This window comes from Tasmannia lanceolata, unplaced genomic scaffold (assembly GCF_043159265.1).
Source record: "Tasmannia lanceolata isolate RefF3 unplaced genomic scaffold, GAP_Taslan_0.1 ptg000012l, whole genome shotgun sequence".
NCBI lineage: Eukaryota > Viridiplantae > Streptophyta > Magnoliopsida > Canellales > Winteraceae > Tasmannia > Tasmannia lanceolata.
Window position 1 is genome coordinate 55,321,728 of NW_027518689.1, and position 72,089 is coordinate 55,393,816.

The window sequence follows — 72,089 nt, forward strand, 5'->3', positions numbered from 1 at the left end:
CAAAACACCCCCAACATATAGGTGGCACCAAATCGCTGGGTGTGATCACCAAATCGTAAATTGCGATTTGGGAATCGCACCTTATGATTTCCATCCAAACCTATATATAGGTGAGGAGGTGGTAAGCCTAAAATAAGGTTTTCATTGTTTCAGAAATTGATTTTTGGATAAAAAAACCTGTCTCTGGTTTTCAACTATTTTCAAAGTAGACTTTGTTTATAAACCCTAGTTTCTTTATCCAAGAGAGAGAAAGTAGAGAAATTCTTACGGAGCTCGCACTAGGCGTCGGCATTCTGTCGAATTTCTGAAGATTCGGAGCGACACCCTTTAACTAGCACTGTTGCTCTACCAAATTTAGGAGAACTCAGGGCATCTTATCCAAATAGCACCATTGTTCTACCGAATTTTCAGGGAACCTGAAGCTCGTCATCAGAATTTCTAGAGAACTCGGAGATCCACCATCCAACTAGCGTCGTTGTTCTGCCGAATTTCTAGAGAACTCGGAGATCCGCCATCCAACTAGCGTCGTTACGCCGCCGACTTTCTAGGAGGCATCCCTGCTCCTTTGATAAAATTACATTTATTTCATTGTTTTCTGCACTTCTGTTATAAAACACCGTACAGGGTAGTTATAGGATCCATGGCTTCAAGCCTTGGGTCCTGTAACGTAAATTCCGTACCTCTCTTTGTAAATAGGGCTACGTTCCCTCTCCTTATCCGCCACTCTGTCTCCGGTCCTACCATAGACAAAAGAGACAAAAACGAGAGCCCTCGTGCTCCAACGGCGTCTGACAAACGGAGGGAATCAGAAACCCACCTTTTTCTTTCCTTTATGTCTTGTCGCTTCCGTTTATTTTAGTTATCCTGATTGTGGTCACACTGCGAGATCCTCTAGGGACTCGAAACATTCCGTAAATATACCTTCAATACGGATAACGCCAGAACTGATTCTTCTTTTTTCCTCTTCAAATCCTTTTTCATTTACGCAAAGGAATTAAGCCTAATCGTAATAAAGGGTAAAAATTAAGATTTCTGATAAAATTATTTGAAACTGTCAAACAAAGTCAAGAGACCGGGTTTACCTGGGCATGAGGGGTGCCTAACACCTTCGTCGAATGTAACCATAACCCTTACTCTAATTTCTGTAAAGACCACGCCTTAACAAACAGAGTAAAATTACAGGTTCTAGGCCCCAATCCTAGAGTACAACTTTGGTTACCGCTCTTGCAAAGAAACTCAGATCATTATCCTTGTTTCATTTGAAAAGCAGACACGGGTTCTAAGCCCTAACCAAGGTGGTGACTCTGAGACTCTTTCTTATGAAATTCAGACCCCGATCCCGAGTTCACAGGAAATGCAGACAAACAAGCACTCCCCAAAACTCGATGTGGTGATCCCATGCTACCGAGAGGGAAGCGGGAAAGAACCGGCCCCCACAAACAGCAGACCACTTTTTAAGAGGTTGTTGTTGGATCAAATATCAACGGTGGTACCTCTGACGTCCACCTTGACGGGACTTAACGGTCGGCCACCATATAATTTCTTTGCATAAATAATTCAAATGTTTAACACTTACTCTCACTCTCCCCAATAACCGCTAATAAATAAAATAACATAATCTCAATAGTGCCTAAACAATACTCATTGTCTAATAAAACTAGAAGAAACAACGAAAAAGGGAAATCGAAAAGTCACACCTCCACTCTCATCCGCAACACGAGGGTCAAAATCTGAAAATGATAAACCACAGTCAGTTGAAGAGCTCAGTACATAATGACTCACTACAAAACTAGGGTCAAAGAATGCTACAAAGAGGGAATCAATATGTAAATGAAGATGGTACAAACTACACATGAAGTGGTTAATACAAGTACAATAGTTGAGAAGCAAAGTCCACAAAGCCATATCTCAAAGTGTCACGTCAAAGAGGGTCCCAATAAGGGGAGCCACAAAGTCCCGAGAGATCCCTGAAAGTAATAAAAAAGGTACAAAACCACCAAATGGTCATCGGCTTAGCCCAAAATGTAAATTATTTTACCTGACCGGCCGCAGTTTGAAACTAGTTCCTAAGTTCACATACATGTCAAAAGGGTAAGCGAATAGCACCCACTGACAGGACCCAAAAGCCAACGTACTACCCCCATTGGTACGGGCCCTTATAGTTAGCATATATACCTAAGCCTCCACAAAAGATGTCCACATATGCACAAAGTCCAAAAGATTTTTGAAGGTCTAAAGATCACTGATTCACATTGGTTCCAAAAAGGTTTTCTAAAATAGTTGGCTATACAGTGACCAAAAGGTTCTTATATCAGAAAGGGTCACGTATTCAATACAAAAGTCATATGCTACCAACGAGTATGAGATTCAATAGATTTCATTCAATGAAAGAACAAGCATGGAAGACCCAAATTGAAGTCTAAGGTTACCGAGGATCGCACATATTCAAAGGGTGAGGAAGCTATGATCGAAGGCACTTATCGAATGGTAAATCCTCACACTAAAGTAGTACGGAATTGCGTACCTCAAATTTTCCTCTCTGAATCTTCCGGACTCGTAATCAATCAGCTAATATCACAATTATCCCATTATTATCAATGCGAGATCTAAGGAGATGAATCATAATACAAAAATCCCAACCCCGGAATAAAATGAGGTCAACGGGAGAGGAATGGGAAATCAAACTAGGATCTTTCTAAGTACTTCAGAATTAACATCATTATAGAATTTTCAAATATTTTTGGAATCATTTTTAACAAAAAGAACGCGTTTCCTCCATGTCCGTAGAGTACAAGAACGTAAAAAACGGACAAGAAATGAAGAAGTTATGAGTTTTTGAAGTTTGACCTGCCAGGGGAAAAACTGCAGCGCCGGACGTCCGATCCACATATAGTTTTGCAATGTTTTCGAAGTCTGATCCACATATAGTTTAGCAATGTTTTCAGTTGTCAGGCCCGTCTTGATTGGTGTGAAATGGGCTGATTTCATTAATCTATCCATTATTATCCACACAATATCATTGCTTGAGGGTGTACGAGGTAGAGCTGTCACGAAGTCCATAGTGATCTTCTCCCACTTCCACACAAGAATGGGAAGTGGTTGCAATGTTCCCGCAAGTCTCTGATGTTCTGCCTTAACCACCTGACAGGTTAAGCACTGTGATACAAAATGGGCTATCTCCCTCTTCATATTATTCCACCAAAAGTTGTCTTTCAAATCCTTGTACATCTTTGTGCTTCCAGGATGCACCGAATAACTTATAATGTGAGCTTCTTTCATAATTTTCCTTTTTAATTACCATTATTAGGAACACGAATGCGGTTGCTGAATCTCAAGGTGCCGTCCTAGTGAACATGAAATTCTGATTCCTTTCCTTCACCTAGCTTACTTCTGATCTTGCACAACTCGGGGTTGGAGTCTTAGGCAATTCTGATTCTCTCTTGCAGGTGGGTTGAAGTTGAAGTGCGGCAATCTGAGCCCCAAAACTTTGCCCACGAATCTCAATTCTACTCTGTGTAGATCTTCCAAAATGTTTTTCTAGGATGTGATTAAAACTGCCAAATTAACTGACGACTTTCGGCTTAGAGCATCAGCTATCACGTTGGCTTTACTAAGGTGATAGCTTATGGTCAAGTCGTAGTCCTTCAAAATTTCTAACCAATGCCTCTATCTCATGTTCAATTCTTTTTGGGTAAAGATATACTTTATACTCATGTGACCAGTAAATATCTCACATGGTTCTTCATATAGGTCATGCTTCCAAATCTTTAAGGCAAAGACCATCGCTACCAACTCCAAATCATAGGTTGGGTAATTTTCCTCATACAGTCTCAACTGACGGGAGGCGTAGGCTATAACCTTCTCGTTTTGCATCAATACACAACCGAGTCCTTTCTTTGAAGCATCACTGTAAATAGTGAATCCTACTCCGTTAACAAGCAGAGTTAGGATGGGAGATGTAACTAGTCCTTGCTTCAAATCTAGAAAACTCTATTCACATTCTTCTGACCAAACAAATCTTACTGCCTTGCGTGTCAAGCGGATAAAAGGGGCTGCGATACGTGAAAAGTCTTCCATGAATCTACAATGAGTCTTCCATGAATCTACAATAGTAGCCCACTAAACCCAGGAAACTTGAACTTCCGCCACACAGTTCGGCCTGTTCCAATCTACCACTGTTTCAATTTTCTTAGGGTCCACAGAAGCTCATTCCTTGGAGATCACATGTCTAAGGAAAGATATCGATTCAAGCCAAAACACACACTTCTTAAATTTTCCAAAAAGCTTCTCTTTTCTCAAAATTTCTAAGATAATCCTTAAATGCTTCTCATGGTCTGACCGACTTTTAGAGTACACCAAAATATTATCGATGAACACAACCACAAACCTTCTAATAAAGGTCTAAACACCCTGTTCATCAGGTCCATAAGAGCTATCAGGGCATTAGTTAATCCAAAGGGCATGACTAGGAACTCGTAATGCCCATACCGAGTACGAAATGTCGTCTTTGGGACGTCTTCCGGTGTAATTCTTAACTGATGATAACCTGATCGAAGATCGATCTTAGAGTACACACACGCCCTTGCAACTGGTCAAACAAATCATTTATCCGTGGGAGCGGATACTTGTTCTTTACTGTAACTTTGTTTAATTCTCTATAGTCTATGCATAATCTCATACTCCCATCTTTCTTCTTTACAAACAGAACTGGTGCTCCCCATGGTGAAACCCTAAGTCGTACAAAATCCTTCTCTAACAGTTCCTTTAACTGAGTCTTCAGTTCTTTCATTTCCACTAGTGCCATGCGATACGAGACCCTAGAGTTAGGCAGCGTACCAGGAGCTAAATCAACTCTACCTCTCGATCTGGGGGTAGACCTGGAAGCTCTTCAGGAAAAACATCAACAAAATATCTAACCACTGAAATATCTTCAATTTTCACATCATTGTGATTTACTTCAATTATCGATGCTAAGAAGGCTTCAAAGCCTTGTATAAGCAACCGACATGCTTGCATAACAGATAGAATCATAGGGATAGAGTGTGCTCCGCTCCCTTCAAAACAAAATTTTTCCTCTCCTGGAATCTCAAAATTCACTGTTTTCTTATTACAATCAACCAAGTCATAATGAGCTGACAGCCAATCCATGCCGAGGATCACATCGAAATCATAGATTTCTAAAAGTATTAGGTCTGCCACCAATTCTGAGAGGCCAAGACTTAATAATCCTATCGGTTATGAGATCATTTCCTACTGGTGTACTGACACAGATTTCATGGTCCATAGGCGCAAAAGGTAATAAATGCAATGTAGCATATGAAGAAGAAACAAATGAATGTGTAGCTCTAGAGTCAAATAATGCATATGCATAAGAAGATACAACAAGTAAGGTACCTGAAACCATAGTGCCGATAGTCTGAGCATCCTGGTGAGTAAGAGCATGTAGACGACCAGGAATATGGGGCTGGTCAATCTTCGGCTATCCCGCAGGAAGAGCTGGAACAGTTCGACTATGAATAGTTTGTCTGAATAGGTTGGGTTCGAACTGCAGGTGTTCTCTGAATTGATTGAGAGTCGCCTGCCAAAAGAGGGCACCCTGCGATCTGGTGGCCCATCTTGCCACATCTGAAGCATGCACCCGACGTCCACTGACATGACTCGAAAGGGTGATTTTTCCCACAATTTCCACACTTAGGAGCTGTGGTCTTGACATGTTCTGACTTAGTTTGACGATTCGCCTGATTCCTTTGATTTCTGACATTTCCTGACTTGCCACGAGACTCTTGAAATGATTGTTGCCTTCTAGAGGGTTGATACGGGGCTAATCCTCTGGAAGACTGTCCTCCTCTAAAATCACAGTCTTTGTTTCTTTTCTTATGATTTTTCTGTGAAATCCAACGAGCTTCAAAATGAACTGGTTCTAACTTTTTAGCTCGGTCAACTAGTTCAGCAAATGTTTCTGGGGCATTTGATCTAGCTATCCTCTTTTATTGCTAATCCATGCTCGAACTTTTCCTTCTTAGTAATCTCATCAGGCACCATTGTCGGAACATAACACGCAAGCTGTCAAATTTAGCCTCGTACTCCTCCACTATCATATCTCCTTGCACTAGCTTAGCAAATTCTCTCTGCATCCTATACAGAGTACTTCGAGGAAAATACTTAGCCAGGAATTCAATACAAAACATTGCCCAAGTGAAAGGGCCTTCATGATGTTCATATTTGCGCTCAATTCCCTTCCACCAATGAAGGGCTCTTCTTTCTAGCATATTAGTTGCATAGTTAACTTTGTCTTCATTCTAGTTACAACCCATTGCCTTAAAGGCCTTTTTAGCACTTTTTAACAAGGATTCGGCGTCATATGCCGACGTGGATTCCTGGAAGTATTTTGGTGCCAATCTCATAAATTCAGAAATACCAAACACTTGGTGAGGTTGCCCTCTAACCTGAGGCTGCTGAACTGGTTGAGGCTATTGTCGTTGCTGATTTGCTAAACCGATGACTATTCTCATAAAATCCTTCATTTCTACTCGTTCTTGTTTAATGTCATTTTGGGGCGCCACAGGTTGAGCCACACCCAGGTTTAGATTTTCTCTGAGTTTCACATTCGGTTCTTGATTCACATTCTGAGCTTGTTCACCTAAATTCTAAGGTTCCAAGTTTACTGGCTCATTTGGGGCCTCATTCTAATTTCCACCAACAGTGTCATCTAGGGCCTGATGTGGTGCCGATTTTTTTCCTTCCAATTTTTCCCTCTTTCGGGATCACCACTTCAAATGGGGGGGGGTGTTATTGAATGTCTGCATTTTTCTGTGAACTTGGGACCAAAATTTGAATTCCCTAGAAAAGAGAGTTTCAGAGTGACCACCTAGGTTGGGGCCTATGACCCGTGTCTACTTTTCTAATGAAACAAGGATAGAGATCCAAATTTCATAGGAAGAGCAGTAACCAAAGTTGTCCTCTAGGTCGGGACCGAAAACCCGTAATTTTACTCTGTTTTTAGGCATGGTCTTTACAGAAATCTGAGTAAGGGATATGGTTACATTCGGGGAAGGTGTTAGGCGCCCCTCATGCCCAGAGAAAACCCGGTCTCTTGGCTTGACTTGGCATTTTTTAGAGAAATTTATCAGAAAATCGTGATTTTTATTCTTTATATAGATTTAGCTTAATTCCTATTTTTATTTTGAAAGAATGGAGTAGAGAAAATAAAGAAAAAAAGGGGTTTAGTTTCCTCCATTTGTCCTACACCTTTTGAGGCGCAGGGCTCTCATCTCTGTCTCTTTTGTCCATGATAGGGCCGGAGAGAGAGTAGTGGGATAAGGAGAGGGAACGCGACCCTCTTTACAAAGAAAAAGGTACAGCATTTACATTATAGAATTCAGGGAAAGAGGAATCATGGACCCTATAACTACCCTATGCCGGGTTTTATAATAGAGATGTAGAAAGTGGGAAATAAATGTAAATATACCGATGGGGCGAAAATTCGACGGCGCAGCGGCGCTATTTGGATGGTGTAGCTCCAAGCTCGCCAAAAATTTAGCAGAAAAATGGCGCCAGTTGAAGGGTGTAGCTCCCAAGTTCTCGGAAATTCGACAGAACAACGGTCCTAGGAAGGTGGTATCCCTCCGAGTCCTTGGAAATTCGGTAGAATGCCAACGCCTAGTGTAAGCTCCCTAAGTATTTCTCTACATTCTCTCTTAATGGAAAAGAAACTAGGGTTTTGCGGAAAGTATTCCCTCGGAAAGATGAAAAACTTAGAAAAATTGGAAAATGGACGGAATTTTGCTGAAAACGGGTTCTGATTCGATCAGAATCTGATTATTTACAAGTTTTTGAAAAAATCTGAAACAAATTGCAATTTGTGATTTTTAAATAACAAATTGCGATTGCGATTTATTTAAAAAGTATATATATTTTTAGGGTTTTTTCGGGGTTTTTCGAGAGTTTCGGGGGCCGTATCTCCTTCGTTTGCACTCTAAATCGTGCGCGGTCAGATCCGTTGGTCTCCTTGCAGCAAAGAGAACCTAATGAACCTAAATTTACGCTCTGAATTGGTGTGATCAATTTCGGTGCGGTCGAAATCAGGTTTTCGGGAGTTTTCGGTAGACCATGACTCCTTCATTTGGACTCTAAATCGCACGCGGTCATACCATTCATAAATGTCCACACTTGCATAAATAATCCAAATAATCAAATGTTTAACACTTACTCTCACTCACCTCAATAGCTAGTAATAAATAAAATAACATAATCTCAATAATGCTTAAACAATACTCAATGTCTAATAAAACTATAAGAAACAGCTAAAAAGGGAAATCGAAAAGTCACGCCTCCTCTCCCTCGTCCGCAACACGAGGCTCAAAATCTGAAAATGATAAACCACAATCAGTTGAAAACTCAGTACATAATGGCGCACTACAAAAGTGGGGTCAAAGCATGCTACAAAGAGGGAATCAATAGGTAAACAAAGATGGTATAAACTACACATGAAGTGGCTAATACAAGTACAATAACTGACAAGCAAAGTCCACAAAGCCATATCTCAAAGTGTCACATCAAAGAGGGTCCCGATAAGGGGAGCCACAAAGTCCCGAGATATCACTGAAAGCATTTAAAAAGGTATCAAATCACAAAGGTCATCAGCTTAGACCAAAAAGCAAGTTATTTTATCCAATTACCGGCGGTTCGAAACTAGTTTCTAAGTTCACATACCAGTTGACAGGGTCAGCGAATAGCGCCCACTGACGGGACCCAAAAGCCAATGTACTACCCCCATTGATGTGGTCCCTTATAGTTTAAATATATGCCTAAGACTCTACAAAAGGTGTCCACATATGCACAAAGTCCAAAAGATGTTCAAAGGTCCAAAGATAGTGATTCACGTTGGTTCAACAAAGGTTTTCTGGAATAGTTGGGTATACAATGATCCAAAGATTCTTATACAAGAGGGTCACATATTCAATACGAAAGTCATATGTTGTCAATGAGTATGAGATTCAATAGATTTCATTCAATGAAAGAACAAGCATGCGACGCCCAAATTAAAGTCTAAGGTTACCGAGTATCGCACATATTCAAAGGGTGAGGAAGCTATGATCAAAGGCACTTTATCAAATAGTAAATCACCACACTAAAGTAGTACAGAATTACGTACCTCAAATGTTTCTCTCCGACTCTTCTGGACTCGAAATCAGTCATCTAATATCACAATTATCCCATTATTATCAATGCGGGATGTAAGGAGATGAATCACGATACAAAAATTTCCCATTCCTCAATGGGAGAGGAATGGGAAATCAAACTAGGATCTTTCTAAGTATTTCAACATTAACATCATTATATAGTTTTCAAATATTCTTTGAATCATTGTTAACAGAAAGAACGTGTTTCCTGCATTACCATGGAGTGAACATAAAAAACGGATGAGAAACGAAGAAGTTATGGTTTTTTGAAGTTTGAGCTGCCGGGGGGAAAACTGTCAAGGCGGACTTCTCGGACTTTTTGCCGGATGTACTGGAATATTGCTGAGATGCCGTCTTAGATTCACACCCGCCCTGGAGCCTGTTGTTTGCTGTTTTTTTTTTCGGACGTCCGCCCCTGCGCAGACCCAGTTTTCCTGAAACACGATTTCCACCCTTTTGGTACAAAAAACGACCATAACTCATTTGTTTCTCATCGGAATTGGGCGCGGACGGGGTCGTTGAAAAGCTTAGAGCGAGGAGCTTGGAAAGAGTCCAAAAACCTCACCGGAATCCCGTCTGGAAGCGATTAGGAAAGAAACTTAGATCTAGGTCAAAATCACAATTTTCACTTTTAATAATCAAAGCATGATGATCTGGAGTTCAATGGGGATCCAAAGACACGATCAAACCCAAGGAACTCTAGATCCATCGAATGAATTCTTCCAAGCACTTACAAATCCCAAAATAAATTCTCACAACTTAAGATACAGATCTTTAGGATTTCTAAAAGACGATATTATCAAGGGATGGAGTTCATACCTTGTTTCGCGATCTAGGGCTTGCGAACTAGGTTCTCCTAGATCTCCTGTACGAAATTCTTCTCCTTTCTCACGAAAATTCTCTCTTGGGGTTATAGAAAACGTGTTTAGGGTTTTTATTAAACTCCCAAAAGATGTATTTATAGGCTCTCTCTTAAGAAGCCCTGATCAAAGCCGAATTCTCTAAGACAAAAACGCCCCTCACATAAAGGAAAAAATGAATTTAATAAGAAGGGGGGGGGGGGGGGGTATTTACATTTTGAAACAATAGCATACTAATTATTAGATTAAAGTCAGTGATTACAGTCCTTGGATTCAAAAGATGAGCCATTTCTTGTCTCCATCTCAAACAAACCGACATTGGATTGCTATTTCCCAAGAATGCGGATTTAACTGGTTTATCATCGGAAAAATTCAATTCAGCGAGAACTAATCAAACCAAATGAGGATTACAGTACAGGCATGGGTGATCAGTGGTCCTGGCAGAAAAAAATACCCATGAACCATCGTTATTACAAGATGGGCAAAGTTTCCACCTGAGCCCTTGCAAAAATCTTCGTTATTGCAGATGGGCACATTTGGTTACCTCATGTATTTGGATTTGGATTTGAGTTTTGGATACAAAATACATCAATCATCCTCATGCTCATGTTGTACGAGAGAGAGAGAGAGAGAGAGAGAGAGAGAGAGAGAGAGAGAGAGGGAACAAGGGACGTCTGGCTGCTGCAACAGCAAGGTCGAGGAGCAGCCAAGGTGAAGGCAATTGCCACAAATATTGATTTGCAAATAATGTCTTGCAGAACAGATTTGGAAATCGGATTTTTTTTCACTATTGTAGCTTATTTGGAAATCAAAGGATCTGATTGAGTTACAAATCTCAACTGAAAATGTGAGAAATCCAAATCTAAATCTTGTGGGTATCCAAATGTGGCCTAAGGGCCCGTTTGGATATCACATATTTTGTATTTGGATTTGAAATTGACTTTTGAGTACAAAATGAATAGATCTGCCAGCTCATGTTGAGGGAGAGAGAGAGAGATGGAAGAGGGTACTTCCTACTAGAAGGGAGAGGTTGAGGAGCAAAGAGAGTGAAGGAAACTGCCAGATCTGTGGATTTCCAATTACTTATTACGACAGCATATTTGGGAATCGGTTTTTTTCACTGTCAGTCGCTGATTTGGAAATCAAAGGATTTGATCCGGATCCAAACATCAACAAAAAAAGGGCTGCAAATGTGAGAAATCCAAATCAAAATCTTCACGGCATCCAAACGGGCCCTTGCGCGGATTTTAGAATCTTGGATTTCCTCAAAATTGTAGATGGGAGACAAGAGAAGAAAGCGACGAACCGTAGTTTTCTGATTTCTTGCCCTTCTTTCTGACAGCAAGAGAGTAGGAGATCGTCCCATGTTTCCAGGTTTTAGAAATCATAGGATGCGGGAGAGATTTCTAAAATCTGGATTTTTTACGTAAAATCCAAGAAACGCTGTTAGTAAATCATACAGCAACTTGATCATGAACCCTCTTTTCAATCTAAAACCTGGATTCTAAAATCCGTGTATCCAAACAGCCCTGAGGCTGTCTCTCAATTCGCAAAAATGTACATATGTATACATATAAAAAAAAAAATGATTGCACACAGAGAGAAAGACAAGCAACTGAATACATTATTATTGTTACATAACAACCGCTTGGGCCATTTTGAGCCCCCAGCCTCAAAATTTAGTCACTAGTACTTAACAAGCCAACATTGCAAAGAGCCATCTTATTGGGAAGGAGTGGTATTCATCAGACCACCGACTATTTTGACATACTCTGCTAAGTCCATTACTGCGACCTCTTCTCCATCCTGGATGGCAACCAAAACGGATGTTGCGATACCACAAACAATGCCTACAAGGAAAGATGATTACATGTCAAAACAATTGCAAGACTTTGTGGGGTCAAATATCATACATTATACCTTGCAAAAATCCAGGCCCAAGAGTGCCCCCATTGGATACACCTCGCCATCGTGCATTTATAATTACTTTATTTTTGCATTTTCAGTGCTATTATAATGCACATTGATGACTTGGGTCCAATGGGGGCGTCCTTGCGGTTGGTTTTTGCAAGGGTGTCCTTCAGTGCAGCCAACCACAAGGGCGCCCTTCAGTACAAGCACATACATGTCAGTAAAAGGGCAGCCACTCTTGAAATTTACATGCAGGTAAAATGTACAAGGGTATGCATGGAGTTAAATATAACATGTGAGAGTGACCCAGATTGGGAAATGCAAACTTTAGTTTTACCATTTTCGATTACACCAGGTATCATGTTGATGCTCTTCTCAAGCTCAGCTGGGTTCTGAATACCACTTGGGAAGCTGGACAAGGATAAAAATTGATTCAGTGTATGAAGTACATAAGAGGGGAATAGATGAACATATATCCAATCTTTCAAGAAACCAGTATCACATTACTATTTCAATCTAGTTTGGAAGGCATATGAAACATGCAATAGGCACCTCAGAACAGATTAATACGACTATAATGTAAATTACCAAACAATTCATTTTTTGACAATAGAAAATGCTAACTTCATTAATTTGGAAAACCACTAATATCATTAGCACGCAAGGAAAAATGGAGAAACAAATGGAGAAGTATTTCCACGAAAGGCAATTTAAAATTGCAAAAGGAGAAAAAGAACTCTACAAAAGTATTTATAAGCAAACTTTAATGGGACAATGTCCAAAACTTTTACCAGGACATGTATAATACTTGTGATTGTCTCAAAGGGAGTGCAGTTTGCAGAGGCAACTCTTCTCTGTGGTTATTCAGTGAGCATCGATCTTTCCTAACTTTAGAGGTATATCGATGACTTCTTGGGACGATATTTGGCTGAGTAGGTATTTTAAGGAGGTTCTGCACCCAAGGTGGGAACCAGCCTCTCGTAAGATGTTGAAGCTAGACTTTGATGACTCGAGCCTTGGAAACTGGCATTGGAGGTCTATTGAGGACTGCAGATAGAGAGATGTTATGTTCTTTTTGGGGGTCTGATCGGAGTACATGATTCTAACAAGACAGAGGTTCAGGTGCTTCTACATAGTATTAAGTTGTCGGATCAATTACAGTTACAACCGTATTAGATTATTATTGAGGGTGATTCCCTCAAAGTGGTTAAATAAGAGTTGATGTCAGACACTCATTGGGATCTGCGAATGCTATTGAGGAGATCCATGATCCACTGGAGGGACATGACATTGAGCTCAGACATGTATGACGGTCAACCAATTATGATGCAAACTAACGCGCCTGTTCTGGGATCACCAGAGAGTCGTCACTATTGCTTGATCAGCTCATTAAGTGAGGATGCCTCGAAATTTTGTTCCGTTCGGGGCTGATGATTTTGCCCTGATTGTTTTCTCTTGTTACTCTCCTTTTTTTGCTTTGTCTTGTATGACCACGTTGGTAATTGGGCCATATTTTCTTTAAAAAAAATTTCATCATTCAAAAAAAGTATAATACTAGTGATATTGAACTTGCTAGACTCAAAACATTTGAATCATTTCTGTTTGTTCGAGTATAAAAAAAAGGGTGGCCGAGTGCACGAGGCTCCCCCCATTGTGAGGTATGGGGAGGGCTAGATGTACGCAGCCTTACCTCTGCTTTGCAGAGAGGCTGTTTCTGTGACTTGAACCCGTGACCACCATGTCACACTGGTGAAACCTTACCACTGCGCCAAGGCTTGCCCTCTGTTTGTTCGAGTATGAATTCCAAAATTCGGTTCGGTTTCATAAAAAAGAAGGCCAATCAAGCCCCCCTTGGTAATGGTAGACTGGGATCTAGAGAGGTCAACAAAGCCCTATTGGGTAAATGGTTATGCATAAATGGGGAAGAAAGAAGTCAGCGATGGACGAAAGTAATTGATAGTAAATACGGCACGGCACAAGAAAAGTGGATATCTGATGACAAGTACGGATCCACTGGGATGCCATTGTGGCGAGATATATTGAGGAAAAAGGTTAAATTTAGTGAAGGAAAACAGTTTTAGAGTTTACAAGGATGATAGAATAAGCTTCTGGCACGATAAATGGTGTGGGCTATATAGAGTAGTTATCAATAAAAATGTGGTTGCATTTGATTGCTACGAGCGGATAGAAGGCAAAATAGAGAGGAAAATACAAGTTCATTGTCATTTCTTTAAAAAGGAGATTGAAAGAGTATCCTGATTATTGGTAAAATTGGACGTCTGCTATAAAAAGAATGGAAATGACAAGAGTTTGGATATGGAGCTCATCTAGTTCTCACTGACAAATCATTCTACGACCACTTGGCGCCTTTCCCTCAAACCTCTCATATAGCCAAAGTGTGGAGTATACTCGCCCCTCCAACCTTTGTGAATTTTAGCTGTATTGCCATTCTTGATAAGATCCTCACAGTAGATCATCTCAGAAACTGTGATATAATAATTATTGACCATTGTGCATAGGGGTGAGCATTATTAAGTTAAAACCGAATTAACCGACCGAACCGAAATAGTTCGGTCATTTCGGTTCGGTCATCAGGTTAATTGGTTCGGTTTCGGTTGTAAATTTTATAAAACCCGGTTTCTGGTTTCGGTTTCGGTTTTCCCAAAAATTATTTCGGTTTTACAGAAAACCGAAGTTCTACAATCCTAGGGAGAGAAAAATGTATCCACCTGCCAACTCAAGAGTGGAGAATGAACTCAAATATTAGCAAAGAAAATTAAAATAAAGGAAAATTTGACCACTAAAATTCGAAAAGATCCTGCAATTACCTATCTATGGTGCAAATTTGACCACTAAAATTCAAAAAGATCCTGCAATTACCTATCTATGGTGCTGAATATTAAGGCCAATGTGACAGCTGGATAGTGCGAAGTGACGTCTGTAAAGGAGGCTGCGCCAAGTAAAAGTAAAAGGGGTGCAAGTACCGTTGGTTCACATCACGAAGACTTTTTGTTTGAAATGGATTCACATCACGAAGACTCAGAGGAAAAATGATATCTCCACCCATTTTCTTTTTGTTTGCAAAAAAGGGTGAAAATTCTGAAGAGTGAAGAAGACTCCATGGTAGATGGCTCAACCTCCACGCGCCTCTGCCTCATGGCCCTCGTCTCCAAGAGATCAAGAAGAAGAAGTGGATGAATCAAGTTAGTGGTTTAGTAACTTTAGTTTGCTCTTCTTTCTTCATATTCCATTATTTTTTTCGTTTTCCCCCTCCATTTAACACTCATTAGGGTTTTTTGCGTGAATCTTCGTCGTTATTCAGTTCTGACCGAGCTAACTGAACAACCGAATTCTTTTTTCGGTTTTGGTTCGGTTCGGTTTCAACTAAATTCGGTTTCTGTTTCGGTTCCAATTTTGGATAACTGAAATAATTTTGGTTTCCAGATTTCAGTTTTTTCGGTTCGGTTTTAACCAAATACACACCCCTAATTGTGCATTACGCAAAGAAGCAAGGGAGACAGTGGACCAGACTTTTATACATTGCAGGATTGCAAGGGAGATATGAAGTCAGATTCTAAGGAGATTTGGGGTATCATGAGTATTCTCACTACACCTACCAGAACTTCCAGAGTCTTGAATCTTTGTCACATCACTGGAGAAATGAAAGATTCTTTGGCTAGTGGTTCTCTTGGCTATGATATGGGTCATATGGAAGGGAAAAAATGCTAGGGTTTTCAGGGGACTGGCCAAGACTACACTTTTCTTGTACACAAAAGTGAAAGCATTAACCATATCTTGGGTTAAGACACTTCCCAATTTCACATTTTTCCTCTTTCTATGACCTGTGAAGGGAATGGAGGGAGGTATGCGGTATGCACTAGCAGAGAGCAGAGAGCAGTCACACATCCCCACTCCTAGTTGGGAAACCATGGCCAAACCATCTTAAAGCTCAATTTTGACGGATCTAGCATTGGTAACCCTGGGCTAGCTGGGGTGGGCTGAGTATTGCGGGATGAGAGGGGTGTCACCAAATGGGCTTTCTCGGGTCCAATTGGAATATCAGATTCAAATCGAGTAGAGGTTAGAGTTCTACTACAAGGGGTAAGGATGGGAGTGCTCAGATCTTAACGGATTGATACTGGACGGGGACTCCCTCAATATAATTAGGTGGGTGAGCGGGAGCCAACTGCTTTCTTCGAGATTTGCACATTTCTTTGAAGAGACCTTTGATCGAGTGGGGGCGCTGCAGTGTTGTATCAGCATGTTCAGAGATAGGCCAATTCGGATGCCGATCACTTAGCAAGGTAGGGTGTAGAAAGGGATAGTTTAGCAGCTTTTGACATATTGTCCCCTTATTAGATGCCCCTTTGCTCCCTTTTGATTATTTTCTTATTTCTTCCTCTCTTTGTGCATGCGTATTTTTGTATTTGACAATCACGGTCATTGTTCCTTATTAATAATACTATTAGCCATTCAAAAGAAAGGAAGAAGATCATCAACTTATATGAACATCTACACAATCAGATGAATTTGCATGCAAGTTAAGTCAAATTTGAAACCAAAAGAGCAAAATTTCAAGTTGAGTCAAAGCTTTTGGGCAATTAAATTTTAAACTATCTTCTTTTTTTCCTTGATCGTTGATACTACAAGCATGGATAGGAAGAAAATATATGCAATGTAACAGAACAAGCATTCTTCAAAATGAGATGACTAACATGGAGCAAAAATTATGATATTGTTAATATGTATAGCAAGCAGAGAAGCAAAAGGCCCAAACATTGTTTAGAAGCTTGCTTAGTCAATTATTGACTTGACCAATTTGACCTTGTTTAGACCCAAATCAGTCAATGAAAATCGCAAATAACTAACCCAAGTCAATGAAAAGCTAAACATTGTTTGATAATGAAAAATATGTCTTTCTCAACTGAGTCAATTTGACTTGGCCGAGATGACTCACCCACTCCATTGAGCAGTCCACATCCAAGTATGACTTTTTAAACACTGCATTGATGCATCATTACTCAAGGAAGCACAAAAAATTCCAAGATAATTTATATCCAACAAAAATAGAACTACATCCCATGGCTACAAAATCCAACTCTTACAAACTGATACAACAAAAATAGAAAAAGGTAATACCTCATGTAATTCAAGAAGTGGAACAAATAAAAGAGATCATACCTCACATCAACAATCATATTCCCTAGGTCAGTGATCACGGGACCATCTTTCCTCAAGGCCGATCGAATTTCAGGAACTGACAATTAATAACTGCATTAATTAGCATCATCTTCCTGTTGAAATTGCTAAAATTCATAATATTGTTCAAGGATCTTATATGCAATCCAAAGGCAGGCTTATAGATTTTGTACTGTCAATTCTAACCTCCTCCAAGAGTAACAAGCCGCCTCAAAACAGGTGAAATGGCTGGGGGGAGAACTTCCACCTACAAATACGTACTAAATTAGTAACCTTGAAATGCAATATTCAATAATGGAAAACTGGTGAAAGAAATTGGCTGAAGGCATTACGAGTCAACACCGCCAAAGCAAATGAATTGATAGAAAAACCTAACTTTCTACACTAAGTTTAAAATGAGGTAAAGGTATGTATCTTATTTATAATACACTATCTTTATATAGGCAAGCAACATTTTTCTTTGATACAGAAAATAGTAACTTTTTAATATTAAGTGAGAATGGGCCAACCTTCTTACGTAAATAAAAGGAATAGGGCATCTGTCATGTATGAGAGATTATTGATGCAATCTTGATGGGCTTATCAAGTCAGTCCTTAGTTATAAATTTAGTTTTGTTTCGGCCTAAACGTTTCTTTCCGTCCGGAAAACCAGAACGGAATACCTATATATTCCGTTTTGCACCATGTTTCGTCCAGTTACAATCCATTTCGGCCGAAACAGGGTGTTTCGTCCGGTTTAATTTGAAACAAAATTGGCGAAATTCCCTGTTTCGGCTGAAATACCCCTTTTACTTTTTTCTCCTCTTCTTCTTACCTCTTCTTCTTTACTATTTTAATGTCCATTTACTTAAGATTTACATGTAAATAAGAAAATATACCCCATTTGGAATTATTAAAAGTAGTTTCAAGACCCAATTCTAAAAGGATAAAAAGGCAACTTTCCGGTTCTAGTACAAAATTCAACCTTTTTCGGTCATTGCAGGCCTAGTCAAAATCTTAACTTCCAAACGATGGAGTATTTTTCAATTTTAAAAATTCATAAATTCTAGGGAAAATTATTAAAAAAATGCTAAGTTTTGTCTAAATTGTGACTAAAGGGTAGTGATTTGGAATTTATAAAAAATGTGCTGTCAGGTGAGAGAAGATGGCTTTTAGGACAAATATATACCCCTCCTACCTCTTTTTTCCCTCCACCTTTTTGCACCTATCCCTATGCACTTATTACCTTCTCACCTACCACCTTCTTCCTCAAGGCTTTTCTAACGTGGAAAACTCCATAAAAGGGTTTTGAAGGTTGCCATTTACAACAGGGTTCATATTCACGAGGGTTTATTCATGATAAACTTATCGAAGCAGTGTTATAAAATGCAAAGAAAATGGATTTTGAGCTTAAAACTGAATTTTGTTCTTTCCCCCATTTTCAAGATAAATCCATTTTCTTTGCATTTTTTTATTCTAAAACATCAAAACCAAGCTTCAATTTATGGTTGCCTGCATGACACTAAGATCACAACGTATATCCCTATTATCCTTGGAATTATTACTCAATTTGAAGATAAAAATCCTTGGAATTATCCCTATTCTACTGGCTTCCGTCGGAAGTCCGAACAAAACTTCGGACTTCCGAATGGAAGCCAGTATACGTAACCAAATTACTGGTTCCATTCGGAAGTCCAAAGTTTTGTTCGGACTTCCGAACAAACGTTCGGACTTCCGACGGAAGGCAGTCGGACTTTGTAGTTTTTTCAGTAATTGTCATATGTTAGAACATCCTTTCGGTTATTTTTTTCGTAATTTTACTACTTTGCTTCCATTTTTCCGTAATTTTTCATTTAAAATTAGAACTTCTGCCACAAATCCGTAATGATTACTATTTTTTGCTATTATGTTTTTTCTAGCCACCTTTGCACCCATGTTACTTCTGCCAATCTTTGCATCAAAGGATAGGCCACAAGCCGACAAGTAGGCTCGGTGAAGGTGGCTAGCAAATTCCTATACAAAAAAAAAATCTTAAAAAAAAAGCAAAAATCTGGGTGACCCGTGGGTTGACCCAGCCCGTACGGGCCAGGCGCGGGTCCAGGCTAAAATTTCTCCCATTTTTTCTTCATTTTGGAGAAATGTGTTGAGGGAGTTTAGAGGGTTCCACGTCAGCAGACAAGGGCCCGACAACCCCAGTGGTCAAACTCCCCATTTTTGCTAAATTCCAAACCAAACAGGTTTAAGCAAATCAGTAGAATAACATTCCCTGGTATTTTTCTCAGAAAAAGGTAACCAAACAGAGCATAGTGGTTTCAGGGTATAAGATGTGGTTCCCAGTGGTTCCGGGGTATAAAATGTGATTCCCTAGTTGTTCCGGGGTATAAGATGCCGTTCCCTAGTGGTTCCGGGGTATAAGATGTCGTTCCCTAGTGGTTCCGGGGTATAAGATGTGATTCCCTAGTGGTTCCGAGGTATAAAATGTGGTTCCCTAGTGGTTCCGAGATATAATGTGGTTCCCTAGTGGTTCCTGGGTATAAGTTGTGGTTCCCTAATGGTTCCGAGGTATAAAATGTGGTTCCCTAGTGGTTCTGAGGTATAAGTTGTGGTTCCCTAGTGGTTCCGGGGTATAAGTTGTGGTTCCCTAGTGGTTCCGAGGTATAAGATGTGGTTCCCTAGTGGTTCCGGGGTATAAGCTGTGGTTCCCTAGTGGTTCCGGGGTATAAGATGTGGTTCCCTAGTGGTTCCGAGGTATAAAATGTGGTTCCCTAGTGGTTCCGGGGTATAAGTTGTGGTTCCCTAGTGGTTTCTGGGTAGAAGATGTGATTCCCTAGTGGTTCCCGGGTATAAGCTGTGGTTCCCAAGTGGTTCCGGTATATAAGATGTGGTTCCCTAGTGGTTCCGAGGTATAAAATGTGGTTCCCTAGTGGTTTCGGGGTATAAGATGTGGTTCCCTAGTGGTTCCGGGGTATAAGATGTGGTACCCATAAATGTGGTTCCGGGGTATAACACCTCAGAACCACTATATTATATTTCCAATAAGTTCAAGATAGTATTTCAGTGGTTTTAAAAGTCATCATGGCTCTATCATTGGTGTTTAAACCTATTGGAACCATTAGTGGTTCCGAGAGGTTACATAGAGGTTTCAACACTCTAAATTGTGGTTCCAAGAGTCCAACTTGTGTTTGGTACATTATAATAGTATTTTAGTGGTTTTAAAAGTCATCATGGATGTATCATTAGTGTTTTAAACCTATTGGAACCATTAGGTAGGCCTCGGAACCACAATTTAGTGGTTCCGAGGAGGTTAAATAGTGGTTCCAAGAATCCATATCAAATCTTGTTGTACGACATTCGAAATGATGATGACTTAGCAATGGCTATGATGCTTTTTGAGAATAGCCTCTTCAATTGTATGAGACTGTTCACGCGAAAGTCCCTACCAAATCCCATATTATAGTTAGACATATGGTGGAGGATCTGAGGGAAAAAATATAGTGGGGCCTGCTTATTTGAGTGATCTAAACCATTTACTTGTTGGGCCTTTTCATGTAGTGCCATAAAATGTTCTCTACAGGATGATCATAACCCTCTGATTTGTTAAGGCTGTTTTTCTGAGATCCATTCATTCTAACCCTCAATAAGCCTAATAGTTCAGATCATCCTAATGGTTCAGATCATCCTACGGGATCCATTCATTCTAACCACATTTTTACCCCGGAACCACAAGAGAACCACATTTTCTACCCCGGAACCACTAGCAAACCACATTTTCTAACCTTGAACCACTAGGGAACCACATTTTCTACCCCGGCACCACTAGGGAACCATATTTTCTAGTCCGGAACCACTAGGGAACCACATTTTATACCCCGGAACGACTACGGAACCACATTTTATACCCCGGAACGACTACGGAACCACATTTTATACCCCGGAACCACAACGGAACCACATTTTCTACCCCGGAACCACTAGGGAACCACATTTTCTACCACGGAACCACTAGGGAACCACATTTTATACCCCGGAACCACTAGGGAACCACATTTTATTCCCCGGAACCACTAGGGAACCACATTTTCTACCCCGGAACCACTAGGGAACCACATTTTCAACCCCGGAACCACTAGGGAACCACATTTTCTACCCCAGAACCACTAGGGAACCACATTTTCTACCCCAGAACCACTAAGGAAACACATTTTATACCCCTGAACCACTAGGGAACCACGTTTTCAACCCCAGAACCACTACAGAACCACATTTTATACCCCGGAACCACTAGAGAACCACATTTTATACCTTGGAACCACTAGGGAACCACATTTTATTCCCCGGAACCACTAGGGAACCACATTTTCTACCCCGGAACCACTAGAGAACCACATTTTATACCCTGAAACCACTAGGGAACCACATTTTCTACCCCGGAACCACTAGGGAACCACATTTTATACTCCGGAACGACTAGGGCACCACATTTTATACTCCGAAACCACTAGGGAACCACAATTTATACCCCGGAACCACTAGGGAACCACATTTAATACCCCGGAACCACTAGGGAACCCCATTTTATACCCCGGAACCACTAGGGAACCACATTTTATACCCCGGAACCACTAGGGAACCACATTTTACACCCCGGAACAACTACGGAACCACATTTTATACCCCGGAACCACTACGGAACCACATGTTATACCCCGAAACCACTAGGGAACCACATCTTATACCCCGGAACCACTAGGGAACCACTTCTTATACCCCGGAACCACAAGGGAACCACATTTTATACCTCGGAACCACCACGGAACCACATATTATACCCCGGAACCACTAGGGAACCACAGTTTATACCCCGGAACCACTAGGGAACCACATCTTATACCCCGGAACCACTAGGGAACCACATCTTATACCCCGAAACCACTAGGGAACCAAATCTACGGACTTCCGAATGGACCCAGTAATTTGGTTACGTATATTGGCTTCCATTCGGAAGTCCGAAGTTTTGTTCGGACTTCTGACGTAAGCGAGTAGAATAGGTATAATTCCAAGGATATTTATCTTCAAATTGAGTAATAATTCATATGGATATACGTTGTGATCTTAGTTTCATGCAGGCAACCATAAATTGAAGATTGATTTTAATGTTTTAGAATCCAAAAATGCAAAGAAAATGGATTTATCTTGAAAATAGGGAAAACAACAAAATTCAGTTTTAAGCTCAAAATCCATTTTCTTTGCATTTTGTAACACTGCTTCTATAAGTTTATCATAAATAAACCCTCGTAAATACGAAACCCTGTTGTAAATGGCAACCTTCAAAACCCTTCCATGGAGTTTTCCACGTTAGAAAAGCTTTGAGGAAGAAGGTGGTAGGTGAGAAGGTAATAAATGCATAGGGATGGGTGCAAAAAGGTGGAGGGAAAAAAGAGGTAGGAGGGGTATATTTGTCCTAAAAGCCATCTTCTCTCACCTGACAACACCTTTTTTATAAATTTCAAATCACTACCCTTTATTCACAATTTAGACAAAACTTTGCATTTTTTTAATAATTTTCCCTAAATTCTATCACATCCAAACATTATTAAATCCCAAAAGTACTGTAAAAAATTTCATAATTTGGTCTCTAAATTTTTTTCATCTAGTCAGGCACTGGTCAACACATGCATTTTAGCCGATTTTTCCTTTAAGTAAATGTTGGATCTTTGCAAGTTTGATGTTATGATAGATTGGGTTGTAGAGTATGACCCCATTGTTCTATTTTTTTTAGCAATTTTTTATATTTTAGATCTTTTTAATAAAATTAACTATTAAAAAAGAATTCTCCGGTCGTAGCATATTTTCTAAAATAAAACGGCCGAAATGCCGAAACGTTCCGTTCCACTGACCAAAACGAAACGGCGAACGAAATGGAATTCATAACTAAGATTCACTCTGTTTGTATGCGTCTGTGCATGGCCTCGTGCATGTGTGTGGACACATTGTAACCAATGCGAGTTGAAGAGACAATCTCAAGTTCTCAAGCAACAACAACAATATTGCATAACACAATCCACAATGACAAAAGAGAGTACTATGAGATTGCGACACATATCTCATTCCCTTTAATTAGTAAGGTTTCGCCCCTAAAAAACTAAGACTCTTAAAGAAAAAAGAAAAGTAGGGAACAAAGAAGAGAAAGAAAAGAGGAGATAAGAAGAAAACCTGATGCAACAAAGAATGACGGGAAACTGAAATCCCAAAGGGCAACCCAAGAGAGGAGTGGATTGGGTAATTAAAAAATCTAAGGCTAATATCAAGGGAGTGTGATTATAAGTTATATTATCTAATCCTTGTTCAAATTAATCCAAAACAAAGAAAGGAATAGATGTTACCAATCACCAATAGAGAAATGAAGAAGAAGAGTGAAGAGAATAAGAGACCACATAGCGATTTATAGTGGTTCGGTCCCTTAACCTCAAGATCGTACTCCACTCCCCAAGTTTCGTCTTCCTTGGGAATTTCTCTACTAAAACTGGATCCCAAGCCATTACAATCTTCATCTCAAAACTTCAAGGGAACAAACCCTTTTCACGATTCCGGATTCACCTTTCTTAATAGGTCAAATCGTAGACCCTCTTTACAATGAAGAACAAAGAATAAAGAACTCTCTTAGCCTCTTTATTAGGCTTGATATAATGATGAAGCTCACAAATCTCTCCAAAGAAACGTACAAAGATAAAGCCTACGGAGATCTTCTTCAAAAGATAAACAAGTTCAAGCTCTTTGAAGAAATCAATGGATTTTGAAAGTTTTAGCTCAAAGAGGATTTTCAATCTTTCCAAAAGTTCTTAAATCCATGAGAAAACATTATATTTATACGCACATTGATTCATGACCATTTAGGGGTAATTTTGGAAGAAAACAATGTAAAACGGTCAAAAAAGAAACTAGCCATTTAAGACCAAACGGCTGCTTTTACAGACAGGGCAAGTCGCCCGCCGTTGGTCGGTCGCCTGCTTGTAGGCTGCTGGAATTTCAAAAAAAAAAAAAAAAAATTTCAGTTGGACGGTCGACCGGGCCGATCACCCGCGGCTGCAGTATTTTTAGGCCGGTTTGTAAAATTCTCTCTCTCTCTCTCTCTCTCTCTCTCTCTCTCTCTCTCGGATTTCAATGTTCTTGTACTCTACGGACATTAGAAGAATGAGAGCTATCTGTTAAAAATATTCTCAAAAATATTTGAAAATCATTCAGACAATTTAAAGTGGAAATAAGGTCTGTGGTCTACTATGCAAGTGCCAATTTGATGTCTTTTCACTTTTAGCTCAACTTGGCACTTGGGCTTTGGTTCTTGGGCTATGACATTATTAAAACATTACTATGTTTTAATAATGTTTAAGACCTTCGAAAATGAATTTCCATGAAATACAAATAGGTCTCAAGGGTGGTTTTCAAAAAGGTTTGAAAAACACTTTGAAAATGCAAAACCATCCGAAAAAGATCTCCAATACAATCTAGAAAATGTAAAACACTATAACTAACCGATTGTATTGTCCTCAAAAGGTCTTCCAGGGCTCTTGGGCTTGTAAGTGAACACTTGAGATATCTTTGGTCCATATGACTTATCTTCTTTGATGATCTTCACTTTGAATGCTTGAGAGGGTCACCAACACTTGTTCAACTCCAATCTCCTCTTAGCATTGTGCAAGGCATGCTTGTGGGATCTTCAACTTGAGCTCTTGACTTGGACAACTTCCAAGGATGATGTCTCCATGTATGTGCAAGCTCACTTGGTTCATCTGTGCATATTGATCATCAAGCAATGTGTAGTGTTGAATTGTGCTAAGTTGGATTGAACAATCAAATTTTTGTCAAAGGCACAACACTACAAGGCAACTCATTAGTCCATAAAGACTAATCAATTTGGGTTTGCCAGGATCAAAACAACAAGGAAAAGGCAATTAATTGAACCCATGGGAACTCTTGGGCTAACAAGAACTCCCTCTCTCAACAATGAAATGAAGAAGAGAAATGCTCTCTCTCCCTCTCTCAACAATGAAATGAAGAAGAGAAATGCTCTCTCTCTCTCTCTCTCTCTCTCTCTCTCTCTCTCTCTCTCTCTCTCTCTCGCAAATAACACCTTGACTCGCAAGTCTTTATAAACTTTGATTCCGTATCCTCCTCCATTATCAATAGCCGAAAAATTGATTAAAACAAAGTTGAAAAGAATCATGAACAATAAAAAGAAGTTGGTGGGTCTTTTGAAAATCAAATCTCTACATCACCATTGGGCTACAGATGGCGGTGTCTGCGCGGCATGGTAAACACGTATTCTGATGTGGTGGGTCCCACCACCGTCATTAATAGCTATTAAGATATTTTGGACGCGTTATCCCCTAGCAATATCGGTATCGTCGAGACTTTCCATACCAATGGGCCCATTGAATCTAATCTGGACCTAGTGGAACATGCCACTCCAGATGATCCTCATGGGCCAAATCCTAATCTTTTGGCCCATTTGTCTTATTATAGTGCTGGGCCGCGACATATTGAATTCGAGGACTTATTTTGGGCCCAAACCTCTTGTGTGACTCTCCTTCGAGGTCGCCCCTCAGATGTTCTGTATTTAGGAATGAGAGCCTTAATTCCATTTCAGTAAGGGGACATTCAACTGTAGAAAGGGCAATTTGTGAGTCTGTTGTCAATGTTGAGGATAATCTGGGGAATCGAAGGATTTGGAGATTCGGCCAGGAGCTTCTAGAGGAAGTTGCTATTACCATTAACTAATCTACCGCTGAGAATATTGCAGTAGAGGTGTACGAACAGGATGAGCGTCATACACCGATCAGTGATGTGGATCCCTTGGAGAAGAAGTTAGACTATTGGGTGTCGGATGAGGTCTCAGATGAAGATTTGCAAAGTATTGTAAAGTTAAATGGCTCATATGAGCCCCACAAGCATGCGTCCCTCATGAATAACAGGTTGGTGGTTTGGAAGGGAGCATCTCACCCGGGTGTAGAGAACTCGATATTGGTAGGTGAGGAGAATTATAATTGTTATCCGAGATCTAGTACGGATGGCGCGGATTCTATCCATATCCAAAAGTGCTACCTTCAGGCAAGCAACTACAGACAGAACTTATCTTCGGGTGGGGCAGTTCCTGTGATGGTCGAAGACAGCCATCCTCGCATGGAGGTAGGGTTAATTGACCCTAGCGAGCCGCCTAATAAAGGTATAACCCTGGTCAATTTAAATTTGGATATTGGTTTTCAATAGTCTTGTGCTAATTTACAGGGTACCCCACCGGGCACAATTTCATATCCTAACTCTTGCCTTGCTCAATTTCCTCGGAACCTTGGTCCATATTCTCTTGTAGTCTGGGATCCGAATGTAGATTTGAGTTCTAGAAGGTCATTGGATGGGGCAGTGAGTGCGGAACCCCCCAAATGTGGTCTTCAAAGTTTGGAGGAATCTATTAAGAATCCGGTGTGGGAAGGACCCAGAGACTCAGCAATTGAGTTCTTCGTCAATCATACTTTGGACACTAGTATTTTCTCAAAAAAAAAAAAAAAAACTTTGGACACTAGTAAAAAACTTGGGTTGGTTCATGGACGGCCAGAAGAGGATCTGAGAAATATGATTGAATTGGTGGAAACTAGGGATTTCATACCTCATAGAAATGGTGCGCACAAACCGTTGGAGTCGCCTAGGAGAAAATGTAGGGAGTTGGATGGATTGAAAACAGCAATTAACTATGATGGTAGAGTGGACATTGAAGTTAGTATTAAGATACCAGTAGAAGGTAAGAATAGCATGCGGAGGAGGAGGAACAGTTCCAAAATAGTTTTCTCATGAAGATAATATCTTGGAACATTAACGGTTTGGGATCTCTAGATAAGATGGCCCAAGTGAAGGAGGTGGTGAGAAATTACAGACTGGACCTCATTTGTATACAAGAAACTAAATTGGAAGTTGTTGATAGGAATGTTATTAGGAGCTTGGGAACTAGCTCGAATTGGGATTTTTCGTTTGTAGCTGTTGTCGGTGCCTCTGGGGCATCCTGATAGCTTGGGATGAGTCACAAATTGGGTTAAACAAGAGTGGAGGGGGAAATATTCATTGTCCATTGCTTTTAGTAGGCTTGATGACTCCTCGGAGTGGTTGTTTTCTGGTGTTTATGGCCCTATTAAAAGAGCAGAGAAAGGCGGGATGAATTATGTCGAGTGGGGGATACCTGCCTTATTCCATGGTGTATTGGGGGAGACTTTAATGAAATCAGGGAAGCCCACGAGAGATTGGGGTGTCTGAGAACCACTCTGAACATGGTTGCCTTTGCCGATTTCATTGCTAAGTTTGAATTAGTGGATATCCCGTTGTCTGACGCTAGTTTCACTTGGTCTTGAGGAAATAGCCGCATTCGCATTGACCGTTTCCTCATTTTCCCCAATTGGCTTGACATGGTCCCTGATGTATGCCAGAAAGCTATTGCTCATTCTGTTTCCGATCATTGCCCTTTGCTTCTTGATCCTAGACTGGAGTCTTGGGGGCCACCACCTTTTAGATTTAAATTGGTGTCTAATATGGAGGAAAAAATGGGAGAGTGGTGGGTTTCCCATAGAGTTGAGTGGCCCGCGGATGTGGTAATTAGACAAAAATTAAGGCATGTAAAGAAAAATTAAAGGAGTGGGCTACAGATATGAGAATGAATGATTCGGGAAGGAAAAAGGGTTTGGAGAATCGCATAAAGGAGCTAATTATTATTGAAGAATTGGGGCATGACTCAATTGCGTCTAAGGAGGAATTGGGTAAGGTTAAAGAAAATAAAAGGTTATTGCTTCAGGAGGAAATTACATGGAGGCAAAAATCTAGAGTGAGATGGTTAAAAGAAGGGGACAAAAATACGTCATATTTCCATGCTATGGCTAGTGCCCGCAGGAGGAGAAATAGGATTGATTCATTAGATGTTAACGGTCAGGGAGTAACTGAAAAGGAGATCATTAAAGTAATATCAGATTTTTACATCTCTTTGCATACATCAGAGGACTTTGTTCGCCCTATCCCGGAATTCTTGGAGTTCAAGAGCCTTTGTATGAGAGAGAGAGAGAGGGATACACTAGAAAGACCTTTTGAAGAGGATGAAATCGAGAAAAGTGTATTCTCAATGTGTAGAGATAAGGCACCAGGCCCTGATGGTTTCTGCCTGGCCTTCTTCCAGTCGTGTAGGTCATATGTTAAAGGGGATATTCTGAATTTCTTTGATGAGTTTTATGAAGGCATGAATCTGGATAGAGGCACAGGAGCAACGTTTATTGCTCTTATTCCAAAGGTGAAAGGAGCATCAAGGATTTCTGATTTTCGACCTATTAGTCTGGTGGGTTGCCTATATAAGGTTTTAGCAAAAGTCTTACCAGACTGTCTTAAGATCATTTTACCATCTATCATTTCTGAACTGTCAGAGTGCGTTTGTGTGCAACAGACAGATTCTGGATTGTTCCTTAATTGCTAATGAGGCCATTGACTATTATGTAAGAAATGGAGAGGGTGGAGTATTGTGTAAATTGGATATGGAAAAGGCATATAACAGGGTTGAGTGGGACTATCTGCATTATATCCTTGGGAGAATGGGTTTCGGTAACCGATGGAGAGCATGGATTAGAAGATGTGTTTCTTCCACCTGGTTCTCAACTCTTATCAATGGGTCGCCTAAAGTTTCTTTAAGTCTTCTAGAGGATTGAGGCAAGGTGATCCTCTATCTCCTTTCCTCTTTGTCATGGTAGCTGAGGTTCTTAGTAGTTTAATGGAGAAAAGGAGTCTGGACGGGTTCTTCCAAGGTTTCAAAATTGGTCGATAACATATAGAAGTATCACATTTATAGTTTGCTGATGATACACTTCTATTTTGCTTACCAAATGTTCATCAGGTTTTGAATTTGAAGGCATCTATTAGATGTTATGAGTTGATAACTGGTCAGAGGTCTAATTTCCATAAATCTAGAATGTATTTCCTGAATATACCTTATGATAGTGCCCATGGACTTGCTTTAATCTTGGGATGCTAGCTTGACTCATTACCTTCCATATACTAGGGGCTCCCGCTGCGGGTAGGTCGTCCTAAAATACCTTTGTGGGACCCATTTGTTGAGCGGATTGCAAGAAGGCTAGATACAGGAAAAGAAACCTTGTTTCCAGAGGGGGCAGGCTTACTCTGGTTAAGGCGGTCTTGGCCAATATCCCCATCTACTTCCTTTCTCTGTTCAAATGTCCAATGAGTGTTGTTTTGAGAATTGAACAGATTCAGCGGAGGTTTCTTTGGGGAGGATCTGATGATAAGAAAGGGATCGCACTGGTTAAGTGGAACAAGGTTTGTCTCCCGATTAAGAGCGGTGGTTTGGTGTTACCTTCTTGTTTTGATGATTAGCAAACTCAAATTGATTAGCATTTATAGTCTAATGTGTTGCCTTGAGGTGTTGTATTGTATACAGGAATTTCATGTCATAATCGTCATTACACAATTCAAGTCAACACATGGCTTGTGGATACACACACATGATCAAAGAGCTTGCACCTACATTGGAGTCATCACCATTCGGAGATGATCAAGTCAAGAAGCTCAACATGAAGATCCCACAAGTTCCCTAAGCAAGTGTCAAGAAGGAGCTTGGAGTTGAACATGCCATTGGTGACACCTCTTCTACCATGCAACATGCATTGAAGATTGGAGGACAAGTCACAAGAGCCAAACCAGGTCAAGAAGTTCACTCACAAGCCGAAGAAGTCCAAGAAAGTGCAAAGGAGCCGAATACATTCCAAGAAGACTCAACGGTATCATTTTTAGAATGTATTTAGAGTCTTCTTGATATTATGTTTAAATGCACTTCCAAATGGTTTTCATACTTAACTTCTTACATCTTTGAAAACCATACACACCCAAAAATGTGTTTTGAAAACCTAAGACTAAAGCCCAAAGACCATGGCCTAAAAGCCCCTGGATTTTAAAGTTAAAAAAGGAATTTCACACAGGGCCGGTCCACCGTGGGATGGAACCTGGAATTCCAAGGCGTCCCAAAAATTATCGGGTCGGTCGACCGAGTCAAGCCGGGCGACCGCGGATATGTGTCTGTTTCAAACAGAACAATCCGTCATGGGTTTCGGCGGTCGACCGCCCCTCGGCGGGCGACCGCCGTGGGTCGGTCGACCGCGGATAGGTTTTTGAGCCGAATTTTTGAGCGAACAGGTTAGCCTCGTCGGGCGACCGCCATGGGGTCGGTCGACCGTGACGGTAAGAAATTTGAAAATATAAAAGGGCGCCCGATAGGGGCGAGCGACCGCGATGGCTCGGTCGACCGCCGCGGTCGAGCAAACTAGCCGTTGGGGCGTTTTCAGCTTGACTTTTTCAAGCCAGTTATTTACAGTTTTACCCCAAACGGTCATATTTTCAAATACACTATATATACATCATTAAAACCTATCTCTACAGGCTTTTGAACATTTTACAAAGATCAAATCTCATTTTACTTGAGCAAAAACTTTCTTATCAAAAGCTAAACCTCTTTGAACTTGATTTTTACATTTTATCAAGAGGAACTCTATAGGCTTTACATTTTATCTTCCTTGGAGTGTTTGTGAGCTATCAAGTTTGTAATCTGCCTATCTAAAGAGGCATTGAGACTTTTTCATTTATTTTCTTCATTGTATTTGAGGGTCTTCTCTTCGGCCCGGTAACAAAGGTGAAGACACTCTTCGACCCGTTAAGAAAGGTGAAGACATTGTAAGAGGGTGTGATCCTTCCTCAAGGCTTCATGCGAAAAAGGGTTTGTTCCCTTTGGAGTTGGAGGAGTTGGGTGTACGGCTTCGAGATTCGCCCTTTGAAGAATCTCATAGTTTTAGTGGGGCGCCCCAAGGAGGTAAACTTGGAAGAGTGGAGTAGGTCTTGTGATAGACCGAACCACTATAAATCTTGTGCCTTGTGGATGCTTTCTCTCTTCCTCTTCTTCGCACTTTGTGGTGATTGGTAAACTCTACCGCTTCTTGTATTTATATTTTATTAAAACAAGGGTTAGGGCAAATAGGCTTAAAGTAATATCTAAACCCTAAATTTCATTATCTTAAATATTTGAACAAGGGTTAGATTAATAAGTGCTTAATTAGTAAATTAATTTTGATAACCCATTTAATTAAGCCCCAAATTTTTAATTGACTAATTCACCCCCCCCCCACTTGGGTTGTCACACCCGTATTTCATTTGGGTATTAAACGAGTTAGAGAATTTAACCATGCTTTATTGGGTAAGTGGTTGTGGAGATTCGATGTGGTGCAATCCCAACTTTGGGTTAAGGAGATTACGAGTAAGTATGGTTTTAGATTTGGGAAGTGGAAAGCGGACAACCTTTATAATAAGACAGAGCTGTGTGGAGAGATATTTGGAGGTTGAGTTATCGAGTACACTCGATAAGAGCCACCACGTAGCCGATAAGTAGTCTGAAGACTGCCTACGAATTTAACAAATCTATTCGGTTCAAGGTATATTCAAGGGATCGTATCAAATTTTGAAGCGATGCTTGGTGTTATGAGCAACCTTTGATGGTTCTTTTTCCGAATCTGTATGTTGTTGCTTCCAATAAAGAGGCTTTAGTTTCCGAGTGTTTTGAGCATGACAGAGATCGTTTGGTCTGGATTCTGGGTTTTAGGAGTTTTTTCTATAGAGAATTGGAATCGATTCCTCACTTCTTAGAACTCAGAGAAGGGTGCTACATTAAACAGATCGGGACCGATAAAAGAGTATGGACCGGGGATTCCACCGGAGTCTTTTCTATAAAATCTTTTTATTCCCTTTTGGTGCCTTATGGGGTACCTTTCGTCACTGCAAAGGTATAGTTCATTGTCCTCCCAGGGTTTGCTTCTTTGCTTGGGCAACGAGTCGCGATCGTATTCAAACGATCCATTTCCTCCAGAAGCGTGGTATGTGGCTTTTGGACCATTGCCCAATGTGCCTTGAAGATGGTGAATCTGTAAGTCACTTGTTCATACATTGCAAAGTAGCTAAAGAGATTTGGGGTTACATATTGACGGAGTTTGGCATTTCTTGGGTTTTCCCATTTACTCTGTGTTGCATGGATTTGGATTCGTTTGTCAGGATCCGACACGGATTCGACAAACCCCAAAAAGTAGAATTCGGATTAGATAATTTCTAAATAAAAAAAATTTAAAATTTAAAATAATATATATATAGAGAGTAAAGGGTTCCTGCGCTGTGCTCGAGTGCAAAAAACAAGGGTGGGGCCACATTGTTGGGGTGATCCTAAGCATTCATTTGAAAGGCCCCATCATGGATGAGGTGTGTACCAAAAATCAGCTTCATTGGATCATCACAGGGTGTCCATTTGTGGGGGTGAAAATGGACAGATATTGTTTGTCCACTAATATGCTCATTTTTTTACCCCACAAATAGACACCCTAAGATGATCCAATGGAGCTGATTTTTTGTACACACCTCATCCATGAAAGGGCCTTCCAAATGAATGCTTTGGATGCCCCCAACAATGTGGGCCCACCCTTGTTTCTACACTCGAGTGCAAATAAGCTTATCTGCGCTCAAGCGCAGGAACCCTTTATATATATATATATATATATATGTGAGAAAGCGGTTCCTACACATATGTGTAGAGAGTTCTCTACACACTAGCTTAAAATACAGTGGGGGCCCACATTGTTTGGGTGATCCAAGCCATTCATTTTAAAGGCCCTCACATAGATAGGGTGTCTACAAAAAATCAGATCCATAGGATCATCCCAACCCTACGATTTGTGGAGGTAAAATGGATGTCTTTAAACCTTCATAAATTAGTCCATTTTTTGCCTCCACAGTTCGAATGGTTAGGATGATCCTATGGATCTGATTTTTTGTGGACACCCTATCTATGTGAGGGCCTTAAAAATGAATGGTTTGGATCACCCAAATAATGTGGCCCCCATTGTATTTTAAGCTAGTGTGTAGATAACTTATCTACACATATGTGTAGGAACCGTTCTCTCTCTCTCTCTCTCTCTCTCTCTCTCTCTCTCTCTCTCTATATATATATATATATATATATATATATATATATATATATATATATATATATATATATATATATATTCGTGAAAAAATTCAGGGTGGAGGGTTGAGGCGAGTTTTTATTAAGAGAGTCGAAGAAGGAGAAAGGGGTCAAGGCACTAGGATTTTTATTAAGAGAGTATGGCTTGTGCTTTCAAATAAAAAAGTTAAGAAGAAAACAAACTTAAAGGTAAAATATATAGGATTTGCATTTTAAAAGAAGCAACAAAAGTCGGATTCGCCTGAAAAAAAAAAAGAGGATTTGTGTGAGACAAGGCTACGACAAGAATCTTGGTGTGTCCTACGTGAATCCAAGTTTGATTTGGTTGCGGAGACGCGTCGACACAAATTAAGCATAGGGGAGCAAAGAAACATGCAACACGGCGTTTACTATTCCCAAGTTGATATTAAGCTGGGAATTGGTGCCACGGAAAAGAAAAGGCAAAATGTTGTGGAGAATTTGTCATCTGGCCACATGGTGGGTCATATGGAAGGAGAGAAACTCTAGAGTCTAAATCACCTTATTGACTTTATATTAAAGTCATTGCTTTAGCTATTTCGTGGGCGAAGAGTTTACCGTCATTCCACTTTACATCGGCTTATGATTTGTGAGAAGGATGGTGTGAGGTGTGTGCTAGCAGGGAGATTGAAATACAAGGTGACAACCCAAGGAGGGGGCTGAATTGGCTAAATTAAAATTTTGGGGCTTAATTAATTGGATTACTAAAATCAATTTACCAAGTAAGCCTTAACAGGTTTAACCCTTGATCAATCAATAAAGATATTAAGAGCTACGGTTTGGATGTTACTTTAAACATGCATTCACTAACCCTTGTTTGATTAAAACATAGATACAAGTTGGGTTAGAGATTACCAATCACCACAATGTGCAAATGTGAAGGAGAAGAAGAAAGCATCAACAAGGCACAAGTTTTATAGTGGTTCGGTCACAACTTGACCTACTCCACTCTTCCAAGTTTTCCTCCTTGGGATTCTTCACTAACCAATAAGATTCTTCAACGGGCGAATCTTAAAGCCGTACACCAACTCCTTCAACTTGTAAGGGATCACACCCTTTCGCACGAAGCCTTTCCGATGACACCTTCCTCTTACAAATGATTTACCTTCCTTTTCGGGCCAAATTGAAGACCCTCAAATATAGAATGAAGAAATAAAAAGAAAGAACTCTCAATGCCAAGGAGGGGGCTGAATTGGCTAAATTAAAATTTTGGGGCTTAATTAATTGGATTACTAAAATCAATTTACCAAGTAAGCCTTAACAGGTTTAACCCTTGATCAATCAATAAAGATATTAAGAGCTACGGTTTGGATGTTACTTTAAACATGCATTCACTAACCCTTGTTTGATTAAAACATAGATACAAGTTGGGTTAGAGATTACCAATCACCACAATGTGCAAATGTGAAGGAGAAGAAGAAAGCATCAACAAGGCACAAGTTTTATAGTGGTTCGGTCACAACTTGACCTACTCCACTCTTCCAAGTTTTCCTCCTTGGGATTCTTCACTAACCAATAAGATTCTTCAACGGGCGAATCTTAAAGCCGTACACCAACTCCTTCAACTTGTAAGGGATCACACCCTTTCGCACGAAGCCTTTCCGATGACACCTTCCTCTTACAAATGATTTACCTTCCTTTTCGGGCCAAATTGAAGACCCTCAAATATAGAATGAAGAAATAAAAAGAAAGAACTCTCAATGCCTCTTGATAGGCTGATTACAACTTTCAAAGCTCACAAACTCTCCAAGGAATAGATGCAAATGTAAAGCCTATGGAGATCCTCTTGATAGAATGTAAAAATACAAGTTCAAAGAGGTTTAACCTTTCATATAAAAGTTTAGGTTCAAGAAGATAGGATTTGATCTTGCAAAAAGGTTATGTAGAAAGGTTTAGATAGTGTATATATAGCCCACAAGGAAATATGACCGTTTGGGGGTAAAACTATAATTTACAGGGTTGAAAAATCAACCTACGAAAGCCCCAATAGATCTATTTCCCAGTCGCCCGAGGCACGGCGGTCGCCCGCCCTTATCGGGCTCTTCTTTTGAAATTCAAAATTCATACCGGCGCGATCGACCGGCCCAAGGGTGGTCGCCCGGCGAGGGCTTACTGTTTGAATTAAATTTTCGCTCAAAAACAATATCGCGGTCAACCGAACCCATGGAGGTCGACCGCCCACACCATAGTGGATTGTTTCTGTCTAAAACAGAAACGTATCCGCGGTCGTCCGGTTTACCCCGGTCGTCCGGCCCGATAAAATTCGAGGTGGCCTGGATTTTCAGGTTCCATCCCGCGGTCTCCCGGCCTAGCCCGGTTAACCGGCCCTGAATGAAATTCCATTTTAACTTTAAAATCCAGGGGCTTTTGAGCTATGGTCTTTGCGCTTAAGTCCAAGGTTTTCAAACACATTTTTGGTTATGTTGATGGTTTTCAAAGATGTAAAATGTTAAGTATAAAAATCATTTTGAAAACCTTTTGAAAGTGCATTTTACATAAAATCAAGAGGACTCTAAATACACTCTAAAAATAATAACCTTGAGTATTCTTGGAATGTCTTGGCTCCTTTGCACTTCTTTGGACTTCTTCATCTTGAGAGTGAACTTCTTGAGCGTTCGTTTGACTCTTGTGGCTCCTCCAATCTTCAATGCATGTTGGAAGGTGCATGAGGTGTCACCAATGACTTGTTCAACTCCAAGCTTCTTCTTGACACTTGTTGGGAACTTGTAGGATCTTCATGATGAGCTTCATGACTTGAACATCTTCAAATGAGGATGTCTCAACTGTAGGTGCAAGCTCTTAATCAATGTGAGTGTGGATCCACAAGCCATGTGTTGTGTTGAGTTGTGTAATGGCGATATAACATATCAAATTCCTATGTAGAGCATAACATCTCAAAGCAACACATTAGTCTGACAATGCTAATCAATTTGTGTTTGCTAGCATCAAAACAAGAAGGTAAGGTGAATGATTGAACCCATGGGAACCCTTAGGCTTACATTCTTCTCCCTTTTTATGATGGCAAACAAATTGATTAGGGAGGAAGGAGATATCAACCAATAGATGAATAAGCATGATATGATATACACAATAGAGCATAGCCCCCCCTCACTATATGCACAAATATAATTGATAACTGTAAAACATAAGGTACATATACAATTGGACTACATAATCAATTCTCAATTTTCTCCCCCTTTTCGCAACAGCAAAAAGGTAGGTATCAATAAGTGAAAGTGCAAGTGGGGTGTCAAGATGAATAATAGCGTGTCTAAGCTATGTGCCTTGTATATGATATATTATTCAAGCTCGAATAATGCTTATCAGAGAGAAAACAAAATTGAAATGCATGATAAGTCATTTTTTTTTTATCAAATGATTTGCGAGTTAAGCACAACAATAGGGGTAATAAACCATGTGAGAACATCACATTGGTCTATATAATCATGAATATATAACTATTGAGCTCTCCTCCTAGGAATTTATCATAGGCCCTAGGTGAAACCTGTGTTGGAGGGCATTACAAGGTACAATGATGAAAGGTAAATGATTTGAACACTTGGGCTTTATTTACAACTTTTGAAGGCAGATAAGTATCTACCTGAGCAAAGATATGCTCAGATCTATGACTTAATCATTTAAGTTCACAAGTTGCATTTTGTTGGGGATTTCTTGTCATGGGGCAGACAAGTCTCTTCCTGAGCATGAACATGCTCAGAACTATAACATAACTTTTGAGTTCAAGTTATTTGACCCTAGATGATTATACATTTGTAAGTGAAAGGCTCCACCTAATTATGTGCGATTAATCTAAATGTAATTGACTCTAGCACATAAGCCCATGATTTTTTAATCACCTTACCCATTTCAATTCTTGCTCCATTCAAATGGGAAGTGCACTTTGAATTAGAATTGATGATTATTAGACATAGGATTATAAAGTTGAAACAACTACAGTCTAATAAACACATGGATACCAGAATAATAAACAATCAAAGGAATACATATCCATGGCAACCAAAAGATTATGTATATATGAAGATGAGACAAGAAGAGATCCCATATACATGAATAAATGATGGAAGAGACACACCCTCTTCACATCATGTCAAAACATAATCAGAGATACACAAATGATGGTTGTGAGGAACAAGAACTCATCACCGCAACAATAGATAGGGTCATACAATCTCTGAGTCATGAACCAAAATAAAAGCATAAAGAGCCCCTTACTGGGCAGATATCCTATACATCCATAATCATGCCACATAAGGCATATTCATCCACATATTATAAAGCCCATAATGGGCATGTACAGACGAAAATAAAAGCCCACATTGGGTATAAGCAACATCCATGGAGAGAATGAAACTACAATGTCTAAAAGCCCAAACTGGGCGAGAAGATGAAATCAAAAAGATGATCAAGCAGCTAAAAGATGTAATCAACTGCAACTGCTGCCGAGAAGGTACTGGTCATCTGTCAATCCTGAGGAGAATGATGATGCTCACGGGATGGAGACCGGGAGGTGTAGCTTCTGGTGGACTGACTCATCTGATAAGCCTGCATCATCTCCCTATGCTGCCTCGCCATAAGCTGAACAAGTCTCTCATGATCAAAGGCTCTCTGGCTCTCTGCAGTCGTAAAGGCAGTGGATAGGGTATCAAACCTGGTCGTGAGAGTCTCCAGTCTAGTCGTGACGGTATCTAATCCAGACCTCAAGGATGTGATATCTCTGGCGAAATCCTCATATGAGCCAGCGGCAGGAGCCTGATGCTGTGATCTCTCATGTGCTCTCCTCTGCTGTTGCAACTGGGCCACTCGTTCGGCTTCATCTGCAGCTTCATTAATCTCATCTGGTGTAACTGCACTAGGACCTTCTTAACCAGGTATAGGGATCTTTATAAGCGTAATGGTGGTTTGGTTGAGCATGGGATCAGGGTTTTTGTAGGGCTCATTTGATATATTAATTTTCCAATATCTTACAAGCTTAGTAATGAGCATCCCAAAGGGTAGTCCTCCCTGTCCTCTCTTAACCGCCTCATCCATGTATCCAAAAATAATATATCCGAGATTCAGTTTAATCTTCTGCATAATGCAGTGGATTACTAAGCTTCAAAGGGCTTCACGGCATTAAAATTTCCAGCCCTTGGTGTGATATTGTAGGCTACTATTTTGTGAATCAATCTAGCAATATCCTTCATGGAGCTGGCAACTACATTTAACTTTTGACCCTGAGGGGGTACAGTTCCTAAGGTTCTATAAACATCTGTCATGTTGAAGTGATTGTCAATCTCATTCTTATTCCAGAAGAAAATTCTTTCACCATCATTGGGCACCTCAATGATTCTACAGAAATCAGCTATACTTAGCCCAACCGCCTTTTTGAGATATGTGTTCATCACAACATCGTTTTGAGAAATCTCAAGATTAGCATAGAAGTATTTAATCAATTCGGGATAGATTATAGCATTATATTCAAGAAAGAACTCTCAACCTTGATGAGCGAAGAGCGGCCTAAGTTAGAATTTTTTAAAGTCTTTAAACATCACCCTTTTTCCAGAAATGAGAACACGCTTTGAAAATTCTTCATAGCAGTCCATTGCTCTTTTATTGAAGAATCGCTCGGTGGGAAACACTTCTTCGGGTTCGGTTCTGACTCGCTTGCCCTTACTTGCGATGGTTTTCCTTGAAGTCGACATTTTAGAGTTAGGATTTTTAAGAGAAAATGAGAGAACCAAGGAGGTTTTGAGAAGGATGATGAAGAATAGATGAAGAATAGATGAAGTATCAGTGGATTAGAGAGGTACGATGAGAGAAAACAAAGAGGAGAAGGAATGGAGTGGAAAAATAAAAAGAAATACAAAACGGAAAAGGGGAAACGAGAGAATGAGAGGGGGAAATGGAAGATAACTCACTAGAGCCCTTTACTCTTGAAGCTTTGGCACTTAAAATTGATTTAGAGGCAAAGAGGAGCAAAAACCCTAGGAGAAAAGCAAACGGCGGAAGTGAAAAATGAAACGGCGGAAGCCCTTTAAAAGCAGTTTTCGATCGTCGCGGTTGACCGGGATATCGCGGTCGCCCGCCGTGACGCTACTATCCATTTTTATTTTTCACTCACGACCGTCAGCGATCGTCCGGGTTCACATGGTCGTCCGCCGCAACAAACCTGTTTCCTTTTTATTTTTGTCCAAATTGCCTTCTGCGATCGCCTTCCGAGGCTCGGTCGACCGCCACACCCCTGTTTTCAATTTCTTGATATTTTTCAAGGAATTTTGTAGACAAATCAATTTTCTCCTAATTTGCTCGCATTTATGGGATTCTAATGAACGTGTAAACTCGATCCCAAGACAATGTGAGGACTCCTAAAAATTCATTTCTATTTTCCTATCATTTAAACTCAAATGGATGAATGGACATACGTTTTCAATGAAGTTCTTTGTGGATGTGTATTTGATGAAATTTGCTAGATATCAAAATATATATGTTTGATCAATGTCTAGCAATATTTGACATGTTAGCTCTTCTAATTGTGGATTCTAGTGCATATGTGTGTTTTTTGCACTTAGATGGATTTTTCTAAAAGATTTTCAATAAAGAACAAGCATAGTCTAGAAAAGTAGTTTCTTGTTTTCTACATAGACTATGAGATAAATATGATGTGATCATGAAGCTCAATAAGCAATGATATATTCTATTAACAACATGACTGATGATATGTATCTATGCTTAATTATGAAATGATATATCATTAAAGCACAAGTGATCTAGATACAATGAATGCACTATTGAAATAGTAACTAGATAGAATTCATATGATATAGCAATTGAAGCACAACCCCATATATCAATAATTTTAAATAATGAGTTGAGTGGGGGATTTTGGAACCCAAATCCATTTGGTTCCAATCAAGTTTGTGTATGGGAGTGTATATTTTCTTATACACACAAACTTGCTTGATTTCACAAATCTAAGCCTACACCTAGATTTGTGATGCCCTAATCTACCATAATATGAACATGAATAACTGTGGGTAAATAAAGAGCAACTACAACCACAAGAATACATATGATGACAAACATATTTGTCATTTTCTTGTATTCTTTGGTTCTTCAAAGAGAGTTCTTTATTAACAAATTTAATCTCAATTAATTGACTTTCAAAGCAATTTGTTTGTTGAGATAAATTAGCTTTTAGTTTTTCTTCATTCTCACAAACAAGTTTATATTTTTCATTTAAATCATTGTTTGTGTTATCAAGGCTTTCCTTTTCTTTTCCAAGGATATTGTACTTTTTAATTGAGTCATCATTCTTGTTTATCAAGATTTTGCTCAAATGACTTAAATTTTCATTTCTTTTCAAACAATCATTAACTTCCGATTTCAAATTTTCAATTTGTTTTCCAAATCGGAAATTGAATGTTTGAAAGAATTTTCTTTTGCAAAAGATTTTTGTAGAGTCTCTTTTTGTTCAAAAACAATGTTTTTATCATTTGAAGAGAGATTACTATTTTTCTCATAAGAATTTTCAAGATTAATCCAAATATCTTTTGCATTGGTACATGATGAAATTTTCTCAAAAGCATTGGGACATAGCTCACAACATATTATAATAATAGCTTTTGAGTTTATTGAAAATAATTTTGCATCATTTTTAGTGCATTTCCTTATAATAGAAAATTCCCTTTCAATGACATCTAAGATGTCAAAGTCTATGGATTTGAGATAGGCAAGCATTTTTATTCTCCAACCTCTAAAATTCGTTCCATAAAAAAATAGAGGAATTATAACGGATTGACCTAGCTCAAAATCCATTGGATTGTCACGGATCTTAATCGCTTGTAGATTTTGAATTTAAAAATCTCTTTAAGAGCCTATGCTTTGATACCAAATGAAATACAAGGTGACAACCCAAGAGGGGGGTAAATTGGCTAATTTAAAATTTTGGGGCTTAATTAATTGGATTACTAAAATCAATTTACCAATTAAACCTTAACAGGTTTAACCCTTGATCAATCAATAAATATATTACGACCTAGGGTTTGGATGTTACTTTAAACATGCATTCACTAACCCTTATTTGATTAAAACACAGATACAAGTTGGGTTAGAGATTACCAATCACCACAATGTGCAAATGAGAAGGAGAAGAAGAAAGCATCCACAAGGCACAAGTTTTATAGTGGTTCGGTCACAATTTGACCTACTCCACTCTTCCAAGTTTTCCTCCTTGGGATTCTTCACTAACCAATAAGATTCTTCAACGGGCGAATCTTAAAGCCGTACACCAACTCCTTCAACTTGTAAGGGATCACACCCTTTCGCACGAAGCCTTTCCGATGACACCTTCCTCTTACAAATGATTTACCTTCCTTTTCGGGCCAAATTGAAGACCCTCAAATATAGAATAAAGAAATAAAAAGAACTCTCAATGCCTCTTGATAGGCTGATTACAACTTTCAAAGCTCACAAACTCTCCAAGGAATAGATGCAAATGTAAAGCCTATGGAGATCCTCTTGATAGAATGTAAAAATACAAGTTCAAAGAGGTTTAACCTTTCATATAAAAGTTTAGGTTCAAGAAGATAGGATTTGATCTTGCAAAAAGGTTATGTAGAAAGGTTTAGATAGTATATATATAGCACATAAGGAAATATGACCGTTTGGGGGTAAAACTGTTATTTACAGGGTTGAAAAAGTCACCCTACGAAAGCCCCAACGGATCTATTTCCCAGTCGCGGCGGTCGACTGAGGCACGGCGGTCACCCGCCCTTATCGGGCTCTTCTTTTGAAATTCAAAATTCATACCGGCGCGGTCGACCGGTCCAAGGGCGGTCGACCGGTCCAAGGGCGGTCGCCCGGCGAGGGCTTACTGTTTGAATTAACTTTTCGCTCAAAAACACTATCGCGGTCGACTTGACCCATGGAGGTCTACCGCCCACACCATACTAGATTGTTTATGTTTAAAACAGAAACGTATCCGTGGTCATCCGGCTTACCCCGGTCGACCGGCCCGATAAAATTCGAGATGGCCTAGATTTCCAGGTTCCATCCCGCAGTCGCCCGGCCCAGCCCGGTCGACCGGCCCTGAGTGAAATTCCATTTTAACTTTAAAATTAAGGGGCTTTTGAGCCATGGTCTTTGAGCTTAAGTCCAAGGTTTTCAAACACATTTTTGGGTGTGTTGATGGTTTTCAAAGATGTAAAATGTTAAGTATAAAAACCATTTTGAAAACCTTTTGAAAGTGTATTTTACATAAAATCAAGATGACTCCAAATACATTCTAAAAATAAGAACCTTGAGTCTTCTTGGAATGTCTTGGCTCCTTTGCACTTCTTTGGACTTCTTCATCTTGAGAGTGAACTTCTTGAGTGTTCATTTAACTCTTGTGCCTCCTCTAATCTTCAATGCATGTTGGAAGGTGCATGAGGTGTCACCAATGACTTGTTCAACTCCAAGCTTCTTCTTGACACTTGTTGGTAACTTGTAGGATCTTCATGATGAGCTTCATGACTTGAACATCTTCAAATGAGGATGTCTTAATTGTAGGTACAAGCTCTTGATCAATGTGAGTGTGGATCCACAAGCCATGTGTTGTGTTGAATTGTGTAATGGCGATATAACATATCAAATTCCTGTGTAGAGCATAACATCTCAAAGCAACACATTAGTCTGACAATGCTAATCAATTTGTGTTTGCTGGCATCAAAACAAGAAGGTAAGGTGAATGATTGAACCCATGAGAACCCTTGGGCTTACAGAGATTATACTGCGAATAGTGAAAAAGTAGGAGAATCCGCCTTCGGGTTTTCTCAAACTTAACTTTGATGGATCGAGCTTGGGGACCCCGGGGCCGGCAGGCATAAGGGGTCTTTGTCGTGATTCGGATGATGCCGTGTTACGGGCCTATTCAGGTCCAATTGGAGTGTGTGATGCTACCGAGTCGGAGTTAGAGCAGTGTATCAAGGTATTATTAAACACCTCAATAGAGATATTCTTGATGGTATTATTGTGGAAGGAAATTCTCAAAATGTGGTTAGATGACTGAGAGGTTTAGCGGTTCCTCCTTGGAGATTTTCCTCTTTCTTTGATGAAATTTCATATTTGAATTTTGGGTCTTCCATTGTATACAATCATGTGAGGAGATCTGCTAATAGTGATGCAAACTCCTTAGCCAGATGTGGGGTTCATCGGGCAGGTCTTGAGTGGTTTGATTACTTGCCTCCTTGATGTATCTGTTCTTGCTTTTCATTTTTTCTTTTCTTTTGTATTTCGGTTGGTCCATCTCAGCCCATTCCTTTATTAATGATACTTTTCACCATTTCAAAAAAAAAAAAGAAGTTGCATTCTCGCTTCAAGAAGGCTTGGTTGAAGGAAAAACATTACGAGGGATATGGCAGCTATAGAAAATATTATGGTAGAGAGCTTCTTGAAAAAAAAAAAAAAAAACCACTTGTGTTCATACACAAAATGCCCCATATGAAGTACTTCTCGGAAAGAGCCTAAGATGCATAATTTTGGCTATTTTGTTGATTTGGACAAGAATATATCACAAAGGAAAGAATGGCGCTAGGATACCACATTCAAAATGTTATCATTAAAAGACAGATAATCTTGTGAATACGAAAAAAACTATTTTACACATGTATGCTTGTAGTAACATGTCAACAAAATGAACTAATTACATGCATGTATGCATGTAGTAACATGTTAACAAAATGAAAAGTTAGTCACTAACCGGAACAGGAGATGTGGTACCAAGTTGGAGAACAACTTTTGATTGGTCCGCCAAAATTACACATTTGTTTGCCACAGAATCAACTACCTGATGCAAAGCAGAGAATTTTTTATCAATATGATAACTAAAAAGATCTTCTAACGAACATCAGATGCTTGGAAAAGATGACTTGCACAAAAACACTAAGAAAATTCACAGCTTATACCAAAATCAATTTCATTTTGTGAGAACAAAAGTTGACAGGTTCTTTGAGCAAGTTAGAAAGGTAAGCAGAAGAGGGATAACATTTGGTGATCTAGAGCAGTTCTGAGAGAGAAAAACACGAGTTCTCTTGGCAAGAGCTTCACATCTAAAACACAACACTTGATATAGAAGAACCGTAAGATAAAAATAGCTAGATCAGAGGAAGTTAACTGAAAACACACACACACACACACACACACACACACACATACAAAGTAGCTAGTGTAATGAATTTCTCTTCTCACACACACACACACACACATAGCTAGTGTAAGGAATCTCTCTCTCTCTCTCTCTCTCTCTCTCTCTCTCTCTCTCTCTCTCTCTCTCTCTCTCTATATATATATATATATATATATATATATATATATATATATATATATATATATATATATATATATATCTCGCACACACACACACACACACGACCAAAATCAACTAGTTAACTTCTCTTCAGATACATATCAAGTTACCTTTTGCATTGTATGAGCAGCACCCCCACCCTGGTAAGGTAAAACGAGGAATCAATGTACAAGAAAAAGAAGGAATAACACCAAATTTAGGACAACATGATTTCCAAATCTAGAAGTTGTCAATAAGAATACAAATAGATGCAGGAAAAATTCAAAGAGTTCAGTATAAAGACAGTGACCTTTAATAGGTTTTTATGGATGTCCACTTCATCTACCCCATCAAACGCAATGTCAATCCGATTAATATCGTTCAAATCAACCTGCAGGCAAGGGCATCTGGTTACACAGTGGTTCAGAACAAAATATACATGCCAGAAAAGTTTTAGATAAAAAGTAAATGGTGCTCCCCATAGAGGGCCAATTATCACAAAAACGTAGCTTTCTCTTGGGTGTGGGACATCATTGAGCTGTACTGGTGGCATAGAATGCTTTGTGAGCAAGGTTTGAAATTTCAGTTTCAGTTTCGGCCTCAACCGAAAACGAAATTTCGGTAATTTCAGAGTAAATCTTAAAATTTCGGTATAAATTTCGGTTTCTGTCCCGGCCAAAATCCGAAATTTCGGTGGAAATTTCGGTATTTCGGCCGAAACTTAAAACCATGTTTGTGAGCAATGAAGTAAAGAAGAGCAGCGCCATGACACATAGTAATGTCGCAACAGTTTTTGCTAAGCTCGGTGACCAACCGGTCATTGACTTATCTCTAACTTAACGATTACGAGGCAGAGGGTCAATTTGATGGGGTAGATTTCCACTTCATCTACCCAATCAGATAAAAGAAAATGAAGGTCCATTGATATATGCATGCTAGATTCGAACTTACAGTCTTTACACCAAACTGTCTAGCAAGAACTCGTGACTGGTAATTTGCTCCCACTGCCACAACATCTTTCAACTGCAAAGGGATGGGAAACACACAAAAATTCACAAAACAAAAAACAGCACAAATGACAAACGACAAAAATAAATTAAAAGTTCAGACTGAGATTACTACCTAACACATATTGAGGCATACTGTAAAATACAAGTAGCAAAGAAAAGTTAATGATAGTTAGAAAATGAGATCCCTTCAAAGTGATGAAGAAACTTCTAGGACGTATATTTTATTTTTTTATCAAGTATCCATTCTAAGTACAAAATTCACAAATCAATCCCTAGCTTGTTTCAAAGATACTTTTTTTACACATAATTGTTTCAGAATATTAAAAAAAACATGATTGTTTCAAAGATCTTTTCAAGATCAACGGAGACTCTTTATATGTATTTTGCAATAATTATATGCTTCAGGCCTCAATAAGTGTCCCAAAGTTTGCTAATAAAAATTATGAAGAATTCAAAATCGTAAAGTCAGCAGAGGGCCCGTGATGCTCCAATTCTTTTGGAAAGTTGGAGTTCAGGTCTTCTGAACTATCATTTTTCTGGGTTTCTGAGAGTCCAAGTTTGGACCAGTTTCTTGCTATTCTGTTCATGTAAGACTCACTAGATTACCAAAATGCTTATTGGCTTTGGAAACATGTGTCATGCTGAAAAAGATGACTAGAGTTAGTTTGAAGCTACATTTAGAATCCTTATATCATGATCACATTATTTGTATGCAAACATTGTGTAGTATGGTGAGGCTACATTCCACTATGATCGGAAGTTTTCGAAAGTCTGAATTTTCATTTGTTTTCTTCTAGAGGTTGCACGAACAGCTCTGGTGGTACTTTTATCAAATGTCATCTATTTCCCTTTCAATTTGCAGACATTATTATGTTCTTATATTGCAACATGTGCTACATTTAGTTGGCATAGGAGCCACTGAAATCTAATTTTCTGGATTCCTCATGTTGGTTCTTGGAAGAAGCTTCGATCTAATCAAGGCAATGCACCAAAGAACGTTGAAGGAGCAGATCAACAGGTGTTTGTAGGGATAAGATTTTTTTCATATTCATCTTGAATTTGAATAAGGAACTTGAGTATCAAACATGTCTACAAGATTTTGGCGAATTATGGTTTTAATGGCCAAAATATTTCGGTTTCGGCCGCGACCGAAACGAAATTTACATTAAGTCGTTTCTTTACAAGATTTCGGCGAAATTTCACCAAAATTCTGAAATTTCGCCGAAATGTCACCAACCGAAATTTTGTTTTTAGCCATTTTTACATGATTTCGGCAGAAAATTTCGGCCCGAAACTGACACCGAAACCGAAATTTAAAACCTTGCTCCAACCTTGGGCCACATCAACACACAAGGCAATTGTGCGAAAAGAAACTAATGGAAAAACCCGAGTATACAGGGAACGCCACTGGTTAGAGATAAGAATAAGTAGTTGTGCTTCATTAATAGGCATAGGTGTGTGAGTTAACTATACTGGCATGGGAGAGTATAGGCTTATATATTTGTATCAGTATGTGAGTTCATTGAACTGGTAAGGGACAGTATAGTGAATCTGTGCGCATTAGATAAATTAACTACATTATATATTAGAATGAAATGATACATATATATTATTATGTGTTAGAATGTCAATTAACCGTACTGCTATGGGACAGTATAGTTAGCTTATATCTTTATATCAGTAACTATGTGAGTCCACTAAACTGGTATGGGCAGTATATTGAGCCAATGTGTATAAATAGATTAGCTATATTATGTATAACTATTTAATATCTTTCAGTTTGTTTACTACTTTATTAGTTAAAAGTAATAAGTTGTTTTGAAATTTCGATGACGAACTTGTTATAAGGAGGGGAGAATGAAATACCTTAATTTAGAGTTTTCATTAACAAAAGTAATTAAGAACTTAGTGTAATCAAAGTGCAGCTTAGTAACTAAATAAGTATTTAAGGATATATTGGTAAATTTCCAAAAGGATTTGGATGTCATTGACCTAAATAACTAAGTGTAAATGGGTAAAAAGGATGCAAAGGATAAAAATGTAATATACATATAAATGCCCAAAGGGCAAAAATGAAATTTTGTGTCTAAACATTTTAAATACAAAATGTCTGTAACTTCATGAGTAAGAGAGAGACTGAGAGTGAGTGACACTTGGAATGCTGGTAGTCATTAGCAGCTTAAGATTAAGAAATATAAAACTTAAAAAATTGAAAAGAAAATCAAGAAAAAATTGAGAAAAAAAGGTGGAGAAGAAAAGCTATGGGATTTGATCAAACTTCTGAGTTAATGCTAAAGCTTTTGCAAGTTTAAGATTAAAAAAAATCAAGGAGGAGAAGAAACAGTGGAAGAAAATCCAAAGGTAAACAAGAAATTTGTGTAAAAAATGATATTTTTGTGCTTTTAACTGAACTTTCTTGTTTTCGAACTTTTCCGGTCAGATTTGGCCGGAAAGTTCAACATGAAAGTTGTAGAATTTTTTCTGTAGATCAAAATTCATAGAAGTTTTGCAAAATTAGGTTAAGATTTGAGTAAATTATGTTAATTTTAAGAATCTGCTAAAAAAGAGTTTAAAATTGTGGCTTTCATGTTTTCTGGCCATCTCCGTCGAGAGTTGAGTTCTAAACATAAATGTTTTAGAGAATAATAAATTGAACATCTTTCATGTTTATGACATGTTCCAAATCTGTGTGTAGAAAGAGTTACACTAAATCTAAAATTTCAGCAGAACTTGAAACCCTCTTTCATTAATCCGAATAAAAATGTGATTTTTCCGGCCATCTCCGGCGGGAATTCGCCGGAGTGACCAATATGAAAGTTGTAGGTACTGATGAAAGGACCAACTTTCATGTTGGGTACTTTTTGAAAATCTCTGCGTGTCAAGAGATATAGCATGTGAAAATTTTCAGCAAGCCTTGAAACCCTCTTTAAAAATCAGCGGAATGTAATTTTATTTTTCAGGTCGTCTCCAGCGAGAATTCGCCGAAGTGACCAACATGAAAGTTGTAGGTATTAGTAAATGGGCCAACTTTTATGTTGGGAAGATTTTGAGATTCCCTGTGTAGAAAAAGATATGGAAGATTGATTTTTCTTGACTAAGGCAAATGGTTTGGAACTTAGTGGACAAGTTTTGTGATAATCATTTTGTATTGGGTGATTCAGAACCAGGAAGGAAGAAGAATAAGGGAAAAGCGAAAGTGTTTATAGGTGAGTAATTCAGCACAGTTATAGGATTCTCTTTGCATGTGCATGAAAAGTGTTAAAGTATAAAAGATAAATAACGCCTTTCTCCAATAGCTTAGGATTTTGGCGAAGTTGGTAAGTTAACATGGTATCAGAGCCAAAGGTCTTGAGTTCAAACCTCCCGGATAGCAAAAATCCACATGTGATGGTCGGCCTAAAGTGGGACCACATGTGCCACGTGTTTGCCAAGTGGGCCACACATGCGGGGGAGTGTTAAAGTATAAAAGATAAATAATGCCTTTCTCCAATAGCTTAGGCTTTTGGAGAAGTTAGTAAGTTAACAAAAAGATTATTTATGTAAAAACTTGCATTGTTTCCCATGCTTTTGGTTATATATATTATGCACTGAGATGTGCTTTGAAACTCCTAGGTATGTAAGAATTTTAGTTACGAAGTCAACACTTCGGTGTTGCTCGTATCTGGCTCATTAAGAGTTGGACAATATCAGTAAGCCCGCCAATGGCACAAAAATACGTTAGTCCTCTTGTCAATGGAGGTAGGAAAAAAATAAGGGAAAATTACATTTACACCCCCTCTAGTTTCTGACACATTCAACTCTAACCCTGACTTTCAAAATGTGACAAGTACACCCCCTGAGGTTTCAAAAGGTGACAAGTACACCCCCTCCGTCAATTGTCCGTCAGTTTAACCTGATGGAAAAACTGAAACTAACCGTGGTTAATATTTTGAGGACAGAAATACCCTCATTTGTAGAGGGATTAGGGTTACGCCATTTCCCGCCGCCGCCGTCGCACCTCAGTCCACCGCCCCCGTCACCACCATAAACAATGAAACCCCACCCCATGGCTACATAAAACCCACATTTCAAGGAAAAAACATTGATAAAAACAAAAAAAAGCCCTAAAATATTAGGGTTTATGTGCAAATCATGATAATGGTGTGAATGATGACAATAAAACTCCTAAATCGAGGGTTGATGTGGATAAATAAATTAGGTTTTGAATCAAACCCTAATTTTCAGCTTTCAATTCTGAAAACCCTAATTTTCAGTTAGGGAAGACGAGGGCATTTTGGTCATTTCCGCCTCGCCATCTACTCTGTCACGTCAAAAAAACTTTGGGGGTGTACTTGTCACATTTTGAAAGTCAAGGTTAGAGTTGAATGTGTCAGAAACTAGAGGGGGTGTATCTGTATTTTTCCCAAAAAATAATCGACCATGTATAAATGTATCTGCTTTGTACATGCCTGATCTGCAGCGATAGTTTATTGCCTTCTATTTTATGAGCATCTGTGCGGGAGCTATGGCTACACATTATGATTTTGATAGTATGTTTCGTATATCTTTTAGTCATGCCCATCAATAGATGTGCTTTAAAATGCTTTGATAATTGTTATTTCGCTCTGGATATTGATTTATATTTCTATACAATCAATATCTGATATGATGTGATTCAGTTTCCGATTTAGCCTTGCACGCGTGCGAGGTTCGCCCTAGCGTGCTTGCAGCACCTGCCACATGTCCCGAGGTTCTCAAGGCGTGACACGTGGCCCACTTTAAAGTGCTGCAGATGTAGAAGTTAGGCAGTCCAGAATTTGAAAGCGAGACACGTGTCAAAGGAGTCTTGGATTGGCTCAAACAGTTGTTCAAGTACTCGGATGTATTGAAAGATCAAGAAGAGGCAATGAAGAGTATTATGATGAGGAGGACATGAACAATTAAAACGATGAGGAATACAGGTTTCCCGAGGGTCTTCTGACTATCTCATTCTTAGTAGACATCCTAATAGAATTGACAGGGAACATATTGGTGACGAAGATGACTAGTTGCAGTTCCTAAAAGTACTTTTCAGCAAAAACCAAGATTAAATATGCAGAGACTTCCAAAATTCTGTTGCTAGATTTCCTACGAACTTCTAGTATAGAGAAGACAACTCTGTTTTCTAGGAATCATGAGAGAAGTTCTGACTACGGGGTCACAATTAACGTGTGAAAGTTTATGTAGCCCTTACTCCAATTATTTAATTTGTTGAAAAGGATTTCACCAATAACTGTCAGTGAATTTTTCAAAACAAAAGTTACTCTTACATTACACCATGCACAGAGACAACGTAGCTTGAGGACGGTTTCTCACCAACTGGGACAAAATTGATGCAGTTAGAAAATGATAGGCCCTCAAATTGATGCAGAAACTTCCAGAATGCATAACCTTTTCCAATGAAATTGTTTTAGGTGCTGCATAGCTTATTTGATTATGTTTTCAAGATCTACAATGACTATTTCTAACGATTTTGCAAGATCTCAGTTTTGAGGGGCAAAAAAGTAGCCCAAAATTCGCAGGTAAAATTTGTGAGAAATTTTAAATGGTAATCCTAGCAAAGGTGGCCTAAGTACTCCAATGGTTTGAAATGTTGTGCTCTACTCCTTTTGCATTATCATGAAATTTATTAATTTTTAGTGGATTTGAAGAAAGGTCTAGATAAGCTTCTTGAAGAGTACAACTTCAGACTAGTTTCTTGCTATTTTTTAAATTGGATTCACATTAGGCTAGATTAGCTTCCTCGAAGAGTCAAAGGTTTTCTCATGAAATCTCAGAGACTATGTTTAATTGTAACCCATGAAAATTCTGGACGGCATGAACCATTATTTGCAATGTCCAATGATTACACCAGATTAACAAAATTCTAAGTAACAAAAATAAAATTTTGTATCAAGGAAGCTAAAAATGGGGCTGAATATCCGAGTTTATGACTCATTGGAACTTATATGTCAAAGTATATATTCCTGATAATCGTTTTAATCCTCAGCTTCTCACTGGATAATGTGATAAGAAAAAAAGCATTGAGATCCATGCAGCAACTACTGACCATCTTGACATTTTTTTCCCATGGCAAAATTTATTGAGATTATAACGATACACCAGTTTGTTTTATTGTTCATTTTGATAATAATGGAAGTAGCTCAACTGATATTAATTTGGACAGAGATGAGTATTTTCTAGTTGTTGTTTTTTTTTTTTGGTCTTTTTTAGTTTTCATGTTGCATATTTTTTCTCATGATATATTGTAGTTCTTAATTAACCAAATATGAATAAATAAAGATGGAAAATTGTTGAGAAGAGGTCTCCACCAAAAAGTAAGTTTTTAAATAGAGAAATTTGTATCGTAATATCAAATCAACTAATCGCTGTAAATAATAAGACAGAATGCAGAAAATAGAACAGTCGAATCTGTTGGGCAAGGCACTTCCAGGAAGCTATTTTTAAGATAGTAATTATTCCGATATGAATTCTACAATTGTCAAAACGCAAGTTCAGAATGTGGAAAGGCTTGAGCAATTCAATGGTCCAAATTACAAACGCTAGAGTTTGAAGATCTTCTATCAACTCACGATTGCAAAGGATGCCTATGTGCTGAGCACGCCATATCCACACAATCAGTCAGGAGAAAGTACCAGCGAACTTAATGATGGGCAAAAGAAATGGCTGGAAGATAACTATATCTGTCGCTTCACCATTCTGCAGGCTATGACGAATTCGCTCTTCAACGTGTTTCACAAGTACTCCACTGCTTTTGAATTGTGGGCAGCAATTCAGCGAAGGTATGTTCATGAAGATGCCGGAAATAAATCTTTCCTTGTTAACAAATATGTTGAGTTCAGAATGGTTGATTTCAAGCCTATTATTGATCAAGTTAATGAACTCAATGATATTACAACTGAATATGCTGATGCCCGGGAACCAATTTCAGAAACTTTTCAAGTCTCTACTATTATTGGTAAATTACCTTCTTCTTGGAAGGATTACCAAAAACGTTTAAAACACAAGAGAAAATCTCTTAATTTGGATCAATTGGTTCAACACATTCAAATTGAATATGAGGCTCGCAATAGAGAAAAATCTGTTGATTAAGGAAAGAATGATAAAGTTCATAATGTTGAAGTTCCTGTATCTTCTTCCTTTAAACCCCAACCCAGGTTCAAAAAAATGGAGGCTCTTCAAATAAGAGAGAGAGGAGACAACAAGAAAAATGAGAAAAATAAGAAGATAGGTCCCTGTTTTGTATGAAGTTTGTCGCCATCGCAAAGGACAGAAATCTGTTGACACAAATGTGGTGATTGAAAACGACATGGTTGCAATGCTTACTGAGGTTCTCATGGTCAACATGGAAGAAAACTGGTGGGTTGATTCTGGTGCAACGTGCCATGTGACTCTATTCAAATCTGCTTTTAAGAAGTATGATGAAATCAATGAAGACATGACTGTTTTCATGGGAAATTCCTCCACAAGTGTTGTTGTTGGCAAAGGGATTGTGCAACTCCCTCTTACATCTGGGAAAGTGTTAACTTCAAGATGTTTATCACATTCCTAGTCTTAAGAAGAGTCTTGTATCTGTTAAGAAACTTGATGATCATGGGTCTAAGGTTGTGTTTAACTCCCAAAAAGTGATCATAAGTAAGAAAGGATCATTTGTTGGGAAAGGCTATGCTAAGGACAATATGTACTTGCTAAGTATCAATAAGAATGCTTCTATTTCTGCTTATATGATTGATGCAAATGATATGACATATATCTGGCATTATAGGTTAGGACACATTGGTAGTAATGCTTTAAATCGTATGGCTTCACATGATTTGATTCCTAAATCTAGTTCTGTTATAACTACTAAAACCTGTGAATGTTGTGCACAAGCTAAAATTGCTAAAGTACATTTTAAATCTTACACTAGATCTACATCTTTGTTAGAACTTATTCATACAGATTTATGTGATAATCAAGACATATTAACTAGAGGAGGCAAACGTTATTTTATAACTTTTATAGACGACTTTTCTAAATATACATGTGTATTTACTAAGGACTAAAGATGAAGCATTTGATAAATTTAAAATCTCTAAAGAGGAGATTGAAAATAAAACTGGAAAGAAAATTAAAAGGATTAGAATAGATCAGATAGAGGTGGTGAATTTCACCCTAATAAATTTATATCTTTTTGTGAGCAAAATGGTATTGTTAGAGAAGTTTTTGCTCCTAATTCTCCTCAACATGGAGTAGCAGAAAGGAAGAATAGAACCTTACTAGAGATGGTAAGTACTATGCTTTTACATTCTAATCTTCCATTTAGTTTTTTGGGTGAAGCTTTATATACATCTTGTTATATTTATAACAGAATTTTGCATAAGAATAATGATAAATCACCTTATGGGTTATTATATTGTAGAAAACTAAATATTGATTATTTCAAAATTTGGGGATGCATTGCATATGTGCTAGATGCTACTGTTAAAAGACCTAAATTAGGAAGTAAAGCTGTTAAATCTGTTTTCTTGGCGTACACTATGCATAGTAAAGCATCTAGATTTCTTAATCTTAAAACCAATAGTGTTATTGAATATGTTCATGCTATTTACTTTGAACATTTAACTATTAAAGATGCTGATAAGTTAGAATTAGAAAAGGAATTATCAAGTGAATTAGAAATTGATTCTGATGTTGTTTACAATGGTTATTCAATAGTACAAAATGCTATTCATGATCCTATTTCTGATAATTTACTTGATTCGACTCATGAAAGTGGTTCATCTCATATGCATGATACTGTTAATGGAGAAAATGATTCTGAGCGTGTATTGAGAAGAAGTAAGAGACGTAGGATTGAAAAAGATCTAGGACCTGGAATGTTTACATTCTTATTAGAAGAGGATCATAAATCATTTCAAGAAGCTATGTCCTTACCTGATTCCAAATTATGGAAAATAACTACGGATGATGAGATCAAATCCATACATGATAATAATACATGGACTCTTGCGGATCTTCCTCCTAATACTAAACCCATTGGTTGTAAGTGGGTTTTGAAAAAGAAATTCAAACCTGATGGTAGTATTGAAAAATACAAAGCAAGATTAGTAGCCAAAGGTTATAGTCAAAAGGAAGGATTAGATTATTTTGAAACATTTCCTCCTGTTACTAAATTTACTTCTATTAGAACTATGTTTGCTATAGCTTCCATCTACAATCTTAAAGTACATCAAATGGATGTCAAGACTGCGTTTCTCAATGGAGATCTTGATGAGGAAATTTACATTCATCAGCCTGAAGGGTATGTTTTCAAAGGTTAAGAAAACAAGGTATGCAAACTAAACAAATCCCTTTATGGTCTTAAACAAGCACCTAGACAGTGGTATAAAAAATTCAGAAAAGAGATTAAAAATTTTGGTTTTAAAAGAAGTAAAGTTGAAAGTTGTGTTTTTTCTAAGAGCACAAAAGATTTTAATGTGTTAATTACTCTTTATGTTGATGATTTATTGATTTTTGGTTCCAACATAGATTGCATTAATGAGACTAAGAGATATTTGACTCAAATATTTGACATTGAAGACTTAGGTCCTGCTGATGTTATTTTAGGAGTTAAAATTATCAAAAGAGATGGTAAATATATTTTAACTCAATCTCATTATATTGAAAAATTAGGAAGTTTAATCATTTTCATTGCAAACCTATTAAGACTCATTTTGATCCTCACTACCCAACACTGGGTCTCATGTAAATCAAAAGGAATATGCTAAAATCATTAGTAGCTTAATGTATGCCATGAATTATACTAGACCAGACATTACATGTTCAGTTGGTATGTTAAGTAGATTTACTAGTAATCAAAGTGTTGAACATTGGAATGAAATTAGTAGAGTTTTGAGATATCTAAAACATACCATGAATTATGGCTTGCATTATAATTGTACAACTTCTGTTTTAGAATGTTATAGTGATGCTAATTGGGCTTCTGATAGACATACTTCGAAGTCAACTAGCGGCTGGCATTTTACTATGGTTGGTTGCATATTTGCTTGGTCCTCTAAGAAACAAACATGTATAGCATTATCTTCAATGGAATCTGAATTAATTGCTATGTCTCTTACAAACAAAGAGATACTTTGGATTAAAAGATTTTTAAGATGTATTCCATTTATAAATTTTACTAAAGGACCAATCACTTTATACAATGATAATCAAGCAGCAATTTACAACACCATAAACAAAAGAATATCAAATAATAGCAAGCATATTGCTATAAGATATAATCACATACGAAGAGTTGTGGAAAAGGGTAAGGTCACACTTCAATACTTACCTACTGATCAAATGTTGGCAGATCCCCTTACTAAACCTTTATCAGGTGATAAGATCAGTAAAATAATGGGAGGTATGGGACTATTACCGGTGTAAAGAGATAATATTGGTTAAAACCCACTCTATCACATTGATGTCAATTAAAGTTTAATACTTTAAATTCGAAAATCATGTGCATAAAAGTTCAATGGTAATTCAATCAAGAATTATCCATGAAATGTCAACGTGAGGTTGCAATTCCAGTGCATTATATATTCTGAGAAATAGTTGGGGGGTAAAACTTTTTCTCTTAAAGTCTCATATCTGGTTAGATGCACTGTGACTCCACAACAAGATAGTTTGAACTTTGTTCTTAACATAACTCATAGCTTTGAAAGTGGAACGATAGAGCGGTTGTGGACATTCCTTATGAGTATTCCTTTACAAGTAAGAAAGTGAGAGGCCGCTTTCTATGGATTTCTCCGGAAAGGCCCATTAACTCGCTTCCATTTGACAGAACCAAGAACCCATGTATAGTGCAAATATGTTTCCTTGTGTCTCATATTCAATCCTAAGGTTCAAGCCTAGGCCACTAAGTACACTATACTTATACTCAGTTTACTTTTAGTTTTGCATTTCATGCATTCTACATTCATCATTAGTAATACTGGGGGATTGTTATATATTATAAATTATGTTATATTACTAATAATGCATTTTACATTATAAATTATATTATATTACAATAATGTATTTTGAAGGGAAAAGTCAAAGTTTTGAGATTTGTGCAAGTTCCCTCCATTAATTTGAAGGGAAAAATCAAAGTCTTGAGAGTTTTGCAAGTTCCCCCCCACTTTTTCATTTTGGAATCTTTTCAAATGCTTTGGTGGGAATTATTTGAAATTTGTTGAATCCCACATGAAGATATAAGATTCACTCCTTCACTCCTTCACCTATAAATAGGTGATGGATTCACTCATCTCATTCAAGTTATTTGGAGCTCTTTCTCTTTGAGAGAGCACCATGAATGAACTTCAAGTAATATTAATTATTAATATATATATAAATATATACTAGTAAAAAACCATTAGCGATGCACGGGCCGACAAAGAACTATACGGACCACATCATAGGTTGATCCAAACCGTCCATGTGATGGAACACAACATCAATAGGTTGTGCCCGTAAAATCATTTCCATAGGCTAATCCTAGCCCTCCAATCTATAGAGGTTTACATAATTAAAAAAGCATAAAGGAGGGGGTAGGATTGAAATTATGTGGCTTTAATGGGTGCCTTTGTTAAAAAGCATAAAGGAGGGGGTAGGAATGAAAATATGTGGGTTGAATGGGTGCCTTTGTTAAAAAAGTCAAAAAAAGTGATGTGTAATTCTCATAGAATTTTGCAGTGTTTTAAAACTCGGCGACTCGGATTGGAACTCGGCCGAGTCGACGCGGATTTGCGGTGGCCGTGTTTTGGAGTCCCGAACTCGCCGAGTTTGTGGCCATTTTGAACTCATATTCCATCCTAACTTCAACCATTCAAAAAAAAAAAGATAAGATTTACAGGAGAGAAACGTACCTAAAGCCGCAGAGAAAACCCTCTATAATACCCTAACTCATGAAGAAGAAGAAGTAGTTCGTTTTTTTACTCGATCTGATAATATGATTTTGTGAAATGATAAATACACCCCCTTTCATTACCTGAGACAGCCCCTCCAATGTAAAATAGTAGTCATAAATAATTAAATACACTAGAGAGGGCTGTCCCGAGTAAAACCAAGGGGTGATCCGAGTAAAACAAAGGGGCAAATACATTATTATTATTATTTTGGGCAGTGCAATGCACAGTGAAGTTGTCAATTCCAGCCTGACTTTTGCAGCTTTGCTTGTCTTATTCTCTACCTCATTTTGGGTGCCTGGACAGTCATTTAAGAAGACAAGAATATAATTCTTTTATATGGTGTAAGCCCTTATAGTCCCTTACTTTTCTAGAAGTACTGTACGGACCACACTAAAGGATGATCCAAACCGTTCATGTGATGGGCCATGGACTGTTTGGATCACATGGACGGTTTGGATCATCCTCTAGTGTGGTCCGTACAGTACTTCTAGAAAAATAAGGGACTATAAGGGCTTACACCATATAAAATCTCCTTTTTGATATATACACCCTCTTTCTTTTGGTTATTAAAAAATATTTCTAAATTTTCTTACATTTTTAACACCTGAAAAACAAAAAGATAACTTAAACTAAACCTATTCAACATTTACTTAGATGGACCTTCAATTTATGAGAATATGCCTCCAATTAAATCATAATCATATCATTATACTCAAATTTTTTCCAAGAAAAATTTCCCATCAAAAATGTTTTTCTTGCATGTATTTTTCAAAAAATTAGCGGGCTTCCACTTGGTTAGATGATCTTAAACTATTCATTTGTTGGGCCCTACATAAATGGGTTTGGATTTTTGTATTTTTTCATTTATTTTTTAATAAAAATAACGACTCATCTAATTTGGCCACGTCAACCGCATTCTTAGCAGCGTCAACCGTGTCCGCGCCGAGTCGACAAGGATTTTCTTCGACCGTGTTCCGCGTCGAATCCACATTTTTTAACACTGGAATTTTGGGAGAAATTCAAATAATTCTCTCCTTTTCTCTTCTGCTATATAGTATATAGATATATAGAAGAAGAAGAAGAAGAAAGAAAGGAAGGAAGAAGAGGAAGAAAAAAAAACGGTTAAGCCTAACGGCTATAACTGTCATTTAAACAAAACAGTTTAAATTTTAATTGCCGAAACAATTTTCTGTTAAACGGCTATATTTGAAGAGTTGCGCATCTTCTTTAGAAGGGTGCGAGTCTCTTCGTAAGAGGGTGTCTTTTGCACCGATTCGAAGTCTTTAAAAAGACTCGATCCGAGTTGTTAGACATCTTCTTCTTCTGACATTCTCTTCTTTCTTTCATACTAATTTAAAAGTTTTTCTGAGTGGGTTCTGTTCGTGAGAATACAAGAAGTGCAGTCTTGTTAAAATTCTCAGTGTTGGGCATTGTATCCTGGAGATAGAATTTCAAGAGTTCATCTGCAACTATACGTGGGAAATTACTATCTTAAAGATAGCTTCCTGGAAGTGCCTTGCCCAACAGATTCGACTGTTCTATTTTTTGCATTCTGTCTTATTATTTACAACACTATTGACTCCTGCATTTGCCAACGGCATCGTTAGAAGTAATACCAAGCTAGCATCACAAAATGTGTTGTGATGAACAACAAGAAATGCAGCAACTAAATGAGTCTTATGCACAGATATCCAGTACCAGATTATTATTCTATAGGATTTAAAAAGAAAGACAACCTCATCAGTCATATATTGTAGGCACGAACCAAATATAGTTAAACGGTAGTTAGGATAGTACTTGTAACCTTTCTTTCTCTAATCAGTTTCCCTAACTCTTCAATGGCAAGGGATGCTGTGCTCCCCGTGCCCAGACCAATCACCATCCCAGATTTCACTAGGGCCACAGCCTTTTTAGCAAGGGCACGCTTCAACGCATCCTGTGCTTCAGGAGCTGTCACTAAGGCATCAAAAAGACGTTAAGTCAGTATTCAGTAAAAAGTCTAAGACCCTGTTCATTTGAGATTATCCCAACCGCTTGTGAGTCCAAAACCAATCATTGGACTCAAAATTAAATGCAAATTTGAGTCCAATAATTGGTTTTCTTGGACTCGCAATCAGTTGGCATAATCTTAAACAAACAAGGCCTAAACAGCACATTTGAAAAGATAAACTAATCCATAGGGTATCTATCACACAATACATCTATGTATGTACATGTGCAGATAACTTAACCTGTACCAAGAGTGATGCAACATTGGGGCAGATTTAACTTACATTTTTAAAAAGGGCGATCCAATTACTGATCTCTACTCTCAGTTCCTTTAATCTAACATCATTACATTAACCCATGAAGTTGAACTCAAAATCCACAATATGAATTGAATCCCAACACAGTTTCTAAATAAAATGAAAAGATTGTCCATGGAATCCAATTATTCAAAAAACTCAAAATACGATAAAATTGCATATCTGAATCGATTGAGTCGCTAAATCAGAAACCCAAATCAATCTAGATCCAGAATTCAAAAAATAAATACGAGAGCAAGCGTTTCCCCAAACAAGTAATATTTTCATCAGCCACAGCTGTAGGACCCAAAGTCTAAAATTCACATATTTGTGAGGAAAAAAAATAACCATGATTCCAAATTCAAGGCATTCATCATGCTAAATATGAAAAAAAATGGAGAAATTTAGGGTTTTTGAGGCTTACAACTTTGAGAGATTGCAGATATGGATAAGCTTAAACCCCTCTTATTGAAATTACTGAATTTTCTTTCTTTCTTGGTAGGAACGACTTTAGGGAAGAACAGAGACTTGTCCCCTGCTGCTAGATGTTTAAAGGAAATAGCTCCTTGCATTGCAGGATTTACTGAGACTAGAGCTTAGATGGCCAGACTGAGTAGAGAAACGAAATGGGTGAGTGAAAAAAAATAAAACCCTAAATTTTCAAGGGGTCAGTTGCAGTCGAAGGGGGCGAAGAAAAGAGAGAAATTTTAAGAGGTCAAATTTTGAGGAAAATGAAGGAGAAAATCCATCAATTAGGAGCAGCAGAAGAAATCCTGAAAGTTTGAAGATTGTAACGGGTAGGAAATTTCAAAAAATGAGGAACAAAAACCCTTGTAAACATACGAAGATGGAGAGTGGAAACAGGTAAATACACTGCGTGTCATGGAGGTTCCTAAGAAGCCAATAATAATAGATTAGTGATAATATTTTGAGAATGAGCTCATCGTTTAATAAATTAACAAATACACCACTACTTAATAAATACGGCAAGTTTAGTAAAGAGAAATGTTATCAACACTACTGCATTTTGATGAGGGCACTTCTCACTTTATTAAAGGTACGGTATGGCCCACACCATAGGATGATCCAAACCGTCCATTAGATGGGTCACAGCCTAAATAGGTTGTGCCCCAAAAATTATTTCCATAGGTTGATCCTAACCGGTCGATCTATAGAGGGATAGGATCAACCCTATAACATCCAGATCGGAGGGTCAGGATCAACCTATGCAAATGATTTTTGGAGTACATCTTATTTATGATGTGGCCCATCTAATGGACGGTTTGGATCATCCTATGGTGCAGGCCATACCGTACTTTTAATAAAGTGAAGAGTGCCCTCATCAAAATACAGTAGTGCTGATAACACTTTCCGTAAAGGGAAATTCCTATCGTTTACCAAACGAAAAAGGGGTATGATATATCCGCCCATTTTCTTCCCTGGGACAGGCCCTTGTAGAGTAAAAGAGTGGTCTAAAGGGTATGGTCCAAGGGGACGAATAAATCACTTCCCACAAAAAATATAACAATCTACATTCATAAAAAATGGTGGGACCCAAGTATTGATAGGTTCTTCTCATCATTATACATTTCACTTGTAGGGTGGATGTTTGGGTGACCCAAAGTATTGGAATTCCTTATTTTAACTTTTTTGGATTTCCTTATTTTAATTAATAAATGTTCCATCGTGTGTTCACAATAAAAAATGCCCCTTTTTATATTTTTTAGTTTTTACTCAAAATGCCCCTTTGAAATAACAATTATAGGTAATTTTGCGGACGCATTTCGGCGGCCTTTCACGGATGGGTCACGGATGGGCTGATGCATGTGAGAGCAACCGCATCGTAAATGAAGACAAAATCTGTCGAAAAGTAAGCTTGTGTGGCCGCTCTCACATGCAACGGCCTATTTGCGGAATGCCTTCTGCGGTGGACGCTAGCAAATCCCAAATGTATAGTGTATCTACTCCATCGAGTAGATAACTTATCTACTCCGTTGACCAGAAGCACAGTGGGCCCACATTGTTTGGATGGTCCAAAGCATTCATGTTATAGGCCTTCAAATAAATAGGGTGTGCCCAAAAAATCAGCTTCTTAGGATCATCCTAACCCCTTCAAATTGTGGATGTAAAAAATGGACAGATCTGTGAAGGTTTATACCTATCCATTTTTTACCTCCACAGTTCAAAGAGCAAAAAATGGACAGATTTGTGAAGGTTTATACACATCCATTTTACCTCCACAAATCGTAGGGTTAGGATGATCATATGGAGCTTGTTTTTTTGGCACACCCTATCTATGTGAGGACCAATCAAATAAATGCTTTGGATCACCCAAACAATGTGTCCCCCACTGTATTTTAAGCTAGTGTAAGCCCAATGGTACATACCTCTCTTGTTTTGATGATCAACAAAGCCAAATTGATGGTAGTTTGATAATGGTTGCTCTAGTGTTGTGATTAAGACAGGTCTCATTCATATCAACACTTGGAGCAAGAAGAATAATGGCTAGTCTTGGAGAAAGTCAAGTCTTAGTGGTTATCTTTCAAGCATTATGGTGTATTGAAGAATCAAGGGAACCACAAGTGCAAGAACATGTTCGAAGACTATCTCAAGACAAGAAGAAGCTCATGCAAGCCCTAAGAAGATTGAAGATCAAGAAGACTCAAGGTTCATATGTTTAGAATGCATAGGAGTCCTCTTGGCATTAAATGTTTGCATGTTTTGATGTTTTCAAATAATCTTTAAAACCATTTTTCTAAGTGCATTAATGTATTTGAAAACACATGTTTTAAGCCCAAAGACCAATGGCCTATGTCGCTCTCACAAATATTTTAAAATCAAGTTTTTAAAGCAGGGCCGGTCGACCGGGCAAGTCCGGGCTACCGCGGGATGCTACCTGGAATGCCAGGGCATCTCGAATTTTATCGGGCCGGTCGACCAGGCCAATACCAGTCGACCGTAGAATGATTTCTCAAAATTGAGAAATCATCCAGGTTGGTCTCGGAGGTCGACCGCTGAATGTTTTTTAAGCTAAACTTTCAAATCTTGAAATAGCCCAGGGCGGGCGACCGCGAGGGTTCGGTTGACCGCGATATTATTTTCGAGCCAAAATATTTTTCGAACAGGTAGCCCTCGGAGGGCGACCGCGGCGGTTTAGAATTTGAAAATAAAAAAGAGGCGCCCGATAAGGGCGGGAGACCGCGGTGGCTCGGTCTACCGCGCCGGTATCGCGAAAGAGTCGTTGGGTCTGCAGAGGGGTAGATGCAACACCCAGTTTTATTACAGTTTTGCCCTTGGTTCTTTCAAAATGAAATAGGGCTATTTAAACCCCCATCAAAGACCCTCATTTACACCTTTTGAACAATTATCAAACCCTAGAGCTTTTCTCTTTAAAAATCAAAAGGATTTTTCATCAAATCTCTTGAGCATTCAAACTTGCATTCATTTCTTACCAAGAGGTACTCCTCTAAGTATTTTGTTTCAATTATTGGGAGTCTTGTGAGCTTTGAGAGTTGTATTCGTCTTAAAGAGGCTTGAGAGCTTTTCATTTTCCTTCTTCCTTCTTCTATTTATATTTGGAATCGCAAAGAGGAGTTTCTTGTTTCAAGGCCGCGGTGCAACGAAAAGAACGTCCTTGGAGGCGGAGTTGTAATACAAGGGTGTGTCCCCTTGTGGAGGCGGTGATCGCTTGTATACGCTTTGTGAGGCGGCGTTGAGGAGCCTTGCCATAGTGGAGAAAATCCCAAGGAAATACCTAGTACTTGGTAGTGGAGTAGGTCAAGTTGTGACCGAACCACTATAAAATCATTGTGTGGTCTCCTTGCTTCCTCTCCTCTCTCTTATGGTGTGATTGGTAATCTCTTTCCTTTTTTTCTATTTGAATATAATCTTGAACAAGGGTTGGAATTAATTAGGTAAATTTCATAAGCCCTAATATTTTAAGTAGAAAAATTTTAAAACACCCAATTCACCCCCTCTTGTGTGTTGCCCTTCAGAATTTCAACTAGTGTGTAGATAACTTATCTACACTAGTGTGTAGAAACTCTTCTCTCTCTCTCTCTCTCTCTCTCTCTCTATATATATATATATATATATATATATATATAATATATGTACACACACACACACACACATATATATATATATATATATATATATATATATATACACACATATATATATATATATATATATACTATATAGCAGAAGAGAAAATGAGAGAATTATTTGAATTTCTCCCAAAATTCTATGAGAATTACACATCACTTTTTCTGACTGTTTTTAACAAAGGCACCCATTCAACCCACATATTTTCAATCCTACCCTCTCCTTTATGCTTTTTAACAAAGGCATCCATTAAAGCCACATAATTTCAATCCTACCCCCTCCTTTATGCTTTTTTAATTATGGAAACCTCTATATATTGGAGGGCTAGGATCAGCCTATGGAAATGATTTTGCGGGCACAACCTATTGATGTTGTGTTCCATCACATGGACGGTTTGGATCAACCTATGATGTGGTCCGTATAGTTCTTTGTCGGCCCGTGCATCGCACAGGGTTTTTTACTAGTTAGTGTGTGTGTGTGTGTGTGTGTGTGTGTGTGTGTGTGTGTGTGTGTGTGTGTGTGTGTACTAAGCAGCTAACTTTCCAAAATGGCATTCACTCTTTCTGAGGAAAACAATTTTGGAAAAGTTTTTCCACCCCAATTTTGGAGCCCCTCTTAACGTGACGTGAAGTCTGCCCATAATTCACACCTTTTTTGGGCGGAAAGCAATACAGAGTTCACGTAATTATCATATTTTGACACATCTCCTTTGTAGTTTTGTCTGTATTTGTCATATAAAGGTACCTTTTTGGTGCTTTTTTGGGTAGTTTTCTATTTGTAGACCTTTTTCCGTTATTTTACTCGGACTTACGGCGTGAATATTATTATTGTTAGCCACCATGATTATAAAAAAAAAAAAAAAAAAAAAAAAACAGGTGGACTACTTTACATGGGCTTTTTTATTTGATAGGACCCACCTTTTGCACATCATTTTTTATAGTCTCACCACTTTAATTTTATAACCATTCCTAGCACGGGAGGGCTCACAATTTTACCTCTAATGCTATTAATAGGTGAGCCCAGGGCCCACCTTTTGCACATCATTTTTTATAGTTTGGGTCTCACCACTTTAATTTTATAACCATTCCTAGCACGGGAGGGGTCGACAATCTTACCTCTAATGTTATTAATAGGGGAGTCCACCATCTGTACCCGAACCTATGCACTAGGGTGGAACCCACCATTTTACACCTCCGTTTCATAGGGTGGGGTCTCCTATTTTACACCCATGCATAGCGTGGGTCCAGAATACTAGTATGTGTGTGTGTTGTGTGTGTCTATATATATATATATATTTGAGGAAATGGTTTGTGAGCAGCTGCTCAGATAAGCTTATCTGAGCAGAGCTCACAAACCTTAGGGGGGCTACACTTTTTGGGGGATCTAAAGCATTCATTTGGGAGGCCCTTCCATGGATAGGGTGTGTACCAAAAATCATATCAGTAGGATCATCCTAACCCAATCAAAGGTGGAGGGGAAAATGGACAGACACTGTGTCCATGTTTCTGCCAAGATGATCCTATAGGACTGATCTTTGGTACACACCCTATCCATGGAAGGGCCTTCCAAATGAATGATTTGGACCCCCCTAAAAATGTGGGGCCACATGTGTTTGTGAGCTCCTGCTCAGATAAGCAGCTACTCACAAACCATTTCCTCTCTCCCTCTCTCTCTCTCGCTATCTATCTATCTATCTATCTATCTATCTATATATATATATATATATATATATATATATATATATATATATATAGTAGAAGAGAAAATAAGAGAATTTTTTGTAGAATTACACATCACTCTTTTTGACTTTTTTTAACAAAGTGTAGACACCCCATTTTGACCGTACCCTAAACCCTTCCAATTTTATGCAAAACCCCATCAAACCAATGCTTTAGGACCCCAAATTTCTCCACAAGGTAGGTTAGGGTCCCAGCTAGGTCCCCGCAAAATTTCGTCGAAATCCGAGTACGTTTGCCTAGCGAACGAGCTGAGAGAGAACCGTAGTGTAAACCAGAAAAGGGGGGTGAATTATCCTGGAACGGTACAGTGCAGATTTCGAATAAGACACGATTGGATGGTGCGCCCATCAATTTTTCCGTTAATAGTGCGCCCATCAATGTTGGTAGTGCCAATATCAAACACTCAAATCACTTATAAATAGCATTTTAGCCTCATTTGTAAAAATAAAATAAAAAATCGAGGGTTCTTAATTTGAGAGAGAGAGAGAGAGAGAGAGAGAGAGAGAGATAGATAGAGGGGATCTCATCTCTAAACCCTAGCCTTCTTCTCCGACGATATTTCGCCCGAATCCGGCCGTTCCACCGAAGATCCGACCGCCAGAGTTTCACCATTATCATCTCCTCCACCTCCAACTCTCCCTACTCCATCCCTTCCCTTTCCCTTCCTCTCTCTCCCTCCATCTCCACTCCCTCTGCTGGAAACTCTCTCGCAAATGGCGTCTTTCTTGCTCCTCAGAATCCGCCGACATCTATATCGTCTATCAGAGAACTCAATCTGGATCGGCAGCGCAATTAGTCAAGGAGCTCGCGGAAACCTTACCAGTCACCGATGTAGTGGTAGATGGAGAGTTAAAGTCAGCTTCTTTGATCGTCAAGGCCATTGACTATGGCCTCAGATCCGTTTTTTCTTAGCAATAACAATTGGAGATGCATTGGGGATGGCTACATTGTCCGTTCAAATTTTGCTTGCAGTGAAGAGAAGAATCATATATATGCTCTTCACGTGACAGTGCAAGCAGATGCAGATGATGGATTTGTCTTACTTGTTTCACCTGATGTTGTTCGATTCAGTAGACATAAGATCATGGATCTACTTGGTTCTAAATTGCAAGAAAGATTCCATGGAGGGGAGGAAGTCATTGTAGATGACTATTCTCTGGCCACATCATGCTCTGTTCTTCCGTGTCTCTATGGAGGACATGTTATAAGACTCAGCAAATTCATTCCTTTTGGAGAGGATTTCAAACATATGGAAGAGCTTTGGTCCTTCAAGCATGGTCTAGCACTGCCAAATGATTATTTTGTGAAGATCCAGTTTACCCATGGAAGCGATGCAAACAAGCAGTGGTTCCCATCTGCCTATGTTCTACAAGGACTGGGTTTGACTCCAGTTCCACAAACCATTAGAGCCTGCTAGTGACATTGGTTTTACCATGTTTCATAATTGCACCTGCTATCTTGCCTTTTATCAAATTTCACCATGATTCTGTAAAACTGAAATATGCTTCGGTGCAGTTACCAAAAACATGGTAGTGTCCATGCCATTAGTATAAAAAGAAGCCTACTGTTTCAGCCCTTGTGGGAGATCATATCAGTACAACCATTTTTATTTTATTTTATTTTTATTTTTATTGCTGTTATATGCTTCAGTTGGCCTATTCTCTTTAATTGGTTTGTGATAACTGGAAATGCAATAATATTTTGATCCGTTGTTTAGCTTGTGAGAGCCTTTAGGAAGTTGAAAAACCTTTTTGGCATCTCTTTAAGGGCTCAAAACACAAGATGATTGTAGTATGATTACGATTTGTTGCTTAGGGGTGAATATATATTTTGTGGAATTTGGATGTGTTTTATAAATGCCTTGTTCTATCTCAAATGAATAATTCGGAAATCTTTTGGATAGGTTGAAATGAATCCGTATCATCCGATGTTAACCAAGAGAACACTTGTTGATGTCTCTAAAATTTTAACTGGATAGGGATATAACTTAGTTGACATCAACACACATTCATTTAAATACCGTCCCTGATTTCATGTTAATAATGATTTATGTGACATTACTTCATTTTGATATTAAACAAAGTGTGTCTGTTTTCCTTGTTTTAATTTACCTTTGTTGCTAAAAATTAAAGCTTTAATATTGCAAGGACGATGAAGGCGATAGCCCAAGCCCATCATTAGGGGACTTGCTTAGTCCAAGTAGCACTCCCCTCTTCTTTTCAAAAGACTTGCCCAGTCTTTTAGATGTGTATTCCCTATAGACATTAGATTCCCTTTGTTCATTGCAAGGGCGATGAAGGCGCTAGCCCAAGCCCATCCTTAGGGGACTTGCTCAGTCCAAGTAGCACTCCCCTCTGTCATTTAAAAGACTTGCCCAGTCTTTTAGATGTATACCCTTGAACATTAGACACCCATTCATTGCAAGGGCAATGAAAGAGATATCTTGAGCCCATCTTTAGGGAGACAAGCTATATATCAGCAAAAAAGTCAAACCTTCTGGAGACAGGCTTTGTCTCTTTGGTCATAGTGTTCTCTCTTCTAGGAGACTTGCCCAGTCTCACTAGAATCCTTCTTTATCTCCATTTTCTTTTAGGAGACTAACCTAGTCTCATTAGCACTCCCCTCTTAGGGTTGTGCACTAGGACTCAGTCCTTTCATATATGAGTCAGTCTTTAGCTAGAGAGTCTGTCTTTAGTTAGAGAGTTAATCTTTCAGAGGTCTGTCCTATCATCATAGGGGTTAGGATTCTTTCCAACCTCTCATCAAGTCATTTTATCCGCTCCTGCAAGGTATAGGATGCTGTCCAACCCTTGCAGAGTCGTGTTTCTGTCCATTTCCCCCGCAAAGCATAGGATGCTGTCCAACCTTTGCGGGATATTCAGGAATTTGTCCTACCCTTATGATGATAGGGTTTTGTCCTCTTGTGTCAAAAACATCAAAAACATCTGAAAAACCAAAAAATCTCAAAAATCTCGAGTCATTAAGAGAGTAGTTAGGAATTCTGTTCCGAATTACGTCGGCTTGATCCTTTTTCGTAGGGTACGTAGTGCAGCTTGGGATCCACATCCCAAGTCCAGCCAAACCTTTAAAAATAAAACATTTCAAATATTCAAAAAATACAAAAATTCTTCAAAACCTTTTCAAAAAGATCTTCCCCTGGAGTTAGGAGTCTGTCTTAGCTGTTTGGGGTGTTTTAGAGTTAGGAGGCTGTCCTGATTTGTATTGATATGGTGTGTCCTGTCGCGTGAGTGTCCCTAGAGTTAGGAGGCCTCAAGTTGGTTAGTTAGACATTTAGTCGAACCGATGGCTAGACTAGAAAGCATATATTCAGCCCGTGGTTTTCTTTAGGATGCACAGCCTAGTTACACATAGGATGTAGGGCCCACCTGCATTAGTTTAAGGCTAACCAACTTGTATTAGTTAGGGCATGTAGAGAGTCCTAAAAATTACAATTCACTTGAACTTAAGTAAATTGTGCAAAAACTTTAAAAATTAGTCGAGTCTAGTGGATCGAGTCTAGGATAGCGGTTCTAGATGGTTAGGCATCGTAGTTAGAATAGGTTATCGAACTACGTTGATTCCGATTCTTCCCGAGGCCGGGATACGCAGCGCAGCTGGGATGGACGGCCATCTTGGTCCGAATCAAGTCGCATTAGAGTTTTAGGATTCGTCTTGTCCAGTCATGTTTAGAGTTGATTTGTGTTGTATGTTTTGCTGTGTTTTCTTACTTTCATGTACAGATCCTATACCTTTAGCTGTAGCATGCATGTGTTTGCACACCAGAACTTAGACACCAATTAGGGATGACATTCATAACCTAGTTATTCTCAGGTGACACTTATTTCATTTATCTTATGTGTGCTTATTATTTTCATCTCCGAGACATGCATGATTAGATAGACGTCTTCTCGGAGATATTGATTCTCATTTCATATGACTTTTGCCCAAAACTCTTCAAAATCAATAATAAATGGTATAAGAGACCAGGTGCTTGCACTTGGGCGGACGAGGTACACTTTGGACCTTCCAAATTCGTAACCAGGCACAAACCTTTCTTTTATAATCTCTGGTTATTCGTTGCAACAGAGCATAATATGGGATCCTTGGCCCACTTCCTTGGATGACGACTCTTCTTTATTTAAGGTACGCCTCGAATCTGGGCTAGTCCCCGAACCGAGAGGTATCTCACCTTATATCGCCACTCATGCTGTGAGAGGCACTTCTTTCGAGAGTTCCTTAGTAGAGCTCTCATTCACGTGGATGATCCTGAGACTGCTCGTGTGGGGCTCCGGCCCGCCGCCTCTCTCGGATCGGGATCCACACAAAGGCACCCATTCAACACACAAATTTTCAATCCTACCCCCTCCTTTATGCTTTTTAACAAAGGCACCCATTAAAGCTAAATAATTTCAATCCTACCCCACTCCTTTATGCTTTTTTAATAAAAAATCTATAGGGTGATCTTAACCATCCGATTTAAGAGCAACAACATATTATGGAAACCTCTATAGATTGGAGGGCTAGGTTCAGGCTATGGAAATGATTTTTGGGGCACAACCTATTTCTGTTGTGTTCTATATATATCCCCGTGCGTTGAACGGGCCAACAAAGAATTGTACGGACTTCATCATCGGTTGATCCAAACCGTCCATGTGATGGAACACAACAGAAATAGGGCGCGTAAGATCATTTCCATGGGCTGATCCTAGCCCTTCAATCTATAAAGGTTTCAATCATATGTTGTTCCTCTTAAGGTGCCCAGAATTCGTTAATATTTTGAAAGGAGTCCTGAATCCATAGTATTATGTAATATGTTCACAAAAATCCGTAGTATTATGTAACATATGTACCCAATCTGTAATTTTGCAATGTTGACTTTGTCCACTTTTTTTATTAACAAATCATAAAGGAGGGGGGGTAGGATTGAAATTATGTGGCTTTAATGGGTGCCTTTGTTAAAAAGCACAAAGGAGGGGGTAGGATTGAAAATATATAGGTTGAATGGGTGCCTTTGTTAAAAAAAGTCAAAAAAAGTGATGTGTAATAATCATAGAATTTTGGGAGAAATTCAAATAATTCTCTCATTTTCTCTTCTGCCATATATATATATATATATATATATATATATATGTGTGTGTGTGTGTGTGGGGGGGGGGGGGTAGTGTTTCTACACACTAGTGTAGTTAAGTTATCTACTAGTGTTCTACTCGGGCAGCTGTGAGATGGGCTGAGGGAGAGACTTGAGAGGGTGGTAGTAAGGAGAGCTTAAAAAGCCCTGGAAAAACAAGAAAATTAAAAAAACCCATTTTAAGCCATGTTTGGTAGCCATGAAAGTTTTTTCCACTGAATATTAGTTTATCGAGTGGTGGAAGAGGGAAAAGTAGGGTGTCAGAGGAAAATAATTTTTTAAGGGCATAAGTGAAGAGAGGGTGAGGAGTGACTCAAGAATAAGGAAATCAAAATTAGAGTTTTTAATTTCCCTATTTTTCAGCCACTTCACACCATTGGTAAAGCTAATATTCCATTAAAATAGTTTCCAGTTTGCCAAACGTGGGATCATAGTAGAACATTTTTTTAACTTTTTTTAGGGATCTCTCATGCTTTCCACACATGCCCTCTAAGGCCAAGTTTGGGAGCCATGAAAGTTTTTTGCATGGATTATTAGTTTATCAAGTGGTGAGAAAGGGGCACGAAGGGTAGGAGAGGGAGAGAATTGACGGGCATGCACGAGTGAGGAGAGGGTGAGAGTGGCTGAAAAAAAAGGAAAAGAAACTCTATTTTAGTGCATGGCCCATCAATATCTGGGTCATGCAAATAAATGTTTGGATCATTGAATAAAGGAAAAAGTATCAATTGATGACACAAAAATGACAAAATAGCGGATGGGTGACACCCTTTTGAAAGCTTGTGAACGGATGTCAAAACACCTTTTACTTACATGGCCTTTTACATAAATGCCCCTGATGATAAAAGAACCCATCGTTTTAACTTTTTTCATCTTTAACTGTTGAGAAGCTTTTATTTTTCACTTTTACTCTCTCCTTTTTTCATTTTTAACCACCTGCAACTCATCTTCTCCGGTGTGAGGTGGTGACCAGCGTGAAAATTAACGCATTTTCTCTGACGTGGGGCGGTTTCCTGCGCTACTCCGAACCTCTCTTCATTTTTTCCGGCATGTTCCCATCCCCATCGTCTCAGGTATTATTGGGTGTCATGTTTCGTTTTTTTACTTTTATTTTCCTTCTATTAAGTTACTTTTGTGGTGTATTGTTTCATTTTCACTATTTGGAAGCCTTTACACATCTAGGGTTTCATTTTTTTATTTTTTTCCCTATTATGTTGGCTTTGATGAGAAACCGTTAACATGTACTATTTCATTTTCACTGTGGAGAACCCCCTTTTGATAATGTCCTATTTTCAGTGTTGAGAACCCCCTACCCCCTTTTCACTGTTGACAACCCCGTC

The 72,089-nt window shown here is 38.7% G+C and overlaps 1 protein-coding gene across 1 annotated transcript; it reads right to left on the bottom strand.

The window, feature by feature from the left end:
• Positions 1-11,558: 11,558 nt before the first annotated feature.
• On the bottom strand, positions 11,559-60,698 carry LOC143887461 (uncharacterized). The gene is made up of 10 exons (XM_077391542.1): positions 60,203-60,698; positions 59,298-59,449; positions 45,505-45,576; positions 44,864-44,944; positions 44,685-44,714; positions 43,969-44,055; positions 17,339-17,399; positions 17,135-17,210; positions 12,291-12,364; positions 11,559-11,892 (listed from the first exon to the last, which is right to left on the bottom strand). The coding sequence occupies exons 1-10, from the start codon at positions 60,348-60,350 to the stop codon at positions 11,765-11,767; spliced, it is 909 nt and encodes a 302-aa protein (XP_077247657.1). The 5' UTR covers positions 60,351-60,698; the 3' UTR covers positions 11,559-11,764.
• Between the last annotated feature and the right edge of the window lie 11,391 nt (positions 60,699-72,089).

Excerpts from the sequence above, each read along its gene's own strand:
- LOC143887461 (XM_077391542.1), bottom strand. The coding sequence starts at position 60,350 with ATGCAAGGAGCTATTTCCTTTAAACATCTAGCAGCAGGGGACAAGTCT. Across the intron at positions 44,945-45,504 it reads GACAGTTTGGTGTAAAGACT|GTTGATTTGAACGATATTAA; the intron begins GTAAGTTCGAAT and ends CCTTGCCTGCAG. Across the intron at positions 17,211-17,338 it reads GCTTGTTACTCTTGGAGGAG|TTCCTGAAATTCGATCGGCC; the intron begins GTTAGAATTGAC and ends ATTAATTGTCAG.